This window comes from Dasypus novemcinctus, chromosome 15 (assembly GCF_030445035.2).
Source record: "Dasypus novemcinctus isolate mDasNov1 chromosome 15, mDasNov1.1.hap2, whole genome shotgun sequence".
In the NCBI taxonomy this organism is placed as follows: Eukaryota; Metazoa; Chordata; class Mammalia; order Cingulata; family Dasypodidae; genus Dasypus; species Dasypus novemcinctus.
In genome coordinates this window covers 81,982,263-82,054,351 of record NC_080687.1, presented here as the reverse complement: position 1 = coordinate 82,054,351, position 72,089 = coordinate 81,982,263, and positions in this window count along the sequence as shown.

Here is a 72,089-nt window from a genome sequence, read left to right as displayed (position 1 = left end):
TTATTCAAAACCTACCTGGTACTCCAACAAACACTTAAAACTCTATGAAACTAACAAAGAAAGTCCTTTTTGCATAAAAGCACCTTTTGACTCCCCACTCCTCTGTCTTCTGTATAAAAGGGACCCAGAAATCCTATTCCAGGCTCCTCTTTTTGGACAGGAGTCCACTGGGGCTGGTCAATCATAGTAAATCTTCCTTCTCAGAGATTTCTTGTGTCCTAGTCTTCAATATTGATCACCTGACTTCTCTCTGCTACAACACCTTCTTGATTAGGGATATCCTGGGTAAGCGATAAAAAGCGGCATCTCTCCAGTGAGCTCCATCATGTGTGACATAGTAATCTATCCATGGCATGGCCTTACTTAGCTGTCCCTTCAGTTGATCTCAAGGAGTCTTCAGGTAACCTAGGTGTCTGGGAGAGAGATGACCTTCTTCAGCAATGTGGGATCTACCAAAGGTATGAAAATAGGGAAGGCACCCCATCCTGCAGGTGGGACATGCCAGAGGATTGAGGTTTGGCTCTATCCTGAAAGTGCCCTTTCTCCTTTATAAAGGAGGGCTTGGTGTCTGTGAACAGCTTTCAGAATGCTGCTTCCATGACCCATGGCATAATGTACATACATCTAGGTGTGGGTGACCATGTACTCAGTGACTGTGAGAGCCTCTGTTTCTAAGAGAGCCCAGTATGCAACTAATAAGTGCCACTGCTGGTGCATGGCATGGGGCCAAGAAGGTGTTTCTTATGCCAGCAGCCTGTGGGCTACTCATGGCCATCATGGGTGGAAAAGAAACTGCAGGAGACAAAAGAGGGTGTTGCCAAGGCTTCTATGGCAAGGTTTCTTAACCTTTATTGTTCTATAGACCCCTTTGTCCATCAGATGAAAACCACAGACCTCTTACTAAGTCCACACTATACTGTGTATTATTTAATAAATATATCACACCCACACTAAGATATCCCCACAAGAATAATGCTTTTTTTGAATTTCATTTCAAGCTCCCAGACCCCTTGCCAAGAACACCTGCTCTACTGGCGAAGGATCCTCTGGGGAGTGGGTACTAATGGATGTGGCCATTGTATTCCAATTTGGATAGAGTTCAATGCCTTTTATTGTAGGGGTCCTTATTCTAAGTAGGCTGAATTTTAAGTACATGGATTTAAGCAAAATTTGTAAATGAGAGATAAGTTCCTGCCAGAACTCAAAGCCTAAAAGGTGTTTGGATGGTTTTAATGCTGTGAGTGCTGAGAAAGTCAATATCTATTTCTTGGCAATGTCAAGAATGGAGAATCCCTCAGCTAACCAAATAATTTTCAGGAATTTAACTGAGATTGCAAGTCATTGGACTATATGTCAGAGAAAACATATCCCTTTTTTTTGTGAGCTCTTTGGAATTTTTTTTTTTGTCTTGAATGAGTGTGTCAAATAAATCTCCTCAGAGGAGGTTGTCATTATTGTAATGTTACACTTATACTCTGGAAGAAAGTTGGATGTGGCTAAGCTCTTGCCTGGAAAGATTGGGTGTGATGCCATGAGTAGCTGGGTAAAGTTGTGTTTGGTCCCCAGATAAAGCTATAATTTGAGCACCATTATCAATCAAGTCCATGAAGGTTTACCAATTAGTTTCGGTGGACATAAAATGAACTAGGGACCAATGTTGCAGAAACCTAAAAAGCCAACCAGTGTCATTTTCATCTTTTTGGTGTATAAACTACTTTAGTAAATTTTGAATTTCCAATCAGGTCGAATTGTACACCTATGTCTTATATTTCAGTATTTTTCCCCCTCTTTTCTGTGGTTTTTGGCTTTGCTTTGGTGATGGGTCATCTCTCCCCTACTCATCATTTTCTTCTTCCAGCTTTATCAGGATTGGGGTTTCCCCTATGGCATTGGCTAAATTATGCCTCCTTTCCCCCCTGGTTGTGCCTCAGAGATGCTACAGGGGTTTTCCCTGTGTCCCTAAGAATCATAATCATTTTTGGCAAGAGAGCTATGAGCAACCATGGCTCCAGCAAAGGCATTTTGTAAGACACTAATAACCTCTTGCTTTTAGGAGTATGGACCTCAGCATGACACACAGTAACTCCTTTTACTCCACAAGAGTAGCCATCCAATGGATTCCAATATTGCAAAGGATATCAGTGTATCCCCTGAGCACTCTAAAGAAAGTGGGCCAATATCTGGTTGAGACCTCCACTGGTCACAAAACAAGACTTGATCCTGCTAGCCTAGTATCCAGCATGGCTTATGTTGGAATCAGGGCACACGATTTAATCTGAGACACACACAAAGATAGGTCTAGGTCAAGACATAGGACCTAAAGAGACCTAGAGAGGGTCCAATCCCTATACCCCTGTTTCTAAATGCTATCAAAACTTCCCAATTAGATTCGTTAAATCTATAACAGAGGCTCAGTGGGATTCAGCAAATTTAGCACAAAGCAGCACAACTCAAAGCCAAGCTTGGTAGCAGGAAGCGGCACAGCTCAAAAAGCACGATAGCCAGCAGGCAGCAGCTCAAAGTGCCCACTGGCCAGCAAGCATCAGAGCCAGGTAGCAAGCCAAAGGAAGAGAGGAATGACCCTTGGTGGTGGCGATCATTGCCTATGGATCCTGTTCATAGCACTGATTGTTGTAGACACTCCACAGAAGTAGAAAAGACCTTCTACCTAAAATTTGGTTCAGATGTCAGTACTGATGAAACCACACATATGCCAAGAGAGTATGAAAAGAGATATTGCTCACATAATGAGGCATTCTGAGCAGGGCAGGATCCCAAACTGCTTGAAAATGGCTTAACAGAGCAGGAAAAGGAGGCTGGCTTTAGGCTTTTATTTTGGTTGGAGGGTGAGTTTGAAGTGAGGGTTTTCACACTAAGGCAAGGTTACTTTGGTTTGAACTTCCAACTTGCACCAAAGGATGGAGAACTACAGAGGTCCTTTTCCAAATGGGTTCACACCCACAGGAACGTGGATTAAGGCTTGAACATGTCTTTATGGAGGATGTGATTCAATCCCCCACACCATAAAAAATATTTATAGTCTAAAGGGACAGAACAACTTAAAAATAAATCTTTTGAGACAGATAATTTACATTAAATAAAATAGTTAAATTCAATTAGCAATATGAAGTATGAATGCATATGTGGATTTTATTTTGCTTGTGCTTGCTTGCAAGGATGATCTCTGGATGGCTAGAAGTGAATCCATTGCAGCAGGGTAGGGGGGTGAGACACAACAGAATTTTGTGATGTCTTTGGAAGAAGAGAGACACTTTTTGATTTTCAAATGTGTCTACATTGAACAATTAATAATATGACCATCCAGCTAAGATGGGGGCATCCAAGAGACATATCACATTCAGTTAAAGAGATAAAATAAGGATCGGCAAAGGAGTTTTGGTAACCTGGAAGCTAAAATCAGGCAATATACAATGTAAAGCACTCTGAGATTGAATGGGTTGAGGTCTTTCTTTAAATATGGATGTGTTCTTTGACTGCCTTTAAAAAGAAAGAATCAATGACATAACACTGGAAAGACAACAGGTAACCCTATTTTAAGGAATTAGTGAGTAATAAGATAAAGACTTTTAGGTAGGAACTGTAAAATGCCCTTGGAAACAAACACAGATGTGAAAACTAGAATATTTCTTTAGAAGCATAGCAGATTTGAAAGAAGGGCTCTGTCACATTAGTAAAGCAGGACATACATAATATGAGGATATTAAGAAACCGAGAAATTAAGACATGAGCAAAATAGAAAAACAATTGGAAAAAATAATCTGTAGGTCCAAATAACAGTATGGCTTGTGCATTGTGGTAAAGAATATAAGTGGAAGAAAATATAAGCCAGCATCCCAGGTGGCTTATGTTGGAGCATGAATGATAATGAAGCTATATTTTGGTTTACTATAATTGAGCCCATTCTTAAAGTGTAAACAATGAATACTTTTTTTTTTTTTTTTTTTTTTTGAGAAAGCTGCTCTTCAGTCTGACCAAGATAAAAATCATTAATGTAGTTGGGGCTTTAGGTGAAAGGATAAAGTCATCTCAATGTTGAGCTGGTTTCCAGGAAGCCTGGGTACCTGGAAAAGAAATAATTGGCCACATAGCTCTAATTGTAGAGCAGCACAGCCAAAATCATTAAACAACTGATTTTCTAGAATGTGTCTACTTCTTCCAATTAATATTACAAGATCTTTAGTTTTAAGATTGGTTTCCTTTATTTTTCAGAAATGAATTGAATAAAACTGTTTGGTATAATTTTGGAGAAAGAGGATAATTGACTGATTTAAACAGTTATTTTGTTTCAGGTGGATGCAACTTAAATCCAAATAGCTCTTAAATGCCCTGTCAATTTTCTTATAGAACAAATATTTGTATAGTGCAAACTTCATACTTGATAATTTCATTTGATTGGTTGAATTTACTCCGTGCTAAGTAATAAGTCTGCAAATGATATACATATATATATACACACACATACATACACAGATACATAAGTGTTTGCATGTATATCTGTATGTGAGTATTCACACACATGCTCAATTTGGATAAATCTGACAGGTTGATAACATCTCAACTATTAATAACTTAAAAGAACATTTTCTTGTACATCAGCATTTCCAGAACTGCCAGTTCAGCATAGAATACTGCCCAGAACTCCAAATTATTGTCAAACAGGAAAATAAAAGTTAGGTTTTGATTTAGTACCATAATCATTGAATAATAGTCTTTATTTTTATGAGGGAAAATAGTTTAAAGGAAATGGCAGGAAGTCAGGAAGTTCTTGGTTTAATGCATGTGAAATTTATAAAAATACATTCCATATGCCAGCCATCATGGTAGACACTGATGAAAAAAATACCAAATAGTTTTTCTACCATCCCAGAACTCCCAATCTAGGCTGGGAGACAGGCATATAAACAACTGCACTATAATAAACTGTGGTAAATACCCTATATTACCCTAAACACATGAATTAAGTGCTATAGAATTGCAAAGTAGGGGCAGAGAAATTCAGTCTGTGGAGCAGAACCAACAAGTTTTGGCAAGGCCGTCAAAGGAGAGTTGACATTTAAACTGGCCCTTAGAAAATCGTTAGATCGCTGCCACGTTTTGGGTGAGAGATGTGGAAAGTGCTGAAGTCCGGATTCTGACTTTATGATCTTGGTATTATTGCCAACCTTAGATACTCTACCCCTTCTTCAGAAATGGTGTGCGAGATTTAGGGGATTTAGTTTCATCAGGAGAAAGGCCATGTGTCTCATTCATGGCTCTCCAATAACTTTACAAATTCTCCTGTTGGGAAGTACTATCCTTATCTCACAGCTGGGGAGAGTGCGTGGATAGAAGTTAGTGTCTTTCCTAATTGACACCACAAAACCATGTATTCAAGCACGACAGACGGGCACTGCCTCCTACTCCCAATTTAGCACTCCATCCATTGGACCACACATATCTCGTAATTGGAGATTTCCCTTTGCGAGAGGATAACAGTGAAAGAAACAATTTATTAAGCGTATTTATGTGTGTAGAGCCAGATCATCTTATAGATATTTAAGGAGCAAGGGCTAACTTAATATATATGAAACAAAACACACATAATTGATACTTATTGAATGTGTGTTTCTAAACTCCTCAAAATTCATTTAGTAAATGTAGACTAAAACCGGCACAGTTGAGAAGTCATATTTATTAAGGATTTTTTACGGGACAGAGTAGGTGTTAAGATACTTTACACACTTCTCTCATGTAATAAAAATTAGCTATGAATCAGGGACAGTGATTTTATGCTTCTTTTATACATGAGAAAACTGAGAATTAAAGAGGTAAAGCAATTTGTACATTGCATATATAGTACTACATTCATCTTTTTCACTAAAGCACAATACTGTGCTCACAATTGTTCAGAGTAAATAGCAATGTATTTCAAATATTTCTACTTGCCCAATAGCAAAAGTACTTCCTATCCATTGCTAACATTTTAGCCCTATAATGATAAGAGTTTACAAGCAACTGATAAGAACAGTTGGATAATGATGATTTTAAAAGATAATTAAGTGCTTATATTGTGCTAAGGTGCTTTTCTAAGTATTTTATGTGTGTTAAGCCATTTGATCCTCATAAAACCCAATGGATTAAGTACTTTTATTATCCTCTTTTTAGATGTGGGTATAATATAAAAGTTCAAGTATCTTGTCCAAGTTCATTCAGGTAGTAAGTGGTTTGAAACCTAGACAGACTTTTCCCATGGTCCACACACTAAGTTATGATATTTGGAGGAAGGAGAAATAGGTAATATTGTATTGATGCCTAAAATGTCTGATGCTCAGCTAGTTATATTTTCTATATATCTCATTTAATTGTCAGAAAATCATGGCAAAAGCATAGTAATTAAGTTTGGGATTTGAAGTTGATAGGAAAGCACTGTGTGTGTGTACATAATTATGACGCTGTGTAACGCATTAAAGAAAACATCCTGAAATTTGGAGAAGTAACTTGCATAAAGTCCCACAGATAAAATGGTCTATAGTCATGATTTGGACGAAGTGTACATGCTATTCTCCCATATATTATAAAGCTGTGGTTATAGAGCCAAAAATAAACTGGGAATTCTGCAAATACTTTTTCTTACTAAATGTAGTTGTAGTAGTGAAAAAGTTAAAATAGGCAACATAGAACTTCAAGGGAAGAACAAATCATTTTGTAGAAATGGAAAAATAATGCTCTTCTGATTAGAAGAAAAATTCTTCCATTCATGGTCCAAACTGGGATGTGTGGAACCATCTGTACATCCCCATTGTCCAGCACACTGTCTGTACTAGGTGGCCAAAATATAACAGATGAATAAATGATGAATGTAAACATGAGTGAATGAATGAGTGAGTGAATGAATAGTTAAATGATAATAGAAATATAATTATAGTTTGAGTGGATTGTGACCCACGTTGTCACATAGCCCAATCTTATCTTAAAGATGAGAAAATTAGCAGGAATGTCTATTCCTTTAATGCCCTCTAATATCCTTTTAATGAGGTTCCTTTCTATTCTCAAATCCAGAGATTCAATTTTTCAAGAAGTAAAGGAATCTATCAATTAATTTTCAGGAATCGTGGAGGTTCTTGGTGTTGCTTCCGGAGTGTGGTTCCAAGAACCTAGACTTATGCTGTCCAGTATAGAAACCAGTAACCCATTTGGTTTTTTACATTTAAATTACTTAAAAATAAAATAAAAATAAAAATTCAATTTCTTGGTCACACGAAGTGTATTTCCAGTGCTCATTAGCCACATGTGGATAGTGGCTAAATGTATTGGACAGCACAGATGTTCCTATTAAAGCAAAAAGTGATAGGAAGAGCTGGCAACACTGTGCTGCAGCAGGGAAATGTGAGTTCTTGAACAACAAGCATAGAACAAGACATTTGCATGTGAGAAACTGTTTCCTGTGGTGAAGCTGGGATTATGCCAAGTGGATGTTCTTATGGTTGAGTCAATCTGAAAGGCTTCAACAAGGCAATAAATCTGCCTGGAAAGAGTTGCTGGTAAAATAAATTAGCCACAAAGATATGTTACGGTGTGATCATTGGCTCACCCTCACACAGAGAGCTATCCAATCTATCTGTGGAATAAAAGTTATTATTGTTCTATGGTATTACAGAGGTACTACACCTACCTCCACTTGGGCAATCAGGAAAGTCTTCTTGATGGAGTGGATGACTGGCACTATGGTGAAGGATGAGCAGAAAATATTAAAATGAAGAATGGCAAAAGATGAGGAAGAGGAAATGATATTCCAAACAGAGGGAGCAGATGTACAAAATCTTAGAAACATCTTATAAAAACTTCACTTGAATGAATATGGCTGGTTATAGAGTGTTAGCAGAAGATTGTTAAACAATATGCTCAGAAAGAGCTGAATGGTAAAATAATAAAGGGATAAGAACGAAATTGAGGAAACACACTTGTAATATTCTACATAAACAAGTTTGCATAGACATTAAAAGTCAATGGCTGAGGACAACCAGTAAGATGGTGGCGGAGTAAGGAGCTAGTCAGCTCCTGCTACAGGGCAGTTAGCAAACACCCAGAGCTCTCTGGAGCTAGCTGGAGCACCTGTTTGGGGGCTCCAGGAGACCAAAGAGCATCCTGCAACGTCTTTGAAGGATGAAGGAGTGGAAAGAGGAGACTGTCTATCTGCAGAGAAGGCTCATAAATAGAGTGCTCCATGCTGCGGAGGCCGGTGACCATCCTCCACTGGAGACACAAGCCACCTCGGGAGCTGTTCCTCGGCTGGAATCGAAATCTCCACTTCCCCAAAACAGGGGAGGAAGAGATGGTTGGTCACCTATTTCAGCTATTGATGAGGAAACTCAGCGGGCTACAGTATAATCCTGAGAACAGCTAAAGCTTGAACCTGTCCAAGTCAGAAAGAGGCCAGGAGCTCCCATCTTAACTCCACGCCTGGCATGAGGGGAAGGAAGCCAGACTGAAAATCCCAGTGCTGGTGGAGACCAGCTTCTTCCTATCCAGATCATATTGCAGATTTAGCTTAGGCCCCAGTGCCACCTCCAGCAGGGAGGAAGCTACAGGGACCTGTGCCAGCCTCTCCGGGAAATTACTGGTCAAGCCGTGAAGGCCAATGGTCATCCTACTCTGGCGGCACTATCTGTCCCAGGAGCTGTTCTGTGATGGGAATTGGAAGTTCCATTTCCCAGAAACAGGGGAGGAGGAGACGGCTGGCTGCCGATTTCGGCTACTGATTGGCAGACTTGGCTGGCTAAAAGATAATCCTGGGAACAGGGGAATATGAACCAGCCCAGGTCAGAAAGAGGCCAGTAGCTGTCATTCTGACTCTGCTCCCAGCCTAAGGGGCAGCTGGGCTGTCTGAAACTCTCAGTGTCGGCAGGAACAAGATTCTTTCACTCAGATCAGTCTGCAGCCTGCCTAGGCTTCAGCTCTGCCTCTGTTGGGGAGGGGGCTGAGGAGCCCTACACCAACCTGTATAGGTAACTGCAGGTAAATTTGGCTGCCATAGACTGAAAATCAGAAGTCTACCAGGGCAACTGCAGCCATCTTGGACCCACACTGCATAGATTGCTGCCCATACCTGCAGCTCCATCCCTGCCCCAGGCAGGGGAGAAAGAGATGTGAGGCTTCTTCAGTCTCTCTGGGCAACTACAGTCTAGGCCTGCACATGCAATACTCCACACAGCTGTGACTCTGTCCCTACCCCTGGCAAAGGAGAAAGTTGGAAGAAGCTTCATTGCTCCCTGGTGCAATGAGGGCAGCTTGAGCCTCCACAGCTTGCAGCACCAACTACATGCTTGGCTCCTACTGCACAACCAACAAGGGAGAAATGATAGGAAGCCAGAAACGAAAGAGAAAAACTGCAGAATAAATACTTCCTAGAAAGCCTGATGCGAAGACATCAACAAAAAATTACAATCCACATGAAGAAATAGGAAGCTATGGCCCAGTTAAAGGAACAAGATAAGCCTCCAGATGACATAAAGGAGTTGCGACAACTAATTATAGATGTTCAAACAAATCTCCTTAATAAATTCAATGAGATGGCAAAAGACATTAAGGATATTAAGAAGACATTGGATGAGCACAAAGAAGAATTTGAAAGCATACATAGAAAAATAGCAGGTCTCATGGGAATAAATGGTGCAATCAATGAAATTAAAAAAAAACATATAATAGCAGATTTGAGGAGGCAGAAGAAAGGATAGGTGAGCTTGAAGAAATGGCCTCTGAAAGTGAACATACAAAAGAACAGATGAAGAAAAGAAAGGAAAAAAATGAACAAGGTCTCAGGGAACTAAATGACAGCAAATCACATGCAAACATATGTGTCATAGGTGCCCCAGAAAGAGAAGAGAAGGGAAAAGGGTAAGAAGGAATATTTAAAGAAATAATGGTAGAAACTATTTCCTAACCCTATTGAAGGACATAGATATCCCTGTTCAAGAAGCACAATGTACTCCCATCTGAAAAAATCCAAATAGACCTACTCCAAGACACATACTCATCAGAATACCAAAGGCCAAAGACAAAGAGAGAATTCTGAGAGCAGCAAGAGAAAAGCAATGCATAATATATAAGGAATATCCAATAAGATTAAGTGCTGATTTCTCACAAGAAACCATGGAAGCAAGAAGACAGTGGTCTGATATATTTAAGAGACTACAAGAGAAAAACTTCCAGCCAAGAATCTTATATCAGCAATACCATCTTTCAAAAACGAGGGTTAAATTAGAATATTCATAGATAAACAGAAACAGAATTTCTAAGCAAGAGACCATATTTTCAGGAAATACTAAAAGGTGTGCTAGAGTCTGAAAAGAAAAGACAGGAGAGAGGCCTGGAAGAGAGTCTAGAAATGAAGATTATATCAATAAAAGTAACTAAAAGTGTTAAAAGAGTGGTGAAAATAAAATATGACAGATAAAACTCGTATAGTCAGGAATAAACTTAACCAATGGTGTAAAGCACTTGTATTCGGAAAACTGCAACTCAATGTTAAAACAAATCAAAAAAACCCTAAATAACTGGAAGAACATTCCATGCTCATGGATTGGAAGACTAAATATCATTAAGATGTCAATTCTACTCAAATCATATACAGATTTAATGCAATCCGATAACAATCACACCAGCATTAAAGAAAAAATTGAAAGCATGATCATTAAATTTATTTAGAAGGGTAAGGAGTCCTAAACAGCCAGAAATATCATAAAAAGTAAAAGTGAACCCACATCTCCAGACTTTAAATCATAATGCCTACCTATAATGGTAAAAACAACATGATACTGGCCTAAAGACAGACACAATACACAAATGGAACCAAATTTATGGTTCAGAAACAGACCCTCACAGGTATGGTCAAGTGATTTTTTGACTAGCCTGTCAAACTCACACAATTCAGGCACAACAATCCAGTCAAGAAATGGTGCTGAAAAATTGGACATCCCTAGCTGAAAGAAGGAAAGAAGACCCCTATCTCACACCTTTTCTAAAAATTAACTCAAAATGGATCAAAAAACTAAAAATAAAAGCAAGAACCATAAAACTTCTAGAAGAAATTACTGGAAAATATCTTCAAGACCTGGTGGTAGGTGGTGGATTCTTAAAGGAGATAAGATAAGGACTGAGTGGACTACTTATGTTTAATATATGTAGACGTTTTAATTAGCTTTAGTATAAAATTGTGGAAATGTATAGAGTGGATGGTAACATACAGTGAGTAACAGCTGGTTTATAAATGGGGATGTGACTGAAAATGGTAGTCTAGTTATGTAAATGCCAATTGACAGAATGCTTGAGAATAATCTAGGAACTGGACAGTACATTAAACCAAGCGGAGGGTACGAATTGTGGTTGATGGTACAGATGCAAGGGTGTGCTTTGTTAGCTAGAATAAATGTATATCACTGCTTCAGGGTGATGGGAATGTGGAAGAGCATGGGAAAAATACACTGGAGTGACCTATGGACTGTGGTTAGTAGTAATAATATAATATTCTTTCCATCTATGCAAAAGATGTACTGTGTTGATACTGAGGCAGTGTGGAAATGTGAGCCAAATGTACACTTTGGATATGATAACAATCAGATGATATTATTTTATCTGTAGCAAATGGCACACCACATTGTGGTGTGTTGATGGAGGGGTGTTGTTTGGGAATTCTGCACATATGAATGATTGTTTTGTAAGTTTACAAATTCTGTCCCAGAAGAATATATTTAAAAAATAACAATAGGGTGGGTTGGGGGAAGACACCAAATGTAAGATAAGGACTATGATTAGTAGTAAATTTTGATAGTGTTCTTTCATAGTTTGTAACAAATGTCTCATGACAATGCAAGGTATTGGTGGAGGGTTGATGCATGCGACCCCTGTATGATGTTATGCATGTTTTCTTTGTAGGTTTACAACTTTTACTATACACTTAATTGTTTATGTATGTCCATATATAAATGATATAAAGATAATAGCAATCAGATAGATTAGGGGAAAACTACTTTGTTTAGTAGTAATATTTGACATGCTCTTTAATCATTAGTTTAAAAAGTTTAAAAACAATGCATGTTATTGGTGGTAGGGTGAAATGTTATTTATTTTTGATGTTATATGTGTTTGGTTTGTAAGTTCACAACTATTAAACACTTATTGTTTATGTATGTTTATGTATGAGTGATATATTTCAATAAATTTTTTAAAAAGTCAGTGGCTGATTACTTAATGTACACTAGGAAACCTATAGAAGATTTAGTAGAAATCTTCTACTAAAGGGGAGGACCGCTAAAGATCAATTTCACCAGGGATAGAAGCAGATAGGGGTTTCTAGGCAGTGAAAATAATATACATGAAAATATACTGATATCTGATAAATTCAGTAAAGATGTGGGCCTAATAATAATGGAAATTTATATTTGGAAGTGATATAACACAAATAGGAAAGATGAGAAAGAATAACACTACAAAAAATATGTGAAAATCAAATAGTAATAAATTCCTGAAGGGTAATACAATGGGTTCAACTATTCTATAAGAATTTATTAAATATTTGACCAGGTGTTATATAGAATGAATGAGGTTTCATTTAAAAGGTAAACCAACACATAATGCTGAATTTGTCCTCTTACCTAAAAGTGAGAAGGACGGATCTCAGAATCTAGTGAAAATATATGTCAATCTCTTAAAAACACGAGTGTATAATGGTGAAGAACAGCTTAGAATATAAAAATGCCAAGAAACAAACATATGAAAAGGGATGGGGAGAAATCTGCATCTTTTCAATACTTAAATTACTCTGGTGTCCTTTCAAGTCTTGTCTTCACTTTGGGACTAATCTATAGCTGCATCAGTCTAGTACCACTTGGAGGTAATAGAGTAATACTAGAAGAGTCTGGCTAAGGAAAGGAGATGAGTTGACACTAAAAAGGTAGAAGCAGGCGAGAAGAGTGTGAGCCTCTCCCAATCACTACGCCATGGCTAGATGATCACTGAAGAGGTAGGCAGCTCTTAGAAAATAGCAAGAAAAAAAGTTAAGGCAAAATTTTCTAAGAAAGAGAAGAAAAAAATGGAAAATAGTCAAGATCAGACTATATCACCAGAGTCTCTACAGCAGAGATGTGGCACCTGCTACAAATTCAATTGAAGCAGCAAAAGCTGGGGTTGAGCTTTGCCTCCAAGACACAACCAACCATGAGAGCAATAACTCCCAAAGAAACATATGTTTGCAGAGAAAAAAAGATGTAGGGAATATAAGGATAATAAAATGGAGACAACAGAACGAATACATCGGTTTAGAGGAAATAAAATTAAGAATTAAGAATGTGAATTTAAAATAAAATAAATATCCTTAAAAGTTAAGGTAAGTTATTACCAGTATGAAATAAAAATAAGCAGACAAAAATAATTCTAAAATTTGAAATGAAAAATAAAAATAATTGAAATAAAAGACATAAGAGATAGGTTGAATAGCAAAATGGATATTACCAAGAAATTAAACAGTGAACTGTAATATTCCTAGAGGATAAAAAGGAAAAAGAGAAGAAAAAAATAGAGAAATTAAGAGATCAGGAGAACTTTGGAGGACTCATTTCTGTAATAGCTTTGTATTTTCATTCAATGAAATCTGTCAATAAATTAATAAGGAATTAGTGGTAATTTCCTGTTTATCACCATATTCTTAGCACTTTGTAAAAGAAGAGCATTCTTATGTTTACACTATTAATCACAATCTTCAGCCACCACCGAAATCACTGTCACACATTACAATTACAGCTAATTTAACTTATGGACAATATTTAACAGTAATATAGAATTATTTTGCAGCAATGGCAAGAAAACATTATTCCAATACTAAGGGACAACCATATGATGTATAAAGGAGTAGGGGATTTTTCCTTGTGGAATAATGAAAACGTTCAATATTTTACTCAGGTGATGATAGCACAACTCTGGGATGAAAATGAGAGCCAGTGTGGGAACACTTTGAATGGACTGTATGAAGCATGAGACTGTGTAACACAGGGAATCCAATGGTGGATGACAAACTGTGGTTAACAGGGTAAATATGAGAATGTTTTCTCCTAAATGAATAACAAATATATAATAGTAAAATAGGGTGGTAGTAATTGGGCGGGTTGGGGGAAAAACCTACCAAATAAAATATATGGCCTATAGCTAGTATTATTTTGATGATGCTCTTTCCTAGTTTGTAACAGATGTTTCACAACAATGGAAAAGGGTTGGTGGTAGAGCGATGTATGGGAGCCTTGAATGATGACATGCGTGTTGTTTGTAAATTCATGAATTTTACTACACATTTATTGTTTATGTATATTATGTATCAATGATAAACTTCAATAAAGTTTTATTTGAAACAATTATTAAGAAAGACCAAGATCAACAGAACTGACAAAAACTTATTCTATTCCATGGATCATCTCACTCTACTCCCTAAAATAAAGATTTACTGAAATCAAAGAATCAGACTTGTTATCATATCATTATATACCACTGTATAATTAATCAATTGTCTAAAAAATTCAGGGATATTATATCATCTTTTAACATATTGGAATAAATAAGCAAAATGATGCTGTTGTTGATGTGCTTAGAATTCTTGTGTTGTTTTAATCTTCAATTTTCTTTTGCTGCTATTACCCCCTTCTGTTCTCTTATCCTTCTTTTCTGTGTATGTCTATCATTACTTTTTTCGGTGTCCATAATATCCATGTAAAACTGTCATGTTAGAGCTCATCAGGTTTCTGAATGACCTACAAGAATTTTTTAAATGTAAATTATATTTGAGATTCTGGCTCTTTTCACATTATGTCATGATGGTAATTTATTACTGGAGAAATAATGGCAATATGGTACTGATTCTTTATAGAAATCACTTTCATTTTCCTTTTAATTTTTAACAGCATAAAGGAAAATTTTGAGGAAATACAGAATTAAAAGTAGTTTAACCTAAATAAGTGACATACTTTCAGAACTATAATTCTTCCTCTGTTTTGTTAATCTAAGTATGATTCTCCCCTTTTAATTATATGAGCATTTAGTTCTACTATGTACCATATTCTTATCTTTGCTATATCAAAGTAATTATTAATGTATTTATAAGATATTTATTTTATGTCAAAGGATAGATTTAATATGAGATACCTAGAAAAATTCCAGGGGTTTTCTTTTTAAAAATAATAGCATAATAACTTGCACATTGGATTTTATTTTGGCAGGTGTCTGAGTATGCCTGTAATAAATTAGAATATTGAGAAATGTTCACAGCTTTACCAATTGAAGAATGCAATTAATGGTATTTGTTTAAGATCAAATATAATCAACATGTTGCATTGAATAAATTTCCCAAAATGATCTCTTGCTAAGTGTCCTAAAGGGGAAAAAAAACTTATATATCTACAAAACCTGTTTTCTTAATTATTTTATCTTGGCAGATCTCACTGTTAACAAAGTTTATATTGCTATATTAGATATCATAGACAATTTTCTTTTTCAAAGAATGAGTCCTTTTTCATCATTTTTCTGAAATAAATTATCTTCCAATTCCAATATATTAGTTCCTCAGGAAATATCTTTAATGGGCATAGGGGTACAGTCAGTTGCTTCCGCAACATTGAAAATCTAGAAATCCAAACAAATCATTTTCATATGTTGCAGGTGCTGTCTATTAAAAGGAAAGATGCACTTTTATGCTCTTTTAATTAAAGTTTCAATTCCATTAGTTGTCATTCTGCAATGTGATTGATTCCGTTTCAGCTGGTTATCAACCTGTTAGTTCTAGAAAGTACCAAGAGCTCGTTAGTTTTACACTCCCAGTGTTTTCACTTTGGCAAGCAAAAAAGGAACTAAGGGCTACGGTGGGGTGCTAGTTTATTTGTCATTTCAAAGTTGACTGAAACACTAAATTATACTTTACATAATTAAGTTTGTATAAACTTAGAGAACTTCTTAACAGCCCAGGTGTCAACACAGGTAGTTTCATTACATTTTTAAACCGATACTTGAAGAATCCAGATAAAATAATTTCTATTAGGTGTCCATTTAAATTTCACAATTAGCAAATAATCTTTTTGTAATAAAAATAAAACATTGTTAGTTGACTACATTATTAAAATTTACCTGAGTCGGTTAATACTTATAATAGAAAATCTTAATGAACTAATATTCCAAAATCTAGTACCTGCTTCTGGCCCCATTTATCACTGGTTTCACAATCTTGGATAAGTAGTTTCTTTCTTTGGGTCTCAGTTTTCTTATTCAGAAATTAAATAAAACTGCAAATTTTTAAAGCATGCTGGAGTGGGAACTGAGCAGGCATTGATTAGCCTATAATGATGGACAAGACAGCCTGTGCCCTAAAGCAGTTAAGATTGGTGAAATAATGTCCATTTTCTCACAAAACCCTGCAAGTGTGTGGTTTGGGAGACAAAAAATTCCTAATGAAGGCACCAAACGAGGAGAAGTAATATTCTTGTATGTTTACTTGAATAAAATAAAAAATTTCCATTGGTAAGACAGAAATTCTTCCTTCACTCAATCCGTAGATGCAATTTTAATTAGATCTACAATCAAAAAAGAATGAGGGAAAGTCTGAAATATGTAAATCTCTTGTTTTCCCCCTTAAAAGTATTGAAATAATTTTGCATATTTGTAGTATTTTTAGCAGATATGGTTAATTGCTGTTGGAAACAATAATTGTCCGGGGCACTGAATCTGATTTGGCTCCCTCACCTTGTTTCTAACGATGCATTCTAGGCTAGTTCTATGTCTTTTATGATTATAATTGTAATAATTACTTTTGGTATAATTACCTTAAAGTTGATGGTAACAAAAAAGCCTAACTGAATGGATTTTTCTCCATGAAGGTATTGTCAAAAAAGTCTTTTAAAAAATGCATTCTCCAACATTATTTGAAAATATAGAAGAAATTCTAAGATGTTCTGGGCTGCCTCTGCCCCCTATGCCAAACACTTTACAGGGAGTCCATTAAAATGATCATTTAACACCCGTCTGGCTGCTTCTCATAGTGCAACCTGTAATCAAAGTGTGAAGCAATCACCAAAGCAGTTTTAATTTAGATTATGACTTAATAGCACTGGTTGTGAAGAGCTAGATTTGAGTATTTGGAATTTCATAACTATTGATTGCAATAAGTGGGCACAATTGCATCAGGAGCCAAAAGCTCTACTTTATTTTCGGAGACAGGAATGATGGCTGAGCTTCACTAAACTGGCTTTCCTGTGTGAGATGCTCAAGGCACTGATGGTATCTGTTCCTTAAAAGATACCGTCCTGGGAAGCAGACTTGGCCCAGTGGTTAGGGCGTCCGTCTACCACATGGGAAGTCCCCGGTTCAAACCCCGGGCCTCCTTGACCCGTGTGGAGCTGGCCACGCACAGTGCTGATGTGCGCTAAGAGAGCCGTGCCACACAGGGGTGTCCCCGTGCAGGGGAGCCCCATCCACAAGGAGTGCGCCCTGTAAGGAGAGCTGCCCAGCGCAAAAGAAACTGCAGCCTGACTAAGAGTGGCGCCACCCACACAGAGCTGACTCAACAAGATGACACAACAACAACAAAAAGAAACACAGATTCCCCTGTGCTGACAAGAACAGAAGCAGACAAAGAAGACTCAGCAAATAGACACAGAGAACAGACAACCTCCGGGCGGGGTGGGGAAACAATGGGAAGAGAAAGAAAGAAAGAAATCTTTAAAAAAAAAAATACTGTCCTGGAGCTTTTGCTCTAGTTCTATTCTGATCATTTGCCCTTATTAGATATGAGCTAGACCCTTTCAACCAATCCATCCACATTTTCAAAAAGATGTAGGATTCAGTGTTTTCCATCCTTCAGTAAGTAAATCACAGATCTATTTAAGGATGATAAGGATTAAGTTTAAGAATACATTATAGTGATTGTTAGGACAACATTTACAGGTAAATGATTATTGAGGATTTCAAATAAAGGATCATCTTCTCAGAAGTATGTATATTTGAAAAATGGGGATTTCTAGAAACCAAGGCCCTCAAATTCAGCCCTTCAGACTTGCTTTCATCTTGGCTTACCTGAGAGGATCTGGGAAGAGGAAGTAAATATAATTTCAGAAAGAAAATAAAATGCATAAGAGTGCTTTAATGCAAGGTGTTGGGATTTGTAAAAAAACATATTCAATCACGTATTCAGTTGAAGCAAGAATTGTTGCATTAACTAATATTTTTCAAGAAAAAATATACTTTTTATTTGGAGAGCTATGTTCTTGAATTTCTTAGTTATAGACAAAGCTTGTTGTGCTTTACTGGATGTCATTTCAAATGTAGTTGTGTGCAAGGTATGCTATCACTGTAATTGATAATAACACATGGGGGTAAAAGCAAGGATTTTGAAGTCAGATGGACCTTTCTTAATGGAATTCCTTTGCCATGTTTAAAGTCATCTTGGATGACTTTTGGCTGCTCTCATCCTCAGTTAATCTTACCTGTAAAATAGGAATGCATCCTCTGTTTTGGTGAAGATTAAGGGAAGTGATGTTTAATATAGTGACTATAACAGAGTAAGCGCCAAATGCACGGGAGCTAATTCTTAACGTTATGATTTTATTTGTGTGCGTGTGAACACAGGACACATAAATAGCTAACGCCAACACTTTTCCTGTCTATCACCTATTCTCCTCCTTAGCAGAGTTTCAAATGTTTAGACTACTAGGCTTTTTTATTTAATTCTTAATTTTAATGTTTAAAGAAGCTGTAGATTACGGATATGTTACATTAAAAATATGTATGCCCCACCTCTATCCCCTCCCATACTTCTCCATGTTAACAACATCCTTCATTATTGTGGTACATTTGTTACAATTGATGAACACATACTGGAGGACTGCCACTAACCATGGACTTTAGTTTACACTGTAGTTTATACTCTATCTTGCACAGTTTTGTAGGTCATGACAAAATATATAATATATAATGGGCTGTATCTGTCATTTCAATGTCATGCAGGACAATTCCAATGTCCCTATATTATACTTATCCTTCCGCCTCCCTCCTTTCAGAACCTCTGGTGGCCACTGCCTTTATATCAATGATAAAACTTCTTCCATTGTAGAATAATAATAAGTCTATAATAGAATATTAATCAGTCTACTTTAGTCCATTGAGGATTCCTCAGTCCTCAGTCTTGAGGATTTGGGAATGATGGTGCCCACTCTCTTTCTAATTGATAGGGGCTTAGGTCCCATGGGGCAGATGGGTGGAACTATCGTGCTTGCAGTTGCAGACACTCTCTGTTACTTGGGATGGTCACTGTCCACCATCATCTCCTTGTTCATTGCCCTGGGTGAATCCAATGAACTGGAGAGTAGGTGTGGCAACTCTGCTGAGATTTAGGGCTCAACAGCATATGTACAGACGAAAGACTTGTTTCTGGGACATATATTTAACAAGTATAGTGCTAGTTATAGGTTCAAATAAAAGGGGCAGTAGAACCATGTGTAGGGAACTATAACTCTGTAACACTGGGGAACATAAATTCCATAGGAAGGCCCACTGACTGTGTTGAATCCCTGAGCTTGTCTGTCCTTGTATAGCGTCTAGAGGTCTGGAGAGTGCTCAGGACCCTGCGATTGAGGCACTGTTTACTGTGGCAGTCAATGAGATTCTGCTGAGACATGCATAACTGTAACCTCTGGAATGACCTCCTGACTCATTTTGAAATCTCTTAGCCATAAACACTCATTTGTATTTAATATTTTCCCCTGTGGTCAAGGTCTTTTTCTGGATGCATTGATAGTTGGCACTTGGGAATAACCCCTCCATGCCCCAGAGGCTCATCCCTGGGAGGCATGTTCCACACAGGAATGGGGATAGGGGGAGGATGATAATGTGTTTATATGCTGAGTTTGGCTTGGAGAATTTGACCACAGTTGAGTAACAAGGAGGTTTTCAGAAGGTAACTCTTAGGTAATATATAATATTGGTTAAGTTTCAATTTCACAAGAAAAGGTTCAAAAATATTTATTTATTCAATCATCAATATCAAGAGTCTGGAATAATGGTCTGTCTTCCTTCACTAGGCCCTGCCCTTATACTCAGGGGATTCTTGCCATTCTATTAGAGAATGTACCAGGGCTCTGAAGAATGAGAATTCAATGTTCTTTTGGTTATTGTTGTCTCCTCCCACCAAAACAAGGCCCCATGAGCATTTTTACATATTCATATGCCTTAAAGGCATCACCCAGGGGCACCCCTCCCCACACATCACCCCATCACCAACACCCCTCTCCAATGATCCTCGCCTGCCACGGTTGTGACCCTTCTGTGATCCAAAACTTCTCCAAAAATGAAGCCATTAAAATAATAGAATAAAATTAATAAGAAAAGGAAATAATAATTTTAAAAATAAATAAAATACAAAAAATTTTAAATCAAAATAATATAAAAATGGTTTAGACAGTATGTCTTTTATCACTGTAAGATCTGTTGTCTTGTATGTACAGTGTCATTTTTTTCCATATATTCCCCCAGTATCTTATATTTTTTCCATTTTATCTTCGAAGAAGCTTTAGATTACAGAAAAGTCACATAGAAAATATAGGGGATTCCCATATTCCTCAACCCTCCCCCTTTACCACTCTCCCCTCTTAATAGCATTTTACACGCAGAAGGTACAGTTGTTACAATTGATGTACAAATATTGAAGCTTTGGTACAAACCATGGCCAATGGTTTACATTATGCTCTACATTTCAGACCATGCACTTTTATAGGTTTTAATGAAATTTAAAATGGCCTGTACCCATTATTTCAAGATCATGCAGAACAATTCTAATGTCTTAAAAATGCCCTATGTTCTATCTATTCTATTCTTTCCTCCCCCTCTCCCAATACCTATATAATCACTAAGTTTCAATTTTTAAAGAATAAGATTCATTGTTACTTGCAATTATATTGAGGGCTTGACATATTGGACTGTTTTATTGGGTACTGCCTATGTTCTTGAGGGATTCTTATCCCTCCAATTGAGAACATAGCAGGACTCCCCAGGATAGGAATTTAATATTTTCTTGTCTGTTGTGTGGGTCTCCACCCACTGAGAAAATGCACTATGACAAGATGAACACTTTCATATTCCAGAGAGGCATGCCCATGTGCACCCTATCCTGCATATCATTCCTCAATGCCCTGTACCAGTAACCCACCCATGTTTGCCAAAAGAGCATTCCCAACATTGTAGTTTCAACCACAGACCAGCAAATCCCCAGAGTTCACCTGTTCCTTCCTCCAACCGTCCCCCTAGTTCCATGGATAGTCCAACTACCTTCCCCCTTATAGTCCAGTACTGCCAAACCCAATCATATCACTGCACCACCCTCATGGCCATCCATTGCCCAACCACATCCTTCCACCTTATCATAGATTTTGCCTGTATGGGTATTGTATTAGGCATTTTTACAATCACAATTTTGCTGCTGGGCTACTGACATTTTACTCAGGAACAGGCATTTCGCACCCAAATACAGCTGAAAAACCATTAAAAAAATGAGGCTTTTTTGCTTCATGTTTTCCAGAAAATTAATTGAATGTACTGCTTAGTATATACATATATATATATATATATATACACTTACTCAACCATCTTTTGCTTAGTTTGTTCTTTATACTCTTAGAAGCACGAAGAGTTAAAAAACAAAAAGCAAACACAAAAACATAAAACAGTCCCGATGTTATTACTTTGGTATTCAAAGATTTATGGAAACAGGGCTCAGTGCTTCTTCATATTCACCATAAAATCACTCTAGTGAGTGAGTTTACAGAGTTTATTGAAAATATCTTAAGGGAGCTAGATCATTGCCCACAACAAAGAAAACTATTTAATTAATCCCCAATAGGTATTCCTATTCTATCCAAAGCCTCTGTATTTTCCAACCTGTGGCTGTCTCTCCAACTTTGACTGCCTCCTTTAGTGTGCAAAGTTATTTCCTTAAGAAACACAGCACAGGCCCTGCCTCACGGCAATTTTCTGTCGGAGAACTTTGTTGAGCTTCTTTGTAAGAAGCTGGTCTCTCTAGGCAAGGGAGATCAAAGAAACTTACTTCCCCATATCTTAGACTTTCTAAGTATCAGTAACCAGAGCTGGTGATTCATATGTGAACAACGGTCAGGGTCTATTTCTGAGGAGCTTTCAGTTTTATGAAACAAACAGATAAATCTAATGAACTTAGTTTTCTAATAAATAGATGTGCTACGCCTATGGTAGCACAGTGGAAGGGGGCCACTAACTCTTAGGAGGAGGTAAGGAATGCTTTAAAATGACTGCTTCCTTAAGAATGCCTAGGAATCTTGAATTAGGTATGAAAGAGGGACCTGTAGAATCCAAACGAGAAACATGGCTAGAGTACAGAACACTATCTTAGGTCATGAAGAAAATGCAATTGGCATAAGAGGTGGGGCCATTAGAAAGCAATATGTGCTGTGAGGCAAGGTGTAGTGAAGTTGGAGAAAGACTAGAGGCAAGGAGAGCAGTTCAGAAGGTCCTGAAATCACCTGGGAAGTGGACAGTATGCTCTTAAATATGGCCTTGTCAGTGGGGAAGAAAGAGATGGGAGAAGTTTGACTGAAAAGGTAAAATTGAAGGATTTAGAGAGAAGAAAAAAATGATGTGGAGGATGATTACAAGTCTCCTAGGGCAGGTAACTAAGGAGTGATCCTGCTGACAAAGGGGATAGAGATGGACAGTTTGTAAAAGAAGATGCCGAGCTCAGTTGTGGACATGTTGGGTTGAAACTATGATAATGGTCAAAGCGGGGGTTTCCCTGCCTGGTGTACTCAAATGACCAATTCCTGAGACTCCAGGATTTCAAAGTGAGTCAGAGTTCATTGCTAAGTGTGAAGCAGGGGATCAGAGGGACTACGGGCTAAAAGCCATCTCTGAACTGCAGTAATTCTGATAGGCAGGTTTATACTGATGAGTATAGTGGCTGGAGTTGAGGATGTGAGAGATTAATTATTGAGTATGCACAGATTGATTACATGCCTAGAATGGATGCAACAAAATGGCAGTCTTAATATAATGATGGCCGTGATTTTTAGTGCAATAATGAAGTATAGGTCACTTACAGTTTAAGATTTAAGCTACTGCACATGCCAGGCAAGCCAATTTTGGTTAGATCTAGCTTCATCACGTAAGATAGGTTATGGATTGGGTTGGGTTAGTTCTGGGCTGACTCAAATTCCTTCTTTAATAAACATTAGGAGGCTGTCCAGTGATCATAAGACTTCTTATTTGAAAAACAGAACAAGGTGGTACAGGCAGGGCCAGTCTTGAGATTTTTCTAATCTCAAGGTAAAGGGTATATCATTTCATGATCATTATCAAATAGCAGGGATCTGGTTCCAGTTCTGCAAGTTTCAGTAATTTCAGGTATTTACCTTTGGCTATTGTATAAAATATTATAAAATAAAAGGTATCCATTATAATGATTTAGTAATGATAATTATTTATTCTTAACTCTTGGTTACAATTATACAATCAAGTGTAGATGTCAAACGAACAGCCATGTGTGCTTAAAATGTTGGTTTGTTAGAATCTGAACTATGGTTAAAACCTGAAAGATATTTGTGTATAAGGTTTAGGTATAGGATTTAATAGAGCAGTGGTTTTAAATTAAGGAGCAGTGCCCTTCTAGCATGGCATATCCAAATATATCTAGAGGATATTTTTAAATTTACCTCTCCAGAAACCAGAAGAATGATCTGTGACTTAGCCGAGAATCACATCTGCCAGCTACTTTAAGTCTTAGAATAGAACAGGATTGGAAACTCTGGAATGATCTAGCAGAATGGGATCCAGGGGTAAATTTTAACTGCCAATGGATTGTATGATGGATGTTTCCTAATACTCTGTCTTGCCTCAGTTTCTTCACTCACCAAATGGGAATAAAAATATTATTTACTTCAAAGATTTTCCATGTGAATTAAATAAGGCAATTTATGTAAAAAACTTAGAACAGTGCCTATAAATATTAAAAAGTAATAACTATTATTTTAATTACATGGGGAAAGTGTCAAAGAGTATCAGCATTGGTAAAACAAGTTTATACCTATACCTAAAGAGTCATGAGTGGGTGAATGAGATATTTGCATATAGGCATCAGTGAGGAGGAGAGAATGTGACAATTCCTCAATCCAAACAAGAAGTCAAGAAGGAAAATAATAGAGGACAGGTTGGTGCTGAAGATAAGAGCTGGCAGCCAGTATTGATGGCTCAAGCTAATTTCCTTCAATACTTTGTTTGAATATGGGACAGTTTTCATTACCAAGCTCCCGGGGCTGGTAACCCTGATTAACCCTTCAGAATAAGTAATTTATTGGTAGATCCTTCCAGAATTCATAAACATAGTGGATGGAATAGTGGATCATATATATTTAACTTAAACATAGACCTCTATAGTAAATACCTTCTTATAGGTATCTCATACCCCATAAATAAAGGATACCTTCATAGTTTGTGGGTGACATAAAATTTCCCTTAAACTTCAGATTCCTTTTTTTCCAGAGACACAGACAAGAAAAATGAACTTCATTCATTCAGTACCTTTCAATTCTTTTCTTTCTACTGTGATTTACAATGAACCAATATCATAGCTCAACTGGGCAGGTTATGTCAAAGCAAGGAAAACAGAACTTAAGCACAGATTTAAATCTATAATAGAGCCACTTCTAGGATCCATATAAGAAGAGATAACTAAATCTTCAAGCTCAACAAATAAAAGCTCTAGAATCAAAAGGCAATCCATGAGAATCACTGTCATTCCCAACTAAATGTAAAATTAGAGTTGTCCCATGATTTCAGCTTTCAAAGGCTGATGATTAAATGTGATTTTTCTCCTGGGTAAATGTCATTTTTGCCCTTATAAAAGCTATATATCCCTGGCAGATAGTTTTTATGAGTTTGCTCTGAGTTAAAGGACAGTGTAAAGCAGGAATATTATTCTGAATAAGAAAAATTCATCTAAATTCCTCTGACAGAATACTTTATCATTTCTCTTGGCCTTCTTGAAAGTAATAAGGCTTTGTTATACTTTCCCAAAGTTAACCACTTTATTTTATTGAGTATAAGTGAAAAGCATAGTATTTCAGTAAGCTTACATTCATAAATGATCAAGTTAGCATAAAATATTGATATTTTAAATCCCTGTATTTATAGAGTTGTGAAGATGAGGATATGTCTATGCTGGTCTTATTTCCAGAGCATCATTCAAAGAAACCAGCACTGCATTTCCCTGTTGAGAGCTCTGGATTTCTCACTAACATCTGTGTTATTATGAGCACTGAATATCAAACAACATTTGCTTAATGTTAAATGAAGAAAATCATGATCTAAAAATTAAAGTGGAATTAATAATTTGTTCTTCTTAGAGTTGTGAATGCCTGACCGAGAGCAACCAAAGTCTTTTTCTTATTCCTCTCCCCTCCAATCCTATTTACACAAACACGCATATGCACACACAGTCAAGCAAGGTTCACACCAAAGAGTTCCTAAATTGAAAATATCTAACTCTTGTTTCACAGAAAGGCATTTCCAATTAATCTCTATTATAGTAGGGTTTAAATAAAATAACCGTTGAAAGGTGATAGATGTCCCTGGAATAACTTTTGTGGTTTTGAAGACTTCATATGTTCAAAATCTCTTCTTATAAACAAGACTAGTAGTGAGTAAACTGTATGAAATTTAGTGCATTATACAGAATGTTTTTTACCCCTTATCTTTAAAATTTTTATGCCTGCTTCTAAATACTGGACAATGTTTCAGCTGCCCTTGGATGTTGGCTTACTCTGTATACTATGAGAACTGAAAACAAGATTTCTTCAAGTGTTTTGAACATCTGACAAACCCATTTAGGAACCAGATCTTGCTCAATTCATGTTTCATGAATTGCATTCTATAGTAGTTATTGCCCTACCCTTCTTATTTGGGCCCATCCTAATAAAACATAAAACATGTGAAGTGGAAGAATAGATGATGCAACATTTCTCTAGATTACTTTCCAAAATGGTGTTTGATATTGTGAACCTTCAAAAGTTATCGTTATTTAAGGACGAGATCAAATTAGTCTTAAACATAACATGAGAATGTTGATTTGTGGGGTGAAGGAATAGATTCTAGAGTGCAAAAAATGACCAAACATTCCTGTACACATGAACATTTGTACATTTAGTAATACTGTAAATTATATTTTTAAAAGTCCAGGATTTAATGAATCAATGTATTGTGTCAGCCCAGTACTGGGGGTCTATTTCTGAAGATAAAATTGAAAAAAGGTCAAATGCATGAAATTATTATGAAAGGAGATTCCTATGCTCAAAATCATACATGTCAGACTCCCCTAAGTTTTGCCTTACATTACAAAGTTGTGGTCTCAAATTTGGGTTTGTAATATCCCATGATTATGTGGAAAACAAAGCAACTGTAGTGGATTTGTTTGAAGTTAATTTATTATAGGTCTTCTTTGTTGTAATGGTAAGAGACATTAGTGTCTTATTGAATTAAAATAAAGCTGCCCTTTGTTAAGCCATTGAAAAATCATTAAGCAGTGTTTCAGGAGTGAAAGCCAGCTGGTTTATTCTTCCAGTTCTAACTAGTGATGGAGACAAATGGAATGCAGTTTATTTTAAATTTGAAACTTTATCAAATATCCTTCTTTGAATTTGAATGATTTAAGTAAAGCCTTAAACACTCGGTCATAATAGATCACACTTGTGCTGCTTATCCCTCGCCAGGACTTTAGCGATATTATATGCATTTTGCCTTAGCTAACAACTCTGCTGATACTCTTGTCAGAGTTACTATACTGCCTTCTACAAAGAAAGGAGGTATCTGTGTTTCCACCCTTCTAAAGCATAACAAAGGAGCAAACACTTCTGCACAAAGCGTCTTTGAGCTATTTAATTTACTCTTTGACAAAAGGAGAATGACACTGAGCACTCCACAAAGAACAAAAGCATATTTTTTTTTACCATGAAATGCAAATGATTTATAATCCTTATTAGAAATACCATTACTATATGTTCAGGAAAATCCTATCCAATCTTTTCCTTATAGACCTGATTTGGCCTAATTACATAATATTTTTAAAAGCTAACTTTCCATTTCTTAAGGAAAAACAATTTTTTTGATATGTGAAAAGTAGTCAAAGAAAAATCAATTAAAATTAAAGCAGGAGAAAAGGTTAATCCACTCTCTCCCTGGTGATTTTCTCTATCATTATATCTTCTCATTCATAAACCTTATTTCAGAAAAGATATGAATATCTTTCTTAAAGGAGATTTTTAATAATATTGTAATATAAGACATAGTTATAAGCAGTTCATAAAATCACTGTGTTGTTGTTGGGTGAATTGGAATGACCACACAAATATTAAGTGCACTGTATTAACTGCTAAACTAAAATTGCTAAAATATGCTAAAAATTGCTAAAATTGGTGATAGCAGCATATTTTATGTAAGATATTTGAAATAAATGTCACGGGGTAAAAAAGTGGGTAAATAAGGACAAAATTATTATTTCACATTCATGATGATCAGTAAGGCTTTATTTTTTATATTTTTTGCATTTTCTCAGCGGAACTATTTTAAATCTAGAATCCCATAAAATGATTCCAGAAGGACTTTGAGTTCCCACGTCTAAGAAAATGCAGAAATGAAGGAAACTCCTTGACTTTGTCACCCTCCCTCACGCTTTATGCCAGACGGTCTTGTGCTCCTCTGGAGTAGGGAAGCTGTGGGCTGACGGGTTGATTCATGAAACTACATACCACTTCTTCCTTCATAAACGCACTCACTTGCGAAGGCAACAGCCTTGATATTTGACATAGTAAATACCTGGAATAACCTATACATACTCCCCTTTGTCCCTTTCAATTTGTTTTTGCAACCCATGAAACACCCTGGTTCTAACCGTAAAATATATCATCAATAGTAAGTTCCCCTCAATCCATCTTTGCTTATTACATACACCATTTCACTTGCTTGTTTTGTTTCATTCAACATTTTAAAAACAGAGTTTATTTTCTTTCTTTCAATTTATTTATTTTGATTTCATTTTGACTCATAATGGCATGCACGGGGGGTGGAAATTGGAGGTCTGCTTTTCTATGTCCCCAGAATAAGCTTACTAAAATCTGTTTGGCCTCCTTGCATTGCATTTTTATTTATTTTCTTTCATTTCATTCTATTTAATCTACCTATCTATTCATTCATCTTCCTGGTACCAATCTTTCACAAGACCGCATAGCTTTTCAGGAAGATCCTTGATGCACATGTCATCCCCCATTCTAAAATTTATCTTACACAGGCCAGGGAATCCCCCCTTGAAATGCTTTAATTATTGCTTTGCACACTTGTTGAAGATACTCTTATTTATTAGTCTGCGATTATACAGAATAATGTCTAATAATATTTACTCTTTTATATTAGTGCTTGTATGTCCCTTGCCATTCTATCAGTTTTAGTTATTGGTACTATTATCCTTTTTTTTAAATGTATATTTACTAGTATTTTTAAAGGATCCATTTTACTACTCTTTTTTTTTTTTCATTTTGCCATTCTTTTAAAAAGGAGTGTTCAAGATTTTTCAGTCTGACCTCAAAACTATTTTCCACCTTCAATCCCAGAATGGGACTTCTTTTAAAACTTGACCATTCCTTTTTTCCATGCTCTGTTCCACTCTGGTTCCATCCATCCTCTCCCTCCTGTTATTGTGCCAAGCCTCCTAACTGGCTTGCTCGCTTACACCCTTGCCTCTTCTTTTAGTTTGTTCATAAAACAGCTGCCAGTGAAACTGTTAAACCTAAGTCAGATGATTTCACGCCTTTGCTCAGACGCTGACTAAAACCCAAGTGATCATAAGAACCTACAAAGCCAGACGGTCGGACTCCTGAAATCTCTCTGGCTTCATATCCTATCTGCCTCCTTCACTTCATGTTCAAACTCGCTGGATCTCCTTATTGCTCAGCAATAAAACCAAAACATTTTCGTGCATGTGTTCCAGTAGTACCTACCTCGTCTTTCTCTGACGATGCAGATCTTCTTATTCACTGCATTATGCTTACTTGTGTCTCTATTGCTAGTGTAAAAGCTTTTTGAAGGTGGAGTCAATATTGCATTTTTCACCTTGTATCTGGCAAAATGTGCCTTCTATATCTTAATGCATAAATAAATATGTTTCTAATGTGATAATGGATGTATGTTGACTCATAATAAATGAAGTGCTGGGTTCTCAATATATTCTGAGCATAAGATGGCATTATATGAGAATTCAATTTAATTCAGTGGTATTCAATTAATTGATACAAGTATCCCTTTTTCCTTTAAGATATATAATATATATGAGATCAATTATTTAAATATACACAGGTAGCCACTAAAGAATGAGTACACATTCTGCTTTACACAATTCTAGTCTGTAGTAAATTCCTGATATTTTGGGTTGAGGATATATCTATACATGTGCAGTATCGAAGAAAAGACCTAAGAATAACAGCCTTCTCAGAGCATTCTGATCAGATCTGAGAGTCTGGTAATGTAATGAATAGATCTTTAGATGAATCTTGCTCATACTCTGTAGATAAGCCCAGCATTGATCAGAGTGGCTGAAAAATAAATTTGGACTGGTTTTATTACTGAACAAGCAAAGTTCAAATCTGTGAGTCTCCTCAAGTCATTAGATTCGTGCAGAATGTATTGCATAATGATTCCTGCAAAGGAATATACTTCCAACCGAAAGGTGGATCTGGTTTTATCACTTTGAGTTAGGGCCCAGTTATGTAGCTATGTGTTTGTTAAAAGTAACAAATTAGTCTCTAGGAACCTTAATGTCTTTTTTTCTTTGCATTTGTTCTGAATGTGGGAAAGTTGGGTAAAACTGGCACTTTTGAAAGAGTGATGCTGCCGACATGGTTCTGTGTGTTTTTCTTTTCACTGGTCTTAACAGTGGTATCATTTGCAATTGGGATCCAAAGGAATATGGACAGGAAAAAAAAATCTACCCCGAGCTTTTGTTTTAGTTTTGAGAGTTTCATCTTAAATGACAGTGCTTAATGATAAGCCCTCTAGAAGAAGTGGGAATGGTATTTCCTTTGGCATGTTTCTTGAAAAGACTTTTAATATATCTTTTCTGATGGTGAGACAGATTCTAGTCTCACATTTTGTGATTTTATTTCTTATGCAGGTGTGAGTGAGGCACAAAGGCGTCCCAGTTCTGCAGCTAGCAGCTAGCAATTTCTCGCCTAGTGAAATTTTCAAACTGTTAGCAAACTGCGTCAGTAAACCACGCCATCTTCTGCAAATTACTTAAATTCTAAGAGCTTGTGTTTTCTTGCTGTTAATAATAACTGTACCTCCAGCAATGTGAGGATTAAGGAAGATCATGTCCATTAAGGACTTACTAAGTGCCTGCCATGAAGTAAGTGATTGAAAATTTCCTTTTTCAAGCTCCTACTCTGATTTTGATTCCACTACCCCATTCTTCTCTGTTCCTTTTCCCGAACCCCATGTTGGTCAACCAGGGGTGATTTTTGTTCCCTCAGGCAACATTTGGCAATACCTAGAGACATTTTTATGTGTCATAACTGGGAGAAGGGTGCTACTGGCATCTAAGGGGTAGAGGCAAGGATATGCTAAACATCCTACAAGGCGCAAGGCAGCCCCACAAGAAATAATTATCTGGCCCGCAGTGTAAACATGCTGAGGTGGAAAACCCTGCCCTAATGGATGCCTTTCTCCTCCATCTGGCTTCTCTGCTCCCTCCCTCTCATTCTTATTCTTCTAGTGCCATCTGCTTTTTTTCTTCTTATACATTATTGTGTTGGTTTTTTTTTTTAAGATTTATTTATTTATTTATTTCTCTCCCCTTCCCCTCCCCCGCCCCGGTTGTCTCTTCTCTGTGTCCATTTGCTGAATCTTCTTATTTGTCCGCTTCTGTTGTTGTCAGCGGCATGGGAATCTGTGTTTCTTTTTGTTGCGTCATCTTGTTGTGTCAGCTCTCTGTGTTTTGTCTTTATTCCATCACAGAAATGTGTAAGTACACATTTAACTTTGAATTTTATTTTACTTGTTATGTCTTCAGGATATCTCTATAAAAAATTACTTACACCATTCTAGCACTGGTGTTGGAAATGGTAGTCCACCATGGGTCCAGAATGCCCTCCACAGTGTGTAGGATGGAAATGCTTATTGTCCCCTGATACCGAAGACTTTCTGGTGCTTGTTATGGAAGCAGCTAAGTAGGCGAAGGTACCAACCCATCCTGATCATCACCTGCTTGCTCCCTGGGGCAAGAGGACTGGCTTGGTAGCTGCCTGTGGTGCAGAGGTGCTGGGTCCTTGGCTCTGGATTCCACAGCTATGGTGCAACCCGTTGTGTGTGTAGCCTCCATCTGGGCCCATCATTTACTCTATGGGATTGGAGGAGGAGCTACACTATAACACGAATGCTTGTACTGTTGGCTTAACTGTGAACCATAAACCACCTTGCTCTGAACCACTGAGTCTCCTTGTCTGCTTTGGACCCTTAAACTGTTGTGCAGGTTTACTCCTTATTAGCTTCTGTGAGATTGGGACTTTTTCTTGACTACTGAGCAATGAGATAATTTGTGAGAATGCTGGTTATACTGATTTTGTAAGGTTTTGTTTTAGTTTGCAAAATCTGCTGAAAACAATATACTAGGAATGGGTTGGCTTTTACAATGAGGGTTTATTAACTTATAAGCTTACCATTGTGAGTCTGGGGAAATGTCCAAATCAAGGCTTCATCAGGCAATATTTTTTTGACTCAAAGACTGGCTGCCAGGGATCCTAGATTCCTTTCATATGGCAGGGCACTCTGGTGGTGTTTCTGGCCTCTCCTTTCTTCTCTAGGTTTCATTGCCTCAGCTTAATGCTTCAGTGGTTTTCTCTTTCCTTCACTGGGTTTCTCTCTCAGCTTCTGTGAGGGTCTTTCTCTGTATTCATCCTTCTTATAAAGGACTCTAGAAAGAGAATTAAGACCCACCCTAAATCACATTCTACTGAAGTAATCTAATCAAAAGATCCCACCTCTGCTAGGTTCACACCCACAGGAATGGATCAGCCTAAGGACTTGATGTTCTGGGGTACATAAAAGCCTCAAACTACCAAGGTTTCTCTTACTCTTATGTTTTTCAAGATTTTTAATTTATTTCTTCTCCCTTCCCCCCGCCACAGTTGCCTGCACTTGCTGTCTACTCTCTCTGTCTGTTGTTGTGTGCTCTCTGTGTCCTGGTCTTTCTTTTAGAGGCACTGGGAACCAAACCCAGGACCCTCATGTGGGAAGGAAGCATCCAATTGCTTGAACCACTTCTTCTCCCTGCTTGTTGTGTCTCTCATTGTGTTTCCTTGTTGTGTCATCTTGTGGCATCATCTTGTTGCATCATCTTGTTGTGTCGGCTCAGTGCACCAGCCTGTCATGTCAGCATGTTGTCTTGCTTGTCTTCTTTAGGAGGCACTGGGAATCGAACTCAGGACCTCCCATGTGGGAGACAGGCATTCATCTGCTGGAACCACATCCACTTTCCTTTAGTTTGTTTTTATTCCAGCATTATGGTAATTGATCCTAAAAGGTTTGTGTCATCATTGTCATCAGCCATTTGAGCATAGATCTGACTCCAAACCCAATGTCCTTTCCATTGTGACAGGTGTGGCTTCCTCAATTTTATTCTAATTTTAGATTTGCTGCTTGTTCTACCGTCTATTGTAATGATTCTTTATATATGCAGTTGAATTTTTAATATGCTAATCTGTCTAGTCTGTTAAAGCCATGGTTTGTGTTTAATTTGGATGGTTGTGATATAAACAAGACCATCATACTAAATTCCCTATTAGTATTTTGTAAGAACAAGATAACAATATGTTGTAATGTTGTCTGGAGCGAGGGCTCGGCCTCGCTTATGCCCAAGAGTCAGGGGGGGCTCGCTCCTGCCTAACCACCGGCGGGAGGCACTCCTGAAAGGAGCACCAGTTCTTCCAGGCGTGGGGGACGCGCGGTTAAAAAGGAACCACGGAGACCGCCTGAGCGCAGGAACAGGTCTGCTTTATTGCGGAAGTACACTTGGTATTATAGGGTTGGGTGGAGGGAGGGGTTGGAGCTAGGGCGGGCTAGCTACAGGGTGGTAGAGGATAGGTGGAAGTGGGCGGAGGGCTATGAGGTAAGCAGTGTCTAAGGAAGGAGGCAGATTATAAGCTAGCAATGTGGGCGGGACTGGCGGGAAGGACCGCAACGGCTGGAGGGGGAAGATAACAACGGCTGGGAGAAGGGGTGGAGGGAGGCAGTAAAAATTGCTCTCCTTTTGTTTTTAAGAAGGAAATAATGAGGGGAAAGGGGAATAGGCGGGGGAAGGCGAGGGGTAAGGGGGCAAAACCGGCTGGCTATGGACGAATGACATAGCATCTGGCCAGGATGCATGCATTAGCCCTCAGGGTCGGTGCGTGCCGGCGCTAGACGCACACCGAGCCTTGCCAGCGAAGCGGCCTTGCGATGCCCTAGAACCCCTATTAGAGGGGAAGGAAATGACAGGGAGTGGCTAGAGTAGGTCTCGCGGGCGGAGAGGGCGAAGAGGACGGTGGGGAGGGGGCTCCTGCAGTTACGTTGAAGGAGATGAGTTTGTCAAACTGAGTGAGAGTCCAGTTGAAAGGTCGGTGATTCTGATTGGCAGCGGCTGAGAGGGCGAAGAAGGCCAGGGTGCAGGGAATGGCCACGAAGCTGTAGAGAGGCATCATTTGACGAGGCAGCATCTGTGGAGATAAATGAAAAGAAAACTCCTCGCTCTCCACTCATGGCGAGCGGGTGACATGAGGGGGATAAAGGGGGTGAGGTAAGGGTTAGACGCATTTTATGAGGAGGCATCTCTAGATGATGGCTGGTGCTGGATCTGGGCGAATGGGGCGACATCTGGGCCACATCCACTGTCAATGTTATCTCTCACTGAGGGCATAGGGTGCTGATCGCTTGCTGGGACCAATGGGTCAGTGGCAGGCCGGATGCAGCGCCCAGGAATCCAGAGAGGTTGCGGCTCAGAATCTGGAAAGACACAAGCAAAGCCTCTCCCCTGTGCTAGGAGGGGAGCGGGATTTTGCCAACGATTGGTGGCAGGGTCTTTCCAATGGACTAGGGGGACTTGCGAAGGCTGCCACATTGGCCCCCAGTGCTTGTGGGTGGGAGAAAGTCCTAGATTGTCAAAGGTTAGAAGATTGTGGTGAATGAGGCAGACAGTCACAACATCTGTTGGGGCCTTGTGGGGGGAGGAGGCTCTCTCCTTCTGAATGAGCAGTTTGAGCTGTTGATGAGTACGTTCGACGATCCCTTGTCCTTGTGGATTATACGGAACGCCAAAGTGATGTGTGATGTGATACATTTGCACGAAGCTGGCAAAGGCAGCACTACGATATGCTGGCCCGTTATCTGTTTTGAGATCCCATGGGACCCCCATGAACAGAATAGCTTGGCGGAGCGCCTTGATGCAATGCTTGGCGCTTTCCCCTGCGAGGGGGACTGCATAGCACAGATGCGAAAAGGTGTCAATTGCTACATGAAGATATTTGAGGCGGCCGAAGGCGCTGACATGAGTGACATCTAATTGCCATCTCGAGTTTGGGCGGAGGCCGCGAGGGTTGACGCCCTGAGGCTGCAAAGGTCCAAGTGGCAGCAAAGGCGCACAAGTCCGGCACGCACGCACGAGGTGCTTGCAGGTTTCAATAGGTATATTTGGAAAGAGTTTCTGGATGGACCGTGCAGAGAAGTGAAACTGGGAGTGTAAAAGCTTGGCTTGGTTGACAAAGTCTCCAAGCCGCGGTTCATAGGTGGAGTCTTCTCGAAAACTGACTGGGTTTATCTGATGGGCGGACACGGAAGCGTCAGCGAGGTTATTTCCCTGAGTCAGAGGCCCTGGTAGGCCAGAATGGCTTCTAATGTGAGCGATGAACCAGGGCTGTTGCCGCTCTTCAAGCAGTCGCTGCACAAAGGCGAGTGCCCGATCGATGTTTGATTCACTTGGCAAGAAAGTGGCAAGTGGAAGGCTACGACACACTTGAAGAGTGTATAGGCTGTCAGTAAAGATGTTGAGAGGCTGGTCTGGGTGGAGATTGAGGACTGCAGCGACAGCTAGAAGTTCGCCTACTTGAACAGAAAAGTCATTTGCGAACAGCAGTTGCCGTGGCTCAGGATTTTTAGGAGTGTATATTATTGCCTCCCTCCACCCCTTCTCCCAGCCGTTGTTATCTTCCCCCTCCAGCCATTGCGGTCCTTCCCGCCAGTCCCGCCCACATTGCTAGTTTATAATCTGCCTCCTTCCTTAGACACTGCTTACCTCATAGCCCTCCGCCCACTTCCACCTATCCTCTACCACCCTGTAGCTAGCCCACCCTAGCTCCAACCCCTCCCTCCACCCAACCCTATATAACCAAGTGTGCTTCCGCAATAAAGCAGACCTGTTCCTGCGCTCAGGCGGTCTCCGTGGTTCCTTCTTAACCGCGCGTCCCCCAAGCCTGGAAGAACTGGTGCTCCTTTCAGGAGTACCTCCCGCCGGTGGTTAGGCAGGAGCGAGCCCCCCCTGACTCTTGGGCATAAGCGAGGCCGAGCCCTCGCTCCAGACAACATTACAACAACAATATATACTTTGTTCTTAGATGTATGACTTAATTTGTCAAAAATATATTTTGTTAATTTCTTTGGAAAATTATATATAATTATCTGCAATATGAAATTTTGAATATATCTCAATAGCACATACTTCCTTGAAGACTTTCTTTCTGGAGCTCTTGATGTGATCCCCTGTGTCAACAGGGCTACTAGAACATTCATCTGTGGACAAATGTAAAAAGAAATTCTGCTTCCAAAGACTGGGTCCACCCCTCAAAACATGAGCACAATGCCACACTAAAACAATAGGTGATCCCACTATTTCTTGGGGTTACTTCTTTAGCTTTAGCCAATATTATCTCCTTTATCATTTACTTTTACATTTCTCTATATCCCTGGCTTTGATTATAGTACTTAACTATAGAGAGTGTCTATTTATTGTCAAGGCTTTACAGCTCATTTGGGCATTCGACTGCTTTAGCAGGGGCAGTGATGCTGTGCCATAGCCTGAAAGAAAGAAAAATAAGTTTCTGCAGAGATAGAGAGTGGAATTACTATCTTCCTGCTTGATATTGAAATTCTTCACTTTCTTTTAGTCATTAGAACAAAGGAAAAAGTGAAGCATGGCTCTACACCTCATTTCAGTGCCGGTGCTGTTCTCCAGGGTTGTTCATACATAATTTGTCTTTAAGAATAAATGTTTTACACTGTCCAGAGGAGAAACTTTTTTTTAGGCAGAGTGATTTTTTTTTCAGCTTTTTAGGAAAAATTCTCAGTCAGGTTAAATGACACTCCTATCACAACTGCATACTCAGCAGCAGTTCCTCTGCTGTAGCAGGCCACAGAGATGAGATGAATGTCCCTTTTCCCAGCTTATAGCTAATCCTGAACCAATAAGCATAAAATAAATATTTTAAATAGTGTTCCTATTGAAAATCAGTATTTTCCAGTTTTTATGAGCACGGTATGTAACTTAATAAATTGAATAAAATTTGCATACATATTCATCAAGGGGCTTTTTAAGGAATCACACAGAGTATAAAACTAGTTATCAAATACCTTGTTCCCCTCTGGTAGGTTAAAAAATAAGACATTTCAAATCCATTCTCACACATTTTGTAAATAATGTGTTTGCCATTAGAAATACAGAGAATATATCATAATTTAATTTAAACAGAGAAAACAAGCACATACAATAGGGAAACAAATCTGTAAATGGTACTTCTCTGCTTTTAGTTCATTAGTGCTATATTTAAGCCCTTCATAATATTCTACAAATGCAGTCTATGGAATGATTTTTGAATTTTGGAAGCTACTGAACTTCTGCAACTAGCAGGAGCAAGAAGGACCAATGCTATAAAGTTTGTTCATTTTTGTGGAGAAATACAGTATTAATGTTAAATTTTTGGAACACCAGCTATCTTAAGATAAAGAACTATATATTAAAGGGCATCTAATATAGAAAACATTGGGGAGAACATAGCTTACCACTAAAGGCTTTTAAGCTATACTTCTCTTACTTTCACTGGCATCTGGTGTTCAACTCCTGCCTGTGCTGAGTTTATCTGACTCTGACTTCAAGACCACTGAATTGACTCTGTGTGCTCTGCCAAGTCTAGTACATTGTGGAATTAATGGACTCTAATCAGCCGGGTCCTTCCTGTGTGCAAATGACTTCTAGCAATAAGTTAGCACATGGGGAACTGTACCCACTCTTTCTGTTTACTAGAGTGCCATTTAGTAAATTGCTCCTGTAATGGGCTCAACATTTCCCAGTGTTCTGTGTAAGTTAATGGTACATTCTAATGTGCCATAGATACACCCATGCTCTAACTGAACGCAGGAATGCTAGCAGTTCTGTTGGTCTTCAAGCACTGAACTGATTAGGTCGTATTCAAAACTTCTTAAAACTTCTATGTAAATGAACAGGGTTTCTTAGCTTGCTTTGTTTGTTTCCTCTTGGGAGCATCCTACAACGCCAAGGACATAGGGGACAAAACTGTTCATCTGTTTCACTCAGAATTTGGAGAATCTGCCTTTTCAGCTGCTGGCAAAGAATTCTTTTTATCTTATTGTAACAGTTTGATATTATTTTTGAATTCCAAAAAGAGATATGGATTATATTTGAAAACTGGTCTGTTCCTCTGGGTGTGATATCTTTTGATTATATTAGATTCAGCTGAGATATCTTTGATTAAATTATGTTAAGATTAGAGCTTTGATTCAACCATGTCAGTAGGGTATAACTCAGGTTAAGTCCCTTCCTCTTTGCTGGGCTGGTATATATGGGCATTCACTCAAGAAGACATACAGATCAAGAAGATATGGGAGAGGAGAGAAACTTGATCATCTTGGTCCTAGCATGTGACAGAAAGGAGAAGGCTCATATAGCTAAAGCCCTGGGAAGAGAGACGAGCCCTATGCCAGCCTATAGCTGAGATAGGAAGAAGCCGAGTCCATGGAATCTTTAGAGGAAGAAGGAAGGAGAGACCCGAATGACTTCATGGCAACAGACATGGACGAGAAAGCAGCCTTGAGTTGGATTTTTTATAGTCCTATAACTGTAAGCTTTTACCCCAAGTAAATATGCTTTATAAAAGCGAACAGATTTCTGGTACTTTGTGTCAGCAACCTTTGACTAACTAATAACCCTACCTCATGACAGAAGGGCACAGTGTCAGGTTTGGGGAAGATATCACTGCACCTTTGAATTTTGTGGATGGAATGGGAATTCTATTAAGTGCCTCGATTTTTCCAAATTTCCTGGGACTGTTTTAAGCATGTCAGTAAATAAACTCATGGATCTTACAATCTATTTAGGGTTGAGAAAAATGGATGCATTCTGCATGCTTTTCTAACATATTTTAATCATAGAGCATGCAGTTGAAGATACCTAAGGCCTGGGGCTCTTCAATTACCTGCTATAAGAAAAACGGATTTTGGAATGGAGAATGTCAAATGAAAAAAGGGTAGATCAGGGTTAATGCCTTCTTTTCTGAATGGCATGCTGGCTTGTTGAACAATGTTAATTAATGATTTTTTAAAAACATTATTAAATATTTTTTATTAGACAACATTCTGACTGTAGAGCTGAGCTCAACTGTATGACTTTGAGAGTTTGGAGAGTTTGGAGTTCCTGTATAAACAATGGGTAGACTTTAAAACAACTGAGGCAAGGAGAGTTGTTGTTCTTTGGGACTAGAGTGCTTGACCATCTAAACTCTACCTAAATTTCTGAAACCTCCCTCAAATGCTTTTGAAAAGGATTGATGTCCATTCCACTTATGAGAAGGACTGCTGTTCTCTGAGTCCAAAGTCCAATAATTTAATATAAATTCACTCATAATTTTAAAGGGAAAATAATAAGTAATATTTGGAAGGAAAATTGGACTGTGTGCATAAATATTTGCTGTGCCACTAAGACATGTGACTAACCAGGATACATTTGAAAAAATAAGATTATCTACCTATCAAAGCATATGGAATTGCAAGTTGTCTGAATGAAACCTGCGTAAAGTAAATCTGTCATTCACTTACCCATATTCATAAATTATATTTAAGACAAATGCATATATATATTCATGGGTGTCTATATGGTGATGTATGTACACTTAACTTTTGAAGCATGCAAATTGACAAATAATTGTACTACACAACAAAAGTATTTCCTTCTCAGATAAATTCTTTAATTCTTTTGAAGATGGTGGTAGGGTGCAAATGATTGCTTTTATTTTTATTCTTAATTTTTCTTCCTTAAATGTGCACTCCTTGAAAAACATGTTTTTTATTTTGCCTGGTTAAAAAGAAATATATCAGGTTGCATTTTGGAAAGTGCAAGATCTGTCATTGCATTTTCTTGTGACTCTCAAGAGCCTACATTCTCCTCTGTAAGATCAGGGTTTATAAATCACCTCCTTTCTAAGCAAGCATTTAACAGACATTAGTATCTTGAAGCATCACAATATTCCTGAAAGGGTAAAAAGGAACAAATTCTTCTCACTGATCATGATCTGAGGCCTTTAGTTGAGTGGCAGAGACATGGCAATGCCTGTCTCAAATCACGCAGCAAACTTAGAGCAACAATTAGAGCCCAGGGCATGGCATTCCTCCTATTGTGGTTGTAACTGGTCTCTAAGTTTAGCTAGATTTCCTTTTCCTTTTCCAAGGGGCCATGGGAGATGGAACATTCAGGATGGAAATAGGTACATATTTCTTCTAGCAATACCCTTACAGGTTAATGTGAATTTCATTTGCACGCTCGAATTACCCAGTACGATTTCAGCAGCTCACACTCTAAACAAACCAATAAAAATAACCTTCACCATATTTCTGCTTGAATTTTAGTTTTCAAAAGCTGTTCTTTTCTACCTGAGTCAGCTGTGACAACCCAGATGACAAATTATTTTCCTTTTGTTTGTCCACTCTCAACATATACCCATAATCATGAAAAGTATTTGTTCTGGAACCTTGTGACATTTCCATGTGAGTTGTTTTCTGAGTAAAAAGTCTCTTTTATTATGAAAAGGGTTACTACAAGGGTTGGCAATATTAATGCAGAATGTCATAATTGGTTGTTTGGACATTATAGTGAAGGCTGCTTACAGCTGCCTGGAGTGGGTATTGTTGGCTGTGAATTAATCTGCTGTTCTAATGTGACATATTCAGTAAAATGACATGGATCCCTGGCTGGTTCAAGGTCGCTGCTATTACAATACCAGGTAAATAAAAAATCATTCTTCCTAGTCTAAATTGTTCCTAAATCTTGTTCATATAAAAATAAATGGACTGTAGACTAAAATTCCACTTTCCTACATACTATCATGATATTTAATATTTGTTAAACTGATTGTCAATGACAACCTTCCACACTGGGAAGAATTCCATCTTTCTGAGCTTCATGAAACCTGGTTTCTAGAGAAAAACAGTCTTCTGGAAATTTCTATTGAGGCCAACTTAGAGTTTCATATCTTTTCCAGAGTTTCAGTAGGTTGATGAGGATGTGAATGGGTTCATGTGTTTGTTTCTGTTTAACAGTTTACAAACTCAATACGCGTGGGATTTAGGTTATAGTTGAACAAAGACATAGTTTTAAATATTAAAATTATTTTAAGCATTATTTTGTATAATTCCCCTCTGAGAAGTTCCCTCAGAAATAGACCTGAGAATTGGATGGGGAGCAAAGAGAATGAGTTGTACTACATTGTCCCCTTAGGGGAAGCAGCTCAACTGTTACTTTTTCTCTTACAGTAAGTTTTTGCTTACAATTTAAATTGCAGAGAGAATCTGTGCATATGGAGAGCAAAACAGGTAAATTAATCTCCATTGGACTATCGCCTGGGCCCCTTTACTTTCCTTTAGGCAGTAAAGGACCCAGGACAGAGTTCTCTGTTTTCATCACCATTTTCATATTATGGGATTAGTCATATTTTTCTCTGAATGCTGTTGGGAGAAACGAATGAGAAAATTTATGAAAAGCCTTTGCAAAAGGTTAATGAGAATTTCTTAGGTAGTTAGTATATGCATATAATTTCTTACTAATAAACAGATTGTATGGCAATCATAAGAATTCTGAAATGCAGAAATTTGCATTGATATAAGTAACAACATAAGCTTAATCAGATTTTCATATTCATTCTCCTAGACCATGTCTAAGTTCCTTGAGCAAGTTCCTTATCTTTTGTAAGCCCCTGATTCCCCATCTGCAACAAAGAGAAAGAATCACAGCAGACAACCCCAAGGGTGGTTTGAAAGATTACGACATGAGAAGTGATATGCAAAGTGAGGAGAACTTTTTACTTGGCACAACAACCAAGTGTGAGGACTTGAGAAGTACTTGTTGTTGTTATCATTATTTACACTTCTTTTGTAAACCCCTCAGTAAATTCACCTCTGATTATATATTGTTTATGAAAAATAAGAAAATGCTTTAAACAGAGGAGGAGTTTTAAAAAAATTAAAAAGACTTTGAAAGGACCCCGTCTTACTGGCTGTCTTTGGATTTTTTAACTTCTGCTGAGATCATAACAAACCTATCTGAGTCATGAGGATCTCAGAAGTATGGGATGCTTCCATTGAAATGTTACTGAATTCTTAATGGAACAGTTATGGTTCTTCCACTGACATCACAATCGTATGTTCTGAAGCCACTGTGGTGTATCATGTCAATGCACACTAAGAGTCCTGTGCACAGTCCATTGACATGAGAGGCTTGTAATGGCTCTTTCAGAGTTGCTATGGTCCACTGTGTCGCTGCGTACTGAGCGAGCCTGCAGAGGATTTCTCCATTATGGAGAATGTGGGAGGGGGAGGGGATTGTCTTATGAATATTTTAATGAAAAGCTAGTCTGTTGATTTTTATTCATTTTATTAATAAGCTTCACACTGATTAGTGTGTGTCATGATAATATAAGGTATTCTGTTTTATTTAAGAATAGGTAATAGTTTCTATCTTCCCAAGGTGCAAGACAACTTACTGCAAAAAGCAGCTGTACTGTATCAAGGACAAGGGCACTTTGGGGGGGTTCATTAGTACAGGCTTCCATAGAATCTCTCAACCTGATCATCTCCTATCATTGCCTACCATTAACAAAAGCCACGGAGAACACTTCCTCACTATTTCTGAACAAAGAATTTCTACTTGTGATTTATCATTGTGTTTTCCTAAAATTCTAAATGAAGAAGAGAAATTTAAATACATTTCTGGGAAAAATTAAAATCATTAACTCTAAATGATAATATGCAGTCATTTTACAAAATCTTAAATCTCCATCCATGGCTATAAATCATTCTGCCTCATTCTGTGAAGACAAGCATTGGATTGTATAAATGGTCATTCTTATTGCCCTGATTTAAAAATTTGTTTGCTTAAATAAAAACTGTAAGCTACCTCTGAGTATTTTGTACTTAACCAAAATTTTTAAACAATTAAGAATCCAGTTTATAAGATAATTCTGAGACTAAAAAATTAAGAATAGTTAGAAAAGTAGAAAACACTTTGTAGAGTTGTGAGCCCTGCTTCCTCTCTCATCCAGGCTGGACCTTATCAGGTTTGCCATTAAATCCCTTTGCCCATATTTCTTTCTCTTCTTTCCCTTTTCATTCTTTTTTCAAGTATGTGGACTATTTTTTTCATTCATTTTTGCTCTCGGCTGAATGTCAGATCATTCTTTCTAAAATGTTAACTGATAACTGCAGTTACCTATGTATGGCTTACTCTGCCATTTGCCCTTCAAGTAATATAGTACTTTCATGATAAAAAATAGTCTTGAAATCTATCTTCTTAAACACTCCAGAGGAATTAAAGTCAAATGACAGATGGTGAAGAAAGCTCTTTGGTATAAACCATGCCACAGAATTAACTATCCATCTTCTATTTTTGTATGAAAGATTGGCCATCACTAGCTTCACCAGTGGTCCAGGAGCAGTAGAAATAAGATTAAAGACAGACTAATAATCATAACAAAATAGCTAACATATATGTCAGTTTTTCTCTGTTTACCCCACCTGATCCATTCTCACCTTCTCTTCTCTCTTTCTGTTCGGGGCGGTTGTGTCCTAAGGATTTTATCACTTTGGCTTTCATGTCTATTTGTGTCCAGCTGACTGCAGCATTGGGAGGCACAAGCAAGAAGTCGGAAGGAGGAACAAAAGGGTGGCCAGCTATTTCTTCCCCTGCTTCCTTCCTTCAGTTTCGCATCTGGCAATGGTTATGTGCCATTAGGATTAGAGTAACAATAGCTTTAGCTCTCCAGCCCCGAGGACTGTATCAGGCCTAGAGGTGGAAATGGCTACCTGCTATGGCTAGTTTCTGGGTGACTACACATATCTTTCTGGCTAGTTTACTGTTGGGCATACATCTAAAATTGATGTGGCATCATAAATTCTTTTTCAGTTAAACCCCTTGAATAGAATTATGTTTTCCAAAGGACACTGATACTGATACAATAAAAGGCCCCATGAATGGCCCCCAAGAAACAGACTATCAAGATGGCTTTCTGGAATCAGGCTCCTTAGATATCTAGTGAACACAAAAACAACCTCCTTGCTGGTGGGTGAGTAATAAGGTGCTGGAATCCCTGATAAGCAATGACAGCACTATTACACACATTTTATTAAAAAACAACAACAAAAAAAAACCTGTGACATGGAATGTAGTGTTAGTGGAGGCCAAGATTGTCATTCTGGTTCCTAGAATGATGATGGTGAGAACAATGATGGGAGCACAGGTGACCTATTTTGACAGTGGTAAAAATATTACAGAAGGCAAAACAAAACCAGTGCCTCGAAATTTCAACTTTTGGCATGGATTGGGAATCAAAAAATTACTATAGTACTTGATAGGGTGTTTTAGTTTGGTTTTCTCCAATAGAAGACTCAGACAAAAATTTTGATTCAATTAATTTATTGGAGTTAATTCCAGGAAGCACAGTGAGCTAGCACAGAAGTAAAACAAAGAATAAAGGAAAGCTCAGAAATTGTATACAAATGAGCAGGTTACCACTGTTGACAATCAGGGCTCAGTCCCATTTGGGAACTCTGTGAGAAACTAGACAGAATATTATTCATATATTCCATTTAGAATTATCCGAGGGCCAGGAAAGCAAGGAGATTTGATTTAGTAGTCCCATCACTCATTCAACACTCTTGTGGTATTAACTTTATGCTGTTTCTACTTGTTCCCCATGGGAGAACATCCTCAGGGAAAGAGTCAAAGATATCTGAGTGAGGAAGTATAGGCAGATAAGAGAATTTCCACTGAAGTTGAAAGTAACTTCTGGTGTATGCTGAGGGTAAATGGGCAAGGACACTGATAGCATCTGCTTTAGTAACATTACCCATAATCTTTATGTTGCCATAAGGTAGGCAGAGCTGAGGATTAGGCTTAAGCCCCAATTCTATAATTTGTAGTATTGCAACTTCAATTAAATGTACAAGTCACCAAGTCTTTTGTGCCAGTGTGAAAGCACTGGTTGGGAATGCCAGAGAACCCAAGACTTGGACTGGGGATTTTATGCAAATACATAGAAGCCTGAAGCCATACATTCCTAAATCTTCCTTGCTGGTAGAAGAAGTAATCTCTCTCCTTCCCAACTTTTTAGAGAGAAGTGATCTTCCCTTGACTAAAGACCTTCAAATGATTGCTATTCTTCACAAAACTCACACCTACCACCCTTCATTGCTTCCAGACCCATAAAGAGAGTTGAATATCAGCTTGTCCCAGAAAAAAGTCTCAACATCTTCTCTGAGAAGAGATAGCATATAGAGCAAAGAAATAGTAAAATCTTGCCAAATTGAATGGCCATATCCTAGAGGTAATGTGAGGTGATGAGCTCTATGGGAATTGGAGGTAGGAAGAGGAAGTATAATAGTCACTGCATAAAGGTACCTATATGGCTACATTCCCCAGGGGTTAGGCCTTTATTGTGCACCTTGATCACCTGATAATTACTCCAATCATTTGCTTTGCTGGTCCACTGAAGCTTGTGGCCCAGATTTGATAAGTTTGAGAGATAAGAAGATCCCTGGAAGTCCACACAGATTTTATTACAAGTGCTTCAGGGATGGATGAGAATGCCAGAGTGATTTTATTAAGAGCAATCTCCTCAGCCACGGCTTAAGTCTCCCTACTGTGATGGGACATTCCCTTTTCCAGGTTATTAGGAAATGCAGTATAGAGAGAAGCATGGGCATCTTTGAAAACTTCTGTTTTGCTGCATTCTGTAGGTTGGAGCTGCTGCCATGGCCTTGTGCTCCTTGATTACAGTAATTGGCTTCCTGAAAGAAAGAGGGCAGGTATCAGCATCTAATCACCAGAGACAAGGTGGGAGCAATTTTCATAATAAATCACAGGGACAGAGTAGCAATCAGCGTGGTCTGACATCCCAAGTCTCTGGAAATGGCTAATTGTTAACAGCATCTTTAGGAACAGAATAGAAGGGCAGCCTACTGAGGTGCCATTTTATCTATAATGAGAATATTTTTGGTCTAGTACAGACAGACCTGTGTGGATGTGCCACAGTGAACAGTCATGAACTACTCAATTCTCAAAATGTAGCAGTTCACAGACTCACAGATTGAGAGGGAACCTAAATCCTTTTAAGGACAGTCCCTTCGAAATTCAACAATTGTATAGTGTAAATATTTAACCATGAATTCCCCTGGAGGACTTGTGACTAGTTTTCCAAGATGACTGTACACTGAGTGAAATATAATTCCTAGATGTCGTAAGGGTCTGAGAGATTGGCTCTGAGTTGATATACACAAGGTTCTGAGTTGATATACACATGTGATTGACATGTCAGAAAAGCGGTTTATGTAGGTCACATGATAAACGGAGTCTTGGCATAAGTCTATTACATGGTGAGCTCTAAGGACCCATAAACACACCCCACTTTGATTTCCCCAGTTCCTAAATTCATAGTTGAGATAAATATATTTAACAGGAGACAGATTCCCCACCATGGTTCTTTGACCCCAGTGTACCAAACCCCAGTTTGGATGGAAAAGCCAAATGGAAACTCCTAGACCTATCCCTGAATTCCCACCAAAATAGCAAATCAGAAGCACATTTTTCTTAGAGGAATTGCTGAGATTAGTATCACAATCATAGACTGGAAAGATTTAGAGTTGGTCACTCTTATGTAACTTACTTTTTGGTTTGTATGAAAATGAAATGGGTCTTGGAAAATGACTTTGAACAATTATAAACTTAATCAGATGTTGCCACCAATTACAGTTGCTCTTTTTAGGGGTGGAATGTGTAAATGGGTGCTGTTGATGGGTCCACTGCACCCATCCCCTAGCTCCTGTGAGTGTTGTGCACCAAGAGTTTACAGCTGTCCCTTTCTCCAGAGAATTGCCCCCAACTGAGCAGATGTCACTTCGTCCTCTTGGGAGGGTTTGCTCACCTCTTCTCCGTAGGGGTAACCTGCTATGGGGTTACAAATGCCTGGTACCTTGCCTCAGCAATGGAAACCATTCTATTGTGCGAATCATGCTGCAGAGCTACACTTAGGCTGAAAGTAGACTCCAGCTGGGATCAATCTTTTCTTAGCTTCTTTGTTTTATTCTGCCTGCCTTGTTCATTTTTCCAAAGACTGCTCCCTTAATTAATCACATTCTCCCGAATCCTGTCTCAGGTTCTGCTTTGAGGGGAACTTACTTAAAATAGTTTGTTTTCTAGAGCAAATCAACACAACTTCTTGCCTCTTATACAGCAAAAGATATTCTAAATTCCAATCAGTACAGAAAATTGCAGCAGTTTACCTTTACTTGTTAAGAAAAGAAGTGCACCTTTACTGTCTTACCTCATGATAAGGTTCAATGAGATCTTCAACAACCAGTTAATATATAGTTTTGACTTTGACCAAGAAACTCATTTTAAGTTTTAAGTCCTGGAGCAATATAGAAATAGGCTCATGTCCATAAAAACTGCTGTGTTTTTTTTTGGTATATGCTATCATCCAGAAGTATCTGGCATACTAAGGTGAAATTGTGGAATGGCCACTGAATACCTGGTTATGGTGCCAACTAGGGGAAAACACCTTGCAAGGTAAATGGTGCTAGTCTGTGAGATTCAGAAAAGCTCCTGAATAAAGCTGATACATAATTTTGTATTTTTCATAGACAGAGGAGAGATGTCTGATCTGAGTGCCTCCTTTCTACATATATGCATAAAATGCCATTTACAGACTTTTTGCTTTTTTCTCTGCACAATCTTAGGCATGGCAGGTTTGGAGGTCTTAGGGAAGAATGCTTTCACCATGGAGCAAAGTCATAGTTCCATTAAATTGGAAGCTAAAGCTATCACTAAATATTTGGGCTTCTTGTGCCACTACAATGCAAGCAGAGAAGGCAGTTATTGATTTGGCTGGAGTGAACAATCCCATTTATCAACAGGTGACTGCTATATAATGGGTCAGAGAGGACTCTGTTTTGAAAACAGGGAACTCATTGAGGCATGTTTTAGTAGTCTCTGTTCAATAATAATGATCAAAAGTAAACTGCAGCAACCAAATGAAGATAGCATTATTAAGGTCTTGGATTTTGAAGAAATGGTGATTTGGGTCACTCCTCTGTAAAGATTCTAGACTAGGTGAGATAGTCACAGAGGGTAAGGGGGATATAGAAGAGAAGATGGGTGATAGGACCTCTCTGTAGAGAATGAAATATTCTCATCTGAGAAAAAGACAAAAATGGATGCTAAATAACAAAAGGCACAGACTGGGTTGGTTATAAAACTTTTCCCACACCATCTTCCTGCCATAAAATAGGTCTCTCCGTGCTCTGTGGTCTAGGCTGCCATCTGCTGAGGACTGCATCTCTTGAACTCTTTTGAATTACTAGGATTCAGCCAATGGGAAGCAAAAGGAAGAGACGGTAGGCAGGAATAGAGAGAGCTCCTTGTCTTGTTCTACTCCTTCCTCCCTGCTTTGGCAACCAGGGCCACTGCTCCTGCAAGGGTTCCCTCCTCCACAGCTCCATCTCTTACTAGGCTCTGGTAGTGCTGGTTCCTCCTCTTTCCGCTTCAGACCCAGGAGTAGTGGTTCCCTATTCTAGCTCATCTGTGAGAGTATCTCAAAATTTTTTTATTTGGCCCTTAAATTTTGCCCACACCTCTGTAAATAGGACTTCCATTAAATTCCCCTCAGTTAAGCACTTCTGAGAGGAATTTTGCTGCTTGTAGGGATCACAACTAATTCAACGTATTGGCCATTGATGAGAAAGGCACTGTTCCAAGCACATTACATACATCATCTTACTTTCTTCTCACCACTTGAACAGTTAAGAACTAGTCCTATCCCATCTTACTGATGATTAAAATGAGTTGCAGATAGTATGTCACATGGGTAGTAGTAGGTGGTTAGAGCCAGGATTGAATCAAGACAATTTTGCCTCCATGATTTGGGGGTGTTTTTTAAAAATTATTTCAAATACATATAGTTTCTGTATAACTCAAGTGCCCATTAGGAATAAGTCCATTTGGAAAACAAGTAAAAATAGGTAAAAATAATAATAATAATAATAAATTTTCTGGATTTGCATTCTTTCTACCAACAAGTATGGACACTGAGAAGCTTACATTATATACAACATATAAATCCCCTAGCCCATCAAATTTACAACTTGTGATAGATTCTGACCTTCCAGATTGATTTAAATATTTTCAGGTAGCTTTATATGTCCCCATACTTTAAGAATATTCAGTTTTGTTGCCAAATCTCTTCTCTGAACATCCTTTTTTTATTCTGACTTTGGTGCCACTTTTTAATCATTCTTTCTACCAGCTTCTCTGGCCTCTCCATATATTCCTAAACTGACTCCCAATTCCATATCATAACTCAGATTGTTGGAGTTCTTCATGATTTTATCTTGGCACCTTTCTTGTTTGATTTTTCTGTCTTTGCCATTTGTCCTCTCCTCTTTCATTTTGATTCTATAATTTGCTTTAGTATACCTTGCAAGATTTGTTCAGTTACAGGGAGCTATGTATATCCAGGTAAGCAGCTAGAGTGGATTTACTAGATGGATTTGGACTAGAAGCGGACAAAATGGTTGATGTGGTATATTCATAGTCTGTAACTATGCAAATAATATTGAGTGTGAAAGTCATTAATTGTTATGAAGAATGATATTAAAAGATATAACATTAGGACTGGGAATGGCGACCACTAAGGTTTGCCACCTTCTAGCCATTCACTTGTAATACAAATATTTGCTCTTGGCTTCTTCATCTGTAAACCCTAAACATGGGTTGAGGTAGAATATTTCAGAGACTTTTTTTTCATGCTTCCAGATTTCTACTTCGGCTGAACTAAATAAAAAAAAATCAGTTTCATATTACTAGATATCCCAAGAAAATGTGTTAAATGTTCAAATGAGTTTGGGGAAGACTACACTCTTTGTTACTTAGAGCTCTGTAACTCTGAGCAAATTAGTATTTGGTAAAAATATTTCTTAATTTGTAATCTTTTAAACCTAAGAATCTTTGTTCACAAAGAGAAGAGCTGTGATATAATCAGTACATTTTAAATGTCAAGAACCATATTTTTTTCTATATTAACAATTTCATTATACATAATACTGTGGGGCTGTCCAAGCACAAGATGAACATGGAAAATTTTAAGAATGATTGTTCATTGTCTCAATTGTCCTCTCAATGTATAGATTATGCAGCAGGGTATTATATTTGTTCTTGAAGTAAATTCAAACAGGGAAGAAAACTAGTCTCTGAATGATGAGTATAATAATGTCATAAATGAAAATTGTTTTTTTTCATAAGAATGAAAATAAATGATATCATTCAAGAGTTCATGTCCTTGACATGAACAAAGTCTCTATTTTAAAATGATTTAAAATGGCTCTCTATGTAGGGTTAGTGAGAGCCTGAAATTGTTTCAGAGAAAATAAATGCTCCATAGTAATGTGTCTTCCCAGAATGTAGAGTTGAAAAGAGTCTTCTCAAGCCCATCCTTGGTTTAAGCTAGGGTATCATAAGCATCCTTGGAAGTAGAATTTTTTGCTAAATAATAGTTCACAGCCAACATTTCCAATAAAGTATATATTAAGTAATCACTAGATTAAGTTACAGACTTATAGGAAAGATTTTACAGTGAAGATTTTAATAAGTAAAGTTTTTTTGAGATAATGATGTGAGAATTCCAATATAAATAAATTTTTCCGCAAAACTAAATGATGATTTTTAACATGATTCTAGAATGGGCACATGAGTGTGGGAATTGACAGAGAAGGGGAGAGAAAATCTTGAGAATACCTCCAACCCTAGAATATATTTTCTTCTCTTTCTACACCACTCCCACTCATTTCTTTGCCCTCTCTCCTTTTTTGGGAGAAAATTAATTTCCCCTCATCTCTCTACTTCTTCTTTTTTCTTTTCCCTTAAACATAGTTTGGTCTATATCCATTATTTTTCCTCCACTTTCTTTCTGAACTCCTTTCTCTTGGCCCCTTTTGTCTCATTTCCATTCTACTTCTTACACTTTATTTTATTTAAACTTATAAAATGGAGGGAAGGATAGAGTTGATGAAGATTATTACATTTGATGATTATGTTTCCTTTGCATGGCAACCAGGTCATATCCATTAATGGTATTATAATTTGGTTCAAATATCACAGGAATTTAGTATATTAAAGCAAAATCATTCTGAACCTTGCAACATGATGACTATCTTTTGAAATAATTATGTGGTGTCCTGGCCAGAAGATGTGACTGAGTTTGGGATGGGAAAGATATGCTAAAGATCAAGGTAGTCTGCTTCTCAGTGTTTCCCTGCCTAAGCAAACTGGCAACTCATAAAAGTTTTGTTTGATGATGCACACAAAAAGAGGTACATGGGGGTTCAGTCTGCCTGCTGCTATGTGTGGCCAAAGAGTTACTCTTGCTGGCTACTGAGTCCAGCCACAGAGCTGCTTCTGGCAGAGAGGCTTTCCTGGAGCAAGAGATTCTGAAGGACTTTCCCATGCATATGGAAGGGCATGTTGCTAGCTATCACTGAGAAATGAAGGGGAGAAGTATTTCCAATGACCTTCCCATTTACAAACATCACTCTCTGGCAGAAAAGAAGCATTCAGATTCATGTCATGATGTAGGGGATATAGGGCATATATCATTAAGCCCCACTATGCTAGAGAAATAGACTTAATGCATAATAAGAGGAGCCTAAGAAAGGAAAGGGAATGTCAAAGACAGGTTGAGAAAAGCATAGATTGTAGACCTGGAAAATCTAAGGAAACATTCTACTCTAGATGTGCTGATGTTAGTGTGACTTTATGTCTTGATTTTTATGCATGGGATACACACACATTTTTTCCGTTAGTACCAATGAACGCTGGTTTCTCACCATTCTTGGTTGTACTCCCAGGTTCAGGACAAATTTTCTAACTTAGAGGAAGGTTTGATTTGCCTTTCCACCCCTCTTCTGACCTTACCTATCCACTTCCCTAGCCTGAAGTGTTCAAAGCAGCTTATTTGTGCTGAGCTCACTGGGGAGGGATGAAACAATTCACCTAAAGTATAACAAATGAATTAGAAAAATGGCAGTGGGGGCTAAGTACCCTAAATGGAGTTGGGATTGGTGATGAAAAGAACATTTTTCTTATGTAACCACTATATCATTATCATACTTAACAACATTAGAAATAAACCTCTAATGTCATCTAATACACAGTCTGTAATCAAATTTCCCTGATTGTCCCACAGATAACTTTTTTAGAGTTTGTTTATTGGTATCAGGCTCCAAATAAGCTCCACATATTTCATTTCATGTACTATCTCTTCAATTTGGTGGCTCAAATTTATCTCTTAAGGCTGGGAATTCAAATAGATTGTCAACATTGGTTTAATATTACCTTTGGTTTAAGATTTCTGCATTACTTGCTAAACTGTACATGCAGTCTTTTAAAGAACTTTAATGGTATCAAAAGAAGAAGCAATATATTGAGCAATATATTGTTGTTTACAATATGGGAGATAGTGAATTTACTCCCCCAAAAAAAGTTTGGAATAAATGTAGAAATTATGGAAAGATGATTACTTTAGTTTTCAAAATTAAAAAGTCATATCTTTAAAGAAAAATTATATGTGTATACATGTAAATATATTTAAAATTATATAACATTTTTATACAATTTATATACATAATATATATAAAACAATAATCCTCATTTTTTACTACCCCACTCTTTTATCAGAAGAAACATGGCTTATAGTTTTACTAAGGATTAAATAATCCAATGCTGAATTTAAATTTAGATTTTTCAGAGAATCATAAGAGCAAACAAAAGAATTTTCTGAACTACCATTTAGCTGAATGATATATCCAATAATGTAATGGTCAAACATGAAAAAATTTAAGTCCAATATAATTAAAATCTTAAAACTTTCACGTTGGGGAAAACTACAAATAACTCACCTCCATCAACAACTGTGTCAACTGATTTTATCTTGGGTCTTTTCTTATGCCATGTATGTATGCTTCATGACAATGGCTCACCAGTCTCCATTACTGCTGTGGATATGATTGGATTTATCACAAGAGCAATCAAAGAGGAAATAGGACTAATCATAAGGACTTGACCGTGAGCAAGTGAGTGATGCTTAGGTTGGACTGAGGACCTGTTCTGCAAGAACCAATTAAGGCCACCTTTTGAAATCTTGGTCTCCTGGGAGAAAGAAGTGTGTCCTCTAACCTGACATACAGCATTTCCTTCCATTTCTGACTTGTGTAAAATATGGCTGTTTATGTGATATTTAAAACTAAAGAAATATATTTCTTTCTTCAAGAGAATTCATAACCACTATGAATTGGATTATTACAACTGCTGCTGCTGTTGTTATAGGAGCCAAAGATTATCCTGAGATTCAAATATAGCAAATTGAGAGAAAAATTGCTTTAGGAGAAAGAGCTGCTATGCATGTGTGTGTATATGTGTCTATCTATCTATCTATCTATCTATCTATCTATCTATCTATCTATCTGTTTATCTATCATCTATCTACCATCTCTCTCTCTCTGTCTCTCTATCTCTCTATCTATCTAGCAATCTTATGTACATTTCTAATTTTTTATCTCACAGGGAGGAAATGGTCAGCTGAAAAGAAGTAAAAACAGTTCTACTGCTTGATATAGAGATTGAAGCTGGGGACATAGGCCTCCATCCCCTATTTTGGTGAAAGTGGCCTTTCCCCATGTGGTCTGGCGCAGCTCGCAGACTCCTGGTGTGCAGGCTGGTCACGTGGTGGAGCCACGATGACGCTGGGCCAAGCACAGGACCATACCCCCTGGTCACTGTGGCCTTCCTCTGAATTTTCTGAACTGCAGGTGGAAGTGAATTTTCTTGTTCTCTTGAACCATGAGCTTTAAGATGTAGGCACAGTGTACTTGTCAGCCGTGTTTCACATTCGGTGGAGAATATCTGTCCTAAGAGCCATACGGCCACTGTGTAAAGAGAAACAGACGCAGAGAAGACGGAAGAATGGAGGGACGCGCTGACTGGGTACCCAGGCTTCTGACTCCTCGAAGCTTTCACAGCACTTCTTCCTGTCCTGGAGCCAGCCACCCCAGAGTCTTTCTTTACTATGGCAGTTGTCAAAATGTTATTTCTGGTATCTTGGAATTATCAGAAATAGCAATGTACGTAAGATTACTTGGAGTTACTTTTCATTAATTTCCAGTTTCTTAAAGTAGCAGATGCACCCTATGTTTTCATTCTATTTGTTAGGTATAACCCATTTACCAGTCGATTTAAGTTTTCTTTTTTCCAGCCTAATTAATTAAATTTCCTTAATTATGGAAAAATATTTATATATTAAAATATCTAATTGCCCTTTAAAATATTTTAATTGTCTAACAAATCCTTCCATAGTACTAGGGTACTTTTATGAATATAACAAATTAAAACTCCAAATATGATGAATTTAAACATTCCAACACTGTTTGCAAATTAAGGAAAATTCTCATTACCTTAAAATTAAGAGAACAAGCCTGAATCAATTACCTATTTGATTAACATAGAATCACAAAGCTAACTAACCAAATATTCTTAAAAATTAAAGTAATTTAAAACACCAAATATTGTTGTGGAATTTAAGAGAAGTTCAATTATTCGAGTATAGAGAGGCCAGGACTCAGGAATGATTTTGAGAAGGAAAAATGGTTTATTGACGGCCGGCCGGACTCGGGAGCTTTCAGTTTGAATCCCGAGCCCTGAACAAGATTTTCAAACGTCTTTTATACAGAGAGGAAAGGCCAAATGGTCCCTTTGTTTCAGTTCTCAATAGGCTTCAATTAGCATATATCTCTTTCACATCTTAGGTAAGCTTTTACCAAGGACTCCAGACATTTTAGATAAGCCTTGGTTTTTGCATTTCCCCTAAATACTTAAAGTTTATAGCCCTTGCTTTGTTAAACATTTCCTGGGACTGGAGCCTGCTGGTCCCTAAGAGCAGGACTGCAGCCTCTTACCGTTTCACACCCACAAGTCAAACAACTTAGTTATCTCTGAAGAGACAAAGAGCCTTCCACCCATAGCCCACATCATTCCCCCCCTTTGTCAAAGTTTACTTGCTAAGCTTTGGCATAATTATTGTTGTAGCTATGAGGTGGATGACTGTTTGTTGTCTTGACTGATTATTTATCAGTCTTTAGTACAGCATCAAGGACCGTTTTTAGAAGTTTAGAACTTTTCATTCTGGACAGCAGAATCTTGGGCAGGGGCCTCCCGCAGTTATTCTGCTGCCACTGGCACTCACGTGGATTTCCAGTCAGGTTCCAGATCCATCTATTACTTTTCTTTTACTCTTAAAGAGTTTACACCTTTAATTTAAAAGGGGTGCTGAAGGGAGACGATCTCTTTTCTGTAACTGCTTCCTGCTGGCCATGGGCTGTAGTCATTGCCTGATAAGGTGTAAAAACTCTTTAATTTATTCTAACTGGAGGAAGATGGATCTGGCATTCTGTACGAAGTTGGATGAAGTTTTCATATGGTTAATAAGATGTTCACTCTGAAAGAAACAAACTTAATTAAAAATTTGGAATACCCGTTTTTTTAAAAGAGGACACATTGGATTACAGAGGTAGACAAGGTTAGGTGCCTATAAAGATGGCACTCCTTAAAAGCTGGTGGGAACAGCATATATTCTTTTTTAAGTTATCCATCTTTAGAGAGAAATTGCAACAGACACTTAGCTTTGTCTGAAGACACATTCCAAGCTGTTCAATGATTGACACTCATTCGCTCTGTCAGATGCTCCTGGTGAACTGGTACTCCTTGGGCAACTGGCTTCACTCAGGATTAGAACACTAATTTGGAAATACTCTTAGTTTTCACCTGTGGGAGTGATCAGAACTACAGAATAAAGATTTTTACACCTTGGTTTTCATTGTACAATTTCTAGCAATTTTGACTTGTTCAATAGGTGACTCACCATCAGCAAGCAAGCCTCACTTTTGCTAACTTGAGACTGGCTGAGACTGCCACCTTATTCTATAGACATGTTATTAACTGTTTAGAAAATGATTTTACCAGGAATTTAACATGTCTAATATACTTCTGCACTTGATCCAAAATAGAAAAGATAACATTACAATTATTAGGCATATATTTAGTACAGGATAAAAGTACAGCACTTAATATTAACTAATGTATTACTTAATGCATAAGGATTCAGAGTTGCCATTATTAGTTTTGAGTTTCAGGTTTGTAATACTTTACATGTTATCTCTCCATGAGAGCAGGCCATAATGCCAATTGTGCTCAAGTTTTACTTACAGTCTCCTGGTATCATGGCTCCACTTAGCATGTTCTTCAACGCAGTGAGCAAGTTGCAGCATCCTTCCAGTATTCCAGAGATTTTCCAGTATTCTACTAGCCTGGTGCATAGTGCTCTCTGGCACCATGGAACAGTGCCAGTCTGGAGGCGATATCCATTGTACACTTGGCTGTACCGAGTCATTATTGGCTGCAGGAGCTTGAAACTGCAATATAGTTTCCATCGACTTCAGGAGCAGAACCAGAGACTGATATAGCACATATTTTTAATCGAGGGGTCAGTGACCAGCCTAGCCAATAACTCACATGGAGAGGCCACCTGTAATGTATACAAGGCCTGGTTCGAATGCACAAGAGTTTGACAATGTTAAAGTTTATTCCTTGTTTTATATATATTTTAAACAACTTAACGCAATACATATATCAAATGACTATTTACTTACACAATTTTACTATGAAGATAACAGTAGGTGCTTTACTTTAGTAATAGAGGAAAAATATTATTTTTCATTGTTAGAATGAAAACAATTTTTCCAATAGAATCAAGACAACTTTTTATTATCATTTACTTAAATGTGTATTTTGCAGTGGCCTTCAGACAGGTTTATTATCATGAAGTTATTTCTGCTACCAATACCAATCTAAGTTTCTTTAGTTAACAATGACTTCTACAACTAGAACTATTTAAACATTTTCAGTTTGGAAGATGTTTTACAAACTCTTTATAATTGACTATAACCGCATTGACTAGACACCTCATGTTTAAATAGACTTACTAAATTACAATTACCAATGAAAGAAATTTACTCTGTATTTAAGAGAGCATATCTACAATCTTTTCCCTTTAGCCTAATTTCACCAATGTGAACTTACAATTTTCACTTACAATTTTCATTACCGTAAAGATTTGTACATATGTTAATTTAGTTTATAAATTAACTATGGGAGATTACACTCAAGTTAAATAAAATTGAAACCATAATAGTTTATGCAAGGAATGTTCTCTTTTTCCCTTACAGGAAGCTAAAAACTTCTTTTCCTTAAGTTATGAAAATTATTAATTTAAAAGCATAACTGACTACCAGGTTTTAAAACACATGCATACTGACTTCCAGGTTTCAAAACACATTACACAATTACTTAATTTTTTAAAATCATAACCCAGGAAAGATCTCTCCATAGTTTTTATGGACTTTCCTTTTCTTACTGAAATTTGTTAATAGAGCCACTAATTACCTTATTTTGTTGGAAAGAAATCTTCTGGAAGAAAATAAGGCTCACCAGATATTTTCTTCTCAATCTTGCAAGAAGGGGCGCAGAGCCAGATATGGCTGGTGCCCCGAACAAAGAAAAATGACACAATTTATACCCCTAAGCCTAGCATGCAAGCTCTTCCTGTTTTTCCATAGATTGGATACTTCAGAAGTTACAGCTTATCTGAGATTTAACTTTCCCACGCAAAAGTTTGATTTAACTGCTTCTTCTATCACATTCCAACCATTTTAGTTTTTACCTGCTCCCCCCTTTTGATTTTGGAGATAATAAAACTCCAGTGGCCATTTAACCTTATTCTATCAGGCAGCCATTTATTTAGTTTACACTTGAATTCATGAGAGAAAGGGTTACTAATACCAGAAGAGGAGACAGTGATGTCCCAGCTCTTCTCAATTATGAAATAACCATAGGCAAAGGCAAAGGGTGAGGTTAGGCTTGAAGTAACCATAAACAAAGGAAAGGTTAGTGTAGAATTTACACTTAAATAATAGTTTCAGGCTAAATTCACCCAGCTATAATCTCAGTTATTGTCTTTCCACTGTTTTACAATATAAATGCATTTATAAATGATTTTAACTCTTAGTTACAGTTTTTATTAATTTTTTTAAAACCTATTAATTTTATAACACCTTTAAATACCTTTCATTCAACTTATAACATATTAAATGAACTTAACCATTACTTTAATTTTTCCTTTAAAGTGAAAGAATAAATCTCTTGCAGTTAGTTTGAAATAAAAGGCTACTTTTCAGGATTTGATTTCTAGAACATAAAATGTTCTTTTAAAAGAACTCTTCTTCAAACATTGAGGATATGATGAGGTTAAAGCACAAGAAGCTATTGATAAAAGATTTTCTTTGTATATTGATCTTACTCAATTTAATCATAAAAATTTCCCTTCCACAAACCTTCTACACTTTCAGTATTCATTCAGGTTCTGTCCCACACTCTACTCTTTCCAATAATCAATCATTTTATCTTAGGACAAAATCATCTTCTGTTTCCTTAACAATAAAAACCCACTCCATATATCCCACATACTAAGTTACCAGGCAAACTTCTTACAACATATAATTGCCATTAATACTAAACAAGTTTGTTAAAATAATGAACTTTTCTTCACTTTAAATACTTAGTAGCATGTAATACCAGAAACAGTTTTTTTGGAAGCAAGTTGGCAGGGGAGATTGGCTGCCGAATAAGTTTGTTATAAAATTGCCTTTTATTATTATTATTATCAATTCAGTTTTGTTAAATAATGACTTTCTGCAATTAGCCACTTAAATACCTTAAACAATGCTTTGTAAAACTTTTATAATTATTTATACCCTTAATACAAAGTTTACCTTCACAGAACACATTCTCTTACTTAAGGTTACTACAATACCTTCTAAGAACCTGAGCAGAATGCAAACGTATTTTGGCTTTGACACCCTAAGGAGGGAACTTTACTGCATTTATTCTGATTCTGCTTTTCACCTCCTTCACTTCCCCCCCTTCCAGGCAGTCGGGTGCACAACAAACAGGAATGCGGCTTATGAATAGAAGGGTGGACTCACTGGAAAGGGGCAAGCCGCTCCCCCCTTTCCAGCTTTCAGCCAAAATGGGCAGACAGAACTTACTCAAATTTGGCAACTCTCCCAGGAACCCAGCCGCCCTGACTGGGACATTCCCAACAGACTTGGGTGCTTGGCTCGGACACAGATGGCCTCCAAGCCCCGGCAAAGGGCCAGACCAGAGACAAGACACCAGAACATGCACAAACATCTAGACTCCGCAAACATCCAGACTCCTCAGCTTTTGCCCCAGAATCATTTCACCCCCTTGCCAATGGCAAGGGAGGGCTCCAGCTCAGCTGTAATTCTACTTCATGTAAGGACACAACTCCAACACTAACATTGAGCTGACACAGACAGAAGCACAAAGGTCACTAATCTGACTCACAAGTTTATATATTTATTTCACCATGGCTGCCCCCACAGCCATCACAAACCTCAGAACACTTAACATTTGGTATAAAGCAAATTCATTCACAAATTAGCACCATAACAAAAGATTTCAGCTAGACTTTTCCACTGTTTAAACTTTACACCCAGACCAAGCTGCACCAGAAAAGCCGATCCATTTTCCTGTAACCAAGTTTTGTTTTCCTTAATCTAGACCAATTTCCAGGATATTAGGACTCGAACCTATAAATACCCTTCCTATTAAAATCGAGACTCCACTCCTTTAGTGGATATAAGACCAGTACCAGATTCTAACATGCAGTTAGACAAACCCAAAACACCAGGGCTTTTCCCCGGTTTTCCTCCTTTTCCCAAGCCTAGAGAGAACGGCTTCCCCCCAGCCTTCTGGGGCTACTAGGGTTCTCTCGGGAGGTGATCAGCCTCCCCTTCCTAGCAATTAAAGCTAGGGCCTTCCAGACTCTGCTCACCCGGGGAGTCTTACCTTCTTCCCTGTTCGGAGCTCTTTTTCGTTCCCAGAATCTTTCTCTTCAGACCTTCCATTGCCCCTTGATTTTGTCGGGAAGATTCTGGTGGAGCCCACATCTTTTCTGGATTAAATTTAATCCAGGGGCGCCCAGATTTGGGGTTCACCCGAGTCCTCCCGGCTTCCTCGGGGATTTGGAAGGGGCAGCAAAATGCTACCGTCTCTGGCCTTCATTTATTGTCCCTTCGTGGTCGCCATTAATGTTGTGGAATTTAAGAGAAGTTCAATTATTCGAGTATAGAGAGGCCAGGACTCAGGAATGATTTTGAGAAGGAAAAATGGTTTATTGACGGCCGGCCGGACTCGGGAGCTTTCAGTTTGAATCCCGAGCCCGGAACAAGATTTTCAAACGTCTTTTATACAGAGAGGAAAGGCCAAATGGTCCCTTTGTTTCAGTTCTCAATAGGCTTCAATTAGCATATATCTCTTTCACATCTTAGGTAAGCTTTTACCAAGGACTCCAGACATTTTAGATAAGCCTTGGTTTTTGCATTTCCCCTAAATACTTAAAGTTTATAGCCCTTGCTTTGTTAAACATTTCCTGGGACTGGAGCCTGCTGGTCCCTAAGAGCAGGACTGCAGCCTCTTACCGTTTCACACCCACAAGTCAAACAACTTAGTTATCTCTGAAGAGACAAAGAGCCTTCCACCCATAGCCCACATCAATATCATACACTTTTCCTAAACTTAATATAAAAATATTACTACTATTAGTTTGCTTTACTTTACCTGAACTTAGATTTAAATTTCTGCAGGATTAAAGACCATACCCATTAAAAAACAATTATATTATTCCAAGAGAATTGATATTACTGCGTCGTTGAATTTTGTTTACTGATTCAGATGGCTAAATTTTAACTAGGTTTAGAGATCTGATACTGAAGATATTGGAGGAAATTTTGGTCATGACCTAATTGCAATACTGAGACATTTAACATACCCTCGGCCAAATCTTGGAAACAGGACATGTTTGACATATTAGTTCCACATTTTTAAGTTAAACAGTTAATTCCTTAATAACTTCTTTTTTGAATTATCAGAGTGAATAAAATTCCTTAACTCCTGCTCAGGTTACTTTACCAATAGACTAGTTTCCACCACAACTTATTTCCTTGTTTGTTTTGATTCCTTTCCTATCATCTTATGCTAAAGTAATTAGAGATATTTGAGTGGAATCTGATTGCTTTTGATCATAATGGTATGATCTTGCAACATTCTCTCTTTTAACTAAGCTAGTTTGAACTAAGTTTCTGTAACCTGAAACTAAAGAATCCTCACCGAGGAGGAGAAACCACTGTTGAAGTAGCCTTATAAGGAAAGGTATTTACTAGCTGTAAGATGAGAATCCTTAAGTTATAGTGATGAGAGCTGAGGAAAGAATATAATGTTTCCTCAACAATTGCTTTCCTTATGGTTTCCACAAGCAAACATATCCTAGGAGGAGTAAAATTTGAAGAAATGTAGATTCTACCTTTTCATTTATTTCAAAAGTTTAGAGGTTATGATGAAATCTAGTTCCATGATTCCAGAGTATTTTTAAAAATCATATTAAGTTATGCACTATTTAAAGTTTTATTGGTTCTCTTTGCTGGATTTATATTTATACTTCACTATCAAGATTTTTAAAAATTCTGAATAAGGTTTGCTCTTTGATCTATAAGATTTAAGTTTCAGCTGACAAATTAACAATTTATCATCAATCATTAGGCCTTGCAAGCATATAAGTGTGTTGTGATCAAATTTTTTCATTTTTTTAATTAGAGAAGTTGTGAGCTTACAAAACAATCACGTATAATGTGTAGAAGTCCAGTACAGCACTCCTCCAACAACACCTTACATTGTTGTAGACCATTTGTTACAGATCAAGAAAGAACATCATTAGACTAGAACCACTGATTAGAGTCCATAGCGTACACTTTGTATATTTTTCCATGTACCCCCCTATTATTAACACTATGTATTAGTATTCTACATTTGTTATAGTTCATGGGAGAATACTCTCATATTTGTACTGTTAATGTTGAGATTAACTTTATTTGCAGGTACAAATGTAGAGATTCAGTTTTCATCTGCTCTCTTTTATTTAGTCACATTTTGGTCCACCTCCCAAGCAGGAATGGAATCCTTACTGTGGATTTGAAATTTTGGTTAAATGAATAACATTTTAAAAGATTTATTTTCTTGACATTTTAAATTTTTTTTAACTCAAAAGCACACAGTGAACTTATGAATATTCTAATAGAAAAGAAAAAGAACCACAAGTAAAATATTCTTTCTAATTTTTCTTTACCCTGCCCACATTTCACAGTATCTATGTCTCACATCTCATTCCCCACTTTCATCTAATGACCTCCTTACTGATTAGATCTGATCATGTTTTTCATATTATTTAGCAAAATTAAAAACTCTTTGATAATTTTAGCCAATTATCCTTTTAGCCTATTTACCTTTTTCCATTATAAAATATAATTAATGAGAATCATCAAAAAAGGCATACATTAAGCATCTTAATTATAGTGAATTACATACAAACAGGTGTGGTTATCAAAAGTGGTTTGTGGATTAAGTTATAAAATACGTTCTCACTGTGAAAATGTATGAAATGGTTTTCTCAGTGATAACATTGGACCCCTGCTTTCAGAATCTATTCTATTACCTTCCTTTTTTATCTCAGAATCCCACGAGGAAGAGTCTTTTATTCTGTATAATAGAATCACAATATAGCACCCCCAAATACATTAGCATATTCATTCAGACTTGTTTAACCTAAAGATTGATGAAGGAAATTTTGAACTGTCATAAGCATAGGGTAATAATAAGAAAAAAAAATATGTGTCAGGTGTCAGAAGGAGATTTGTTGGAATGGAGTGGTGTGCCTCTCTGTAAGGTAACTTTCAATTAAAAACATTTATGGAATAATTAAGGTGAATAATTTTGATATAGTTCATTTTATTTTTAATAATAAAGAATATTCTGATAAATATATATTAATTTCCATGGTCATTACTGAAACCTTATCAATAGTGCCATCTATAGCTATAGCAAAAATATCTTGGATCTCTAATTTAGAATTTGACTTGTAAAATATGGTAACATAAACACTGAGTTCTAGTAATTTATAGGTTTTCAGATTCAATATATAGGTATATATGTATATCTCTGATCAGTGTTATAAGACCAAATCACATGTGGTCTGTGTGATAACTGAGATTTGAGAGCCATTATTACAAAGACCATTTTGAATATGCTAATGGCCAAAGTAGATTAATGTTGTAGAATTGTAGATAAAGGTGAGGTTTTCCTAGTTTTCCTAAAATCAAAGTTTTAGGAATATGTTTACAGTTTCAGTAAAATTTCTCCCTATGTAATCATTAAGTTGTTCATGTTCATTCCCTGTACATGGTGCTTCAGAAAAGTAACAAATGTCACATTTAAAAAAAACACTATAGCTCAAATGTCAAAGAAGTCTGATTATCCTAATTATTGATTTAAATTGAACTTTGTATACTTTGATATTCCCATTGGTTATTTCCATGGATTTTAAATTTTGTTCAAGATCATAGTTTAGGAAGTAAATAATTTTCTATATCTATAATGGCAATATTTATATCCTACATTGTTCTTGTATGGAATGAAATATTTAGCTGTTTCCTAGTCATACTATCAAGAATTACAATTTACTCAATGGACAAACTTTCAGAATTTTATTTTGGTGTCATACAATTACACAGTATTTTTTCCTTTGCTTGATTTTAAAAATAATTGAGATTAAAAAAATAATGTATTTGACAATAGATAACATGAACCCTAGGTCCAGGCAATTCAATGTGGCACTCACATGTTGATAAGAGGGAACTAGTTCAACATGGGCTGTGGGCAGAACAGCACCTGCAAATGAAGAATCGTAAGCTGAGTTGAGATATTTGTAATTTTTCATTTTTGATCTTAATGCAAATTTGTGGTATTTCTGAGTAAATACAGCTGTGGCCAATGTTTCTTAATTTACATGGGTGATTTTATAAACATTTCATATCAACATTTGATAAAACATTTCCTCCCCTAATAGTTACCTGAGAGAAGACGGATGACCACTTTGCTAATACATTTAAGGCCATTTTGCAGGGAAGTTTTCAGTAGGTTTTCTTCTCTTGTTTCATCAAACTCATGTTTCACAGAAAAATTGATTGAACGATTTTATTTTATTATCGGTTAATGGCGATTTTATATTGTTAGAACTTCTTTCTTGATTGCCCTTATATATGAGATGGTTATTTTTGAGAATTTTTACTTGCTGCCGCTCTAAGTAGCAATTGTTTTCCTCTGGACAGAAACTTGACTTTTGGGGGAGAAAAGGATGGTAGCAATTAACAGTAAAGAATTGGGAATATCATAGCCCCTGTCTTCTCCCAAATCTCGCTGCAACAGATGTATACTGCAGATGCATTCACTGATGTACGTGAGATTAAGTGTGGAGAAGGGGCTTAACACTGTAGAGGTCTCTAGCCAGGGGGTTTCAAACATAGCAGTAAGAATGATAACAATCAGAAAGTGATGACTTTCCTTTGAATCCCATTTTCTTCACATAAGGTAGACAAAGGCTCATGGCAAAGAATAAGACCCACAGAAACTCAGTCAAGTATATATCTATCTTAAAAGGTTATAATTAATACAAAGCAACAATTTCAACTTCAGTGATGACTGTACATACCCATTTCTTTCATTAAACAAAAGTCAATGAAAATACTTTATCCAGCAGAGTCTGTGTTAGAAGAAAATGGATAATATTGAACTATTAAATTATTAAAAATAAACTGACTCCACAATACCCCAAACTTATAAAACTCAGAATTTTACTTTCTTTCTTATCATATGTTTCAGAAGACTTTCTTTGATTAATTAAACCAAAAAGTAGAGAAAAATTACCTGCAGTGGAGGATCAACATTTCTTTTTTTACTATAATTCCACATAGAGAAATGATTCATGAAAATATCCATGATGTGCGTGGAGAGTGAGAACAATTTCTTCCCACTATTTGGAAAAGGTGCAGTTTGAACTGGGGGGGAGTTTTAGATATTTTATGAAGAGGCTTCCCATACAACAACCTGAGATATTAGAAGCAGCGTTTGTCTCATAACACCAATAAGGTACTAACAGAGCTCACAAGCTCCTTTCTAATGGGATAAATGACTCTTGTATTGTAATTGCAAACAAAGCTCCAGATGCAATTCAAAATTCTTTTTGTGTTTGCAAATATGTTGCTCATTGTTCCTTGTTTTAGAAGCAACTTTAATTTGCACGGAAAATTCTGTTAGCATCATGTTTTAGTAAGATGAGGTACCTTTAATATGGATCTATTTCTTCCAATTGGTGAATGCTTTTCCAGGGAATGTGTTTACTAAATTCATGAGCCCAGCACTATTCCCGCTGCTATAATTAAGGCACAGTGCTCATACCTTAACTATAAAAACATTCACTCCAGAGTCTCATCTCATGGGCAAATTTTTAACTTACAGCTTTCCGAAAAGGCTTTTGGGCATATTTTATTTATATATCCATGTAGACAGAAATGTGTTCAACCTATTTTTAAAATGTCTTCTGTCTGGGAGTAATAAGGCAGGTTTTCAAGTTGTTTTTCAGACAAATATTTAAGTGAATAATATCAGCATTCTAAGGAATGTGTCAATGGTGGATTTTTTTTTAATTATACAATTTTTTATTTCTAACATATCCTTATATCTCTACGGATGGTCTTTCTAAAGAATATGCCACCATTAAAGAGAATTTTGAGGTGACTTTAGATATCTTTCATTCTTATGCAAACTCAGACTTTTTTCTGTATTTTCCTAAATGAGGTAGTGATGTGTGTGTCTTTGACTTGAACAAAAGAACATTAATTACAATATTAAAATTTTGTCGGTTGTTTATTATGTGTCAACCATTTTCCCTGTCTCTGAAATAGTGCTAACTGAACAGTAACCCTATAAAGTAGAGACTATTGTTTTTTCCATTTTAAAGATGAGAAAATCGAGTCACAAAATGATTATTTACTTGCTCAAAGCCATATACAACTGGTGAGTTGCAGAACGTGTTTTGAAATTTACGCTGTTTGAAACCAGAACTTATATTTCTATCCAAAAACCTAGTCCCATTATAAATTCTGGTCAATCTAATGGTTTGGGTTGTTGCTTTACACTATATATGGCATATTCCTGAAAAATAAAACATGATTTTCAGCTATAGAATTTTCCTATACATGATCTCCTAATATACTGTGCATTGTTGATTATATTTCCAAGTGTGTTTATCACTGCTATTTATAACTGTTATAATTACCTTACATAACCACATCGCGTCATCTAAGATCCTTATTTTCAATATTGGCATGATATCAAGAAATCATAATGAAATCCATTATTTTGGGACTCATATATCTCTACAATTATAGTTTTAATTTGACCTGGGGAGAGTAAGGATATTGAAGTCTACGAACAGATCTATAGAGAGCAATTGGAGTTATTTCAAAAGTCTCATTTCCAAATAAAATCAAGTTAAATATTCACAAAAAATGTTCATAATCACTTTTAATTAATCACCTTTGGTTGTTCTGTGACAGAGAGGAAAACAACAAAAGTCTTAATCAGATAAGAAATAACAGTCAATAATCCTAGAAATAGCTACTTAGGACTTTCCCTTATGCTTACTTGAAAATTTTCAGTTTTTATCTTTTGGGTGGGATTTCTTAAGGATGCTAAATGATTTACTTGTCTGTTTTAAGTCAGAGTGCATCTGTGGGCTTGGTGGAGCTTATTAGTACTGTCGTAATTAGAGAATCTTCTAGCACAGTCTTGAAATGCGGTTCCTTCCTCTTTCCTTGCAGCTTGCCTTCCTGATCCTTGCTGCAAGAATTTGTAAAGAGATCAGGAGACAGCAGCCCTCCTGTCCTGTTGGAAATTTGCATGTAGGAAAGCAAGTAAATCCATATTCACCGTGCGCATAGTTCATGGCGTGGTAAGGACAATATGAGCCTCAGAGGAAATGACTGTTTCACAACAAGGAACTCATGCATTTCAAATTGCTCGACACCTGGGCTTGAAATAAGTCCATGCTTCTGTTGGTTAATGCTATTGCCTTTACACTGGCAAGAAGACTGACAGATTGAACGGGCATTCACAAAGTCATGCAGCATATTAATTCCTGTAATGCATTTTTTTTTCCATTGGCATGATTATAAGAAAGAAATTGGCTATATCTTCCTGAATACATGCATCTGGTTGCATGGCACAATGAGAACAGATTCTGCATTGTGTTTATGGATTTTGATTCTTATTATATGTGCTTGTACAAGTATATGTTGCTGCTCAGAATGTATAAAACACTCAGTCTTATCAGGCATAGGATTTCTTTCATGACCCTCACTTAAATACAGTATTATTCGTATTCTTGTAATTTCTGTTTCCTTTTCCTTGACTCACCAAGATGCCTGGACTTTCCATCATACAAGATTATAGATTGCAGTGCAGAAAGGACAAAAATCTGATTGCTCTTCTGTCTGTGCACAAATATGGTTTTCAGTAGATTTATTCTGTTATATCAAGCACTAGCTATTAAAAATACAGTAAGCATCTCTTTACTTTCCTTCTCTTTGCATTGTCATTGATCCATTATATACATAGGTTTATACAAAAACACCTGAAATATATAGTTCAAGGTTTTGAGCTCTCCCCTTCCATCCCAATGATCTTTTTCAATTTATGCCCCATACAATCTGTATTTAAGGTTTATTTTGTACCTTTTCAATTGCAGTTACCCACATTATCTTTGTAGTTCCTGGGAAAAAAGGAATTGAATCAGCTAATCACAAGTCTGGGGAGAAAAACAATGATTGTTCCTCTAAAACCTTGGAGGAAATCTGACAGCACATTCTGTAGCCATTCATATCACTTTTTTGAAAACAAGCCTTGTCTTTAATCTGTTATTTGATTTCAAAAGTACTTTTGATCCATTATTCACTTTGAAATTCAACCTTTGTTCAGACATTCACTTTAGCCAGATATTCTAAAATTGCACCCACTGTTTAGAAAGATGGAGCCTTACAAAAGTGGCATTTTCTTAATTTCCCAGGTCACAGAAACAGAAACTACCATACGATCAAATTCCTCTTACCTGGCTCCAGCTCCAAGAAGCACACTACTTTGGATTGAAGATATTAGAAAATACATATTTTTTTGTTATTGGCTACATGCAGAAATAATGTAACCTAATAACTAACTAAATATGGAAATGTTTCCCAGCACTTTTTTCAATAAGCAGCAAAAATCTGGGTGATAAATACATTATCTCTATCTCTAAGTGTTGGTTTGTCCAAGTCAGCACCCCAAAAATAGCTTTTTTTTTTTTTTTTTTTTACTGCCTGAAAGCAGTTTAATTTGAGAAATAACATAAAACAATAAAGAAGGCCAACAAAATATTTTATTTCCAACAACAGTTCAGTTGAGGACATAGATCTGTGTGACAGCCCAGTGGGTCCATTTTTAAATGTCAGAGTTGCCCACCCACCTTTGGGGCACTGGCAGGAGTAGGTCTCTCTCTGCAGGGCTGAGCCTCTGAGCACCCTTGGATCTGGCTTGCTCCTGAATGTTATTCCCAAGTATTCCAATCAGTGCATTGCTTTACCTTCTTAGAGAAATATGAGTAAAAGAACAAAGAACTGCCAGAATCAAAGTTAGGGAAAATTCCTCCTCACAGAAACCAGGAGAGAGGAGTAGATAGTCTCAATTTTGAGTTCACAAAATCTACTCAAAAGTTTGAAAACGGTTTGCTTTCTCAAGTGAACTTAACCCCCTTCCCCCTGCTAATGATCTTGTTGAACGATTAATTTGATTATTGGCCTCTCTTTTCATGGAACAAAAAAAAGTTGCACTTTCATTTAACCCGTATGAATTCTTAGAAATTCTGAATTAATGGGTCACACAACACATGAAATTGGTTTACCAAGTGCCACTTGTGGTAAGTAGCATCTTGTTCCTATAAAGCCCTCAGTTTTATTTCTGTGTTTTTCTTTAACACAGAAGAAACTGCATTTCCAAGCATTTTCAGAATACAACTACAGTTGATCATTGGCAAATGGTGAGTAATTTTGTACTGCCTAAATTGTGTCAATGTATTTCAATTATAATTCAATGGTCCTTACCCAGGAACCATGATACTTTCTATTTTATTTTGAAACCAAATTTACTACTTATCCTGATTCCTGATCAGTCAGTCACCTTATTGATCAGGCTTCAAGGAGTTTCACTCATTTGTAATAGAGGTTTTAGATTTAAATGCTAATAATGGTTTTAAATTATTTGCATCTCTAGGGGTATTCATGTAATTTTAACCAAAAGCCTTTTTTTTATGATATCAGAGAAAGATGAGAGAGTAGAAATAATAGAATTTTGGGGAAGCGGACTTGGCCCAATGGATAGGGCGTCCACCTACTACATGGGAGGTCCGGGATTCAAACCCCGGGCCTCCTTAACCCGTGTGGAGCTGGCCCATGGGCAGTGCTGATGGGCGCAAGGAGTGCCCTGCCACACAGGGGTGTCCCTCATGTAGGGGAGCCCCACGCAGAAGGAATGTGCCCTGTAAGGAGAGCAACCCAGCGTGAAAGAAAGTACAGCTTACCCAGGAATGGCTCCACATACATGGAGAACTGACACAGTAAGATGATGCAACAAAAAGAAACACAGATTCCTGGTACAGCTGATAAGGATAGAAGTGGTCACAGAAGAACACACAGCGAATGGACACAGAGAGCAGACAACCAGGGGAAGGGGGGAGGTAAGGGAAAGGGGAGAGAAATAAATAAAAAATAAATCTTTAAAGAAATATAGAAATAGTAGAATTTTCATCACGTCATCAAATTCATACCAATGAGGTTATTAGCCTAAATCTATTGTTTCTATAGTTTGAAATTTTTTTCTTAAACTAAACTTTACCATGAGATGACCTAGTTGGATAATACTGTCTCATTTAAAGTATTTACTTTATTTCTCTCTCTCTTTTCAACCTCTGGAATATCTTGTTTTTAAATGTGTTTTTCTCCTAGATGTTTAATGAATGTTTATAATGGGTATATCATTTAAGGTTTAGGACATATGTCAATCAGGGATTTTGCAGATAGTTGATGGGTGATTATCGTAGACTTCACCATCACTGTCTAGGAGTCCCCTGGCATAGAAACTCCCACCTGATTTCAGTCTTCTCAGCCTAAACAGTTCATTCCTACATCACTGGGACTCATGTACCAGAATCTCAGGTTAATTTTTTTCAATTAAGTCTTCTTCAGCTCACAGTCTTATAATTTTTTGATGACCCTTTGTGCAATGGGTTTCACTGCTGCTTTCTCATATTTCAAATTGTGTGGCTTGGTAAAGGAATTATGCCTATTGGTTCTTCCCCAATGGAAGGAAGAACCTTACTGGTCTTTTCCATTTCGCAACATACTTGCCCCATATACACATGCACACAGACAATTAAGGATGTCAGAATTGATGGCGAAGGTTTTGCTTACATAAATCAATTTTTGCTGCATGAATATATTTACAGGATCAAGTACAATAAGAGTAATATGCACCATTTATTTGTTACCTATTTTATGACATCACAGTATGATATTTCGATTGATACTTACAAAAACCTACACATTTTGTAGGTATTTTATTCTCTGAGTCTCAGAAGTTATAAATTTTTTTAATAGATGGGTTTGTTTATTTGGAAACAAATCAAAAAGGGTCTTTTTACTAGTGTACTTGGATACGTGATTCAACTTTGACTTCTCAAATCTTTTTATCGCTATGGAAATTGAATTTCGGAAAGAAAGAAACCAAATTGTCACATTAGGGGAAACCAAATTTTTGATACATCAGATGGGGGCAGATTCATATAATATAAAAAAAGGGGTTATATTAGAGAAGACAGAAGTTTTTCAAATTAAATTACAACTTGGAGTCTATTAATGTCACTCAGAGTAATAATAAGTATCCAAATACTCAAATCAATTAAAAGTTGTCTTCGAATATTTTGATACTGTATTAGCACATGCATAGTATCACATTTTCTACATGATTTTTGCTTAGAAGTCAGCTGTCAGTCAAAGCCTCTCATTTGAAGGTAATATCTTCTTTCTTTTTTGACTGGTTGTTTTTATAATCTCATTTTTTTCCTTTTGTGTTCTAAAAGTCTACAGTCACATGGGTTTATTTTATTTATCTTTCTTGGGATTTGTTTGGCTTTTTGAGTCTGTGGTTTGGATAATTCTGTGGTTAACTGAATTTTAACTTGTGTTTTTCTTCAGTTCTGGAGCATTAACATTCATTCCTTTTTATTAAAAAAAAAATTGTTCCTTCTTCTTACATATCTACTCTCCTACTAGATCTTTTATTAGGCCCTCCTAACTTACCATCCATAGTTTTAACCCCTCAAGTTTTCCATCTAATTGTCTCTCCCTGTTACATTCTAAATAATTGATTCTGACATATTTTCTATTTCACTAATTCTTTTTTCTGCAGTGTTACTGTATTAGAGTTCTCTAGGGAAACAGAATCAACAAGAAATATCTGTTCATAGTAAGAGATTTATCAGAGTCCCTTAAACAGCTGTGGGGATGCACAAATCCAGGTTCAGCAGGCATACTACAAACAGGAGCTCTGATGAAGTCCAATGAAGCTTCTTGATGAATTCTGGGAAATGTTGGCTGTCCAAACATGAGCTGGGAAATCTCCCTCAATGCTGGATTCACTTCCGCTTAAAGAGATTGGGTTAAGCTAAGCATCACTGACTGCTGATGGCAATCTCCCTGATGATGTAATTATAACCAGCTATCTATGATTTACCACTACAGTAAAGTCAATGGCGACTAAAGTCCATACATGCCCTTGTATTACAGTTAGCCCAGTGTTTGCTTGACCAAACAACAGGGAACAAATTCCTGGAAGAGTTGACACAATAGCCTAACCATCACAGTCCACTCCTTGTAAACTCAGCAACCATACACATTACCTTAAACCACACTTAATCTCTAAGTAAAAACAAAAACAGACATGAATATATATATATATATATATTTCAGCCTAAAAATGTTCAACTCTCCTGCATACAACCAGAAAAGCATTAATTCCATAAAGAATAGGATGCAAGTTCTTGGGTAATATTCACTCTCAAACTTGACATCCTCAAATATTATGACATGAGATGAATAGAACTTGTTATATGGTAAGGGGAAATTTTGGGGAGGAAGACAAAGAAATTTATTTTGTGTATATATACCATCATCATAATGATACAAGAAAGAAAGATTCATGACCATTATATTCC